Source organism: Triticum aestivum, chromosome 7A (assembly GCF_018294505.1).
Source record: "Triticum aestivum cultivar Chinese Spring chromosome 7A, IWGSC CS RefSeq v2.1, whole genome shotgun sequence".
Taxonomy (NCBI): domain Eukaryota; kingdom Viridiplantae; phylum Streptophyta; class Magnoliopsida; order Poales; family Poaceae; genus Triticum; species Triticum aestivum.
Window position 1 is genome coordinate 736033998 of NC_057812.1, and position 72089 is coordinate 736106086.

Here is a 72089-nt window from a genome sequence, read left to right on the forward strand (position 1 = left end):
CGAACCCGTAGGGTCTACACACTTAAGGTTCGGTGACGCTAGGGTTGTAGGGATATGTATATGCAGTAACCCGAATGTTTTTCGGAGTCCCGGATGAGATCCCGGACGTCACGAGGAGTTCCGGAATGGTACGGAGGTAAAGAATTATATATAGGAAGTGCTATTACGGGCATCGGGACAAGTTTCGCGGTCACCGGTATTGTACCGGGTCCACCGGAAGGGTCCCGGGGGTCCACCGGGTGGGGCCACCTGCCCCGGGGGGCCACATGGGCTGTACGGGGTGCGCCTTGGCCTATATGGGCCAAGGGCACCAGCCCCAAGAGGCCCATATGCCTAGGGTTCAAGGAAGGGAAGAGTCCCAAAGGGGGAAGGCACCTCCTAGGTGCCTTGGGGAGGAGGGATTCCTCCCTCGACCGCACCCCCCCTAGGAGATTGGATCTCCTAGGGCCGGCGCCCCCCCTTGGACTCCCTATATATAGTGGGGAAGGAGGGCCTCTCATAACACATCTTTGGTGCCTCCCTCTCCCTCTCCAACACATCCTCCTCCTCCATAGTGCTTAGCGAAGCCCTGCCGGAGTATTGTGGCTCCATCACCACCACACCGTCGTGCTGCTGCTGGAGCCATCTTCCTCAACCTCTCCTTCCCCTTTGCTGGATCAAGAAGAAGGAGACGTCACGCTGACCGTACGTGTGTTGAACGCGGAGGTGCCGTCCGTTCGGTGCTAGGATCTCCGGTGATTTGGATCACGTCGAGTACGACTCCCTCATCCCCGTTCCTTGAACGCTTCCACTCGCAATCTACAAAGGTATGTAGATGCATCCGATCACTCATTGTTAGATGAACTCATAGATGGATCTTGGTGAAACCGTAGGAAATTTTTTGTTTTCTGCAACTTTCCCCAACAATCCCTATGCCACTGGATCCAAACATGCATATGGCACAGGATCAGAACGACGACGACAATGATACATTTGGCAACGTCGATCAGTACTTTGCCGATCATGGGTAAGGTGGCGACTTCATGGGGCCTCCTTCTGAAGAACCGAACCCAACAAAAGACGTGCGCAATCTAGCTGGTACCGCGGAGAAGCCAAGTTGCAACAGGCGTCGTCTGCAGTTCAGCTCTCAGGAGATGCCTCCAGCTGCCAACTTCACCGAGCCTCAGACAGGCGAGGTGCGAAATATTATCAGCCCCAACACACTCAAGAAGGCGGTCTGTGAGCAGAACTCGGTCCCATTACAGGAGAAGAAGAAGGCACGCAAAAGAAATACTAACAAGGGTGCGGGACAGTCGGCACCGAGTACGATCTGTGCTCAGGACGGGCCACCTTCACCTAAGGATTTAATGAGGAGGCTGCATGTGGCGGGTAGGCCGATGCTACCGAGAAATATGCTCGATGCTGCAACCGGTGCTATGCGGAGTCTGCATGACAGTGTTCTTTCTTTGGAGAAGCGGTGTCTCAGAGAGAAGGATGTGGCATACCCGGTCGCGGCCAAGGTGCCAGGGGGCAAGGGCTTTGTGGATAACTCCATCGGGGGTACGATCGTTCTGCGGTTTGATGACATCCACGCTATGTTGAACCTTCATCCGCTGCACTACACCTTCGTTCGGCTATTTTCGCTGAGTATGGAGATGCGGATCATTCGCGACAAGACCCCGGACATCGTGATAGTCGACCCCTTCTACATGCGTGCCAAGATCTTGGGCAGCGCTGGGGACTGGCAAGTCGCGAGTTCTTACCTCGAAGCCGTCATTCTGGCAAACCAAGATAAGGATAACTTCCTCGTGCCTTACTTTCCCGAGTAAGTCCTCCCCTCAACCGCCCCGTAACATATGAATTCTTATATTTCGATCGTTTTTCTTTTAACATTCTGTGTTTTCTGCAGTGACACACATTGCACGCTCATCCTCCTAAGCCCCAAATATTCCATGGCCACGTATTTTGACCCGGACCGTCATTCGAACGTAGACTACACAAATGTCAAGAAGGTTCTTGATGATGTTCTCCCCGGCTACGCCAAATCTGGAGGCACCTTCACCAGGCCTATTCGTAAGTACGGCAAGCACGTGTTCTCCCACAATACGACGTTCTGCTGCGTCAAGCAGCCGCCTGGCGGTCAGAAGGGTGCCTACTACGCCATCCATCACATGCGGGCGATCGTACGGGACCATCATCAACTTCTGCTATCGAGTAAACTCAAAGATTGGGCTGCGAGCATGTCGGCAATCCAGGACGCGGACATCAGACAAGAATTCTTTCGCATCCAGTCGAAGTTTGCGGAAATCATCCATCAAGATGTCCTTCGTACCTTGGGGCAGTTCTACCTCAGAAATCAACCGTCCAACAGTGACATCGACACAATGCTACAAATGCAGGCTGACAACGACCGTTATTTCATGACTCCCACGATAGACGGCGGCTTCATCCACGCTCCGGTCCCTTGAGTCGAGTCGAAAGCAGTGATGCTGTGTCTAGTTCTGAAACATCGATTGGCTCATGTTGTAATTAAACTTTAATGAACTTGTAGTATATCTCTTTGGTTTTGAGAGTCGTTCAACTTAGATGTAATCGATGCTATTAATGTCTTGCTTTTCTCTTCCGATCGTTCTGTTGCATACTTATATATTTCTTATGTATTGTCTGTGAATTGGCACTAATGTTTCGTTTGGCTAGTGGATAGCGATGTCGTCGTATGTCGTGTACAAGGGTAAGGTTCCCGGAGTCTACGACGACTGGGAGGAATGTCGGAGACAGGTTCACCGATTCAGCGGTAACAGTTACAAAGGGTACACCACTAGGGCCGAGGCCGAATCTAGATACGCCCGCTATCTAGCGGGAGAGGGGAGGGAGCGTTGGAGGAACCGGATGAAGACGAGTTTCATCGTGATGATGCTCATCGTGATGACCGCAGCTCTCTTCTATGTGATGGTAGTTTAGATGATCGATATCGACTTGTAATGTGAAGACAAACTCGCTACTCGCGGTCTCGAGACTTGTAATATAATGTTCTATCTTTGTTCGGTCTTTTCAATTCGGAGACTAATATGATGAATTGTATTCGGAGACTAATATGATGAATTGTATTCAGAGACTAATCTTTTATTGTATTCGATGAATCTGTTGTTGATGTGTGTTGTCTATATTTTGTCCAATTATACATTTTGTAACCTGTGCAAAAAACGGAAAATTAAAAAATTAAAAAACCTAATATTCATACTAATGGCGCATCACATCACAGTGCGCCATTAGTATGCCAAAGGATACTAATGGCGCATCATTAAACAGTGCGCCATTAGTATGCCGAAGTTACTAATGGCGCATCTTGTTGTTGTGCGCCATTAGTATGCCAAAGCACCTGGGTATACATGGCCCCCTACTAATGGCGCACTGTTGTATATACTAATGGCGCATCTAAGGTCCGCCATTAGTATACCAGATACTAATGGCGCACCAGTGGTGCGCCATTAGTAAAATATACTAATGGCGTGGCACTAATGGTGCACCACTAATGCGCCATTAATGGCCAAATTAGGTGCGCCATTAGTAGGCCTTTTCCTAGTAGTGAAGCCTCCCGCGGCCCGTACTGCCGCGCCGCCCGCGACGCTCTTCCTCTTCCGCTCTGACGCAGTGCTCCGCCGCCCCTCGTCGCTACTCCGGCGCCGGCCGCTGCCTTCTCCCACCACCGCCTCGTCGTTCCGGCAAGGCCGCGCCGCCACCGCCCGGCGCCGGCGACCGCGCCGACGAGCGCCGCCTCACCGCCCGGCGACGACCTCGTCCAAGTCCGGCCCCCCCTCCACCTCCGGCAAGCTTCATCCAGCTCCGGCCGCCGTCCGCGCTGATTCCGGCGAGTTCCGGTCATCCTCGAAGAGCGCGCCGATCCGGATCTAGATCTGGGAATAGTACATCTTTTGACTTTTTCTCAGAAACCCTAACTATATTGTATATTTCTTCGTGCCGTAACTTTGCATCCGTAGATCCGTTTTGCGCGTGTAGCATATCAAAATGTTCGCCTCAGAGAGTACGTCATTTCATCTCATTGCATTATTTTCATTTGAGCTCATCTTGATGCCCGAAATGCTGTTGGAAGAGTGCTATTTGAGTTAATTGTCAGATCTGCTGCTCCAAATAGCTATTTGTCATTTTTTCCATTATTAATGTGTGCATGATATGCCCCTGAGCTCTACATGTGTTTTGTTATATGCTTTGCCATCTTTACAGAGGTGCTACCATGTATTTTTGTAATATGTGTGGTGACTAGCACAAGCTTGCAAAGTGGTGCATTCATTAATGTTGATTTCAGGGACTTAGAATTTCACCAAGTCCTTGATTTGTTTTTATCAATATGCCATATGTTCATGTTGTTTTCTAGTCATCCATGCCTCTAATGAGGATGATCAGTAAGGATGATTTGTTAATCTTGTAGTGCTCTATCCATCCATGTCTTTGTTTACAATTATGGAGCACCCTAGCTCGAGTCAATCGAGCTCTACTTTTGCTATTTCGTGAATCTGGGCAGATTGTCTACTTGTTAGCGATTTTGCCGAGGATGTTGTTCTTGATCCGTGCATGATATGTTGTTGTTCTTGCCATTTCTAGCTTATATAATGTGTATTATTGATGGGTGTATGCTTATATTTTCATGCCATGCTCTGTAGTGAGTGCATCGAGCTCGTTAATATGCCTACTCGTTAACAGTTTTGCATGTTCCAGTTTTTCACTAAGTCTGTAACCTGATTATGTTTTTGCCATGTTCACATGCTTGCAATTATATTTTGTGATCCCTTTTGGCTCAAGGTCACTAAGGGAATTTTGTTAAGCTCCTTGAGTAGCTTCATGTCATGCCTTACTTTGCCATGTTAAGTTCCTGTAGCATATTGTTTTCATGCTCCAAAGTGTGCTACCTGATCTGAAATTCCAGACTAGTGTTAATTTCACTAAGTCTAAAACCTGTTTACCAATTGCACTTTTGCCATGCTTGTTTGAACCTGTTAATGGATGAATTGGCCGTAGCTCAGTGTTCATCTTTTGTTAAGCTTTATGAGTGGATCCCTTCCATGTATTTTGTTGCCATATTTGGGTGCTGTAATATGATTATCTTGTTGCATTTAGATTGCTACTTGTTGTTTATCGCAGACCGGTGTCATATTTGTTTTGCTTGCCATTTCCAAACCGTGCATCCGATTCCGGTATTCTTTATATCGATTTCAACCGAAATCACCTCACCTTTCCAGTGGCACTCTTGAATTTCCAAGGTGAGGCCAGGTTCATTCATTCCTTGTCAAATCTTGCATATGCATCACATATCGCATCCCGCATAGCATACCATGTTTGCATCATGTTGTTTGAGCTTTGCACGTGGTTGATTGCGTTCCTTTTGCTTGTTTGTCTTGTTTGGGTAGAGCTAGGAGACGAGTTCGCTAACGAGGAGCCCGTTGAGTTTGCTTTCGAGGATCCAGTCAACTCTGACAACTTTGCAGGCAAGATGATCATACCATCAAAATCACTTCTATCTTTGCTTCGCTAGATGCTCGCTCTTTTGCTATGCCTATGCTACGATGCCTACCACTTTCTTATCATGCCTCCCAAATTGCCATGTCAAACCTCTAACCCACCATGTCCTAGCAAATCGTTGATTGGCTGTGTTACTGCTTTGCTCAGCCCCTCTTATAGCGTTGTTAGTTGCAGGTGAAGATTGGAGACCGTTCCTTGTTGGAACATTGTTTACTTGTTGGGATATCACTATATTATCTTATTATCTTAATGCATCTATATACTTGGTAAAGGGTGGAAGGCTCGGCCTTCTTGCCTAGTGTTTTGTTCCACTCTTGCCGCCCTAGTTTCCGTCATATCGGTGTTATGTTCCCAGATTTTGTGTTCCTTACGCGGTTGGGTGATAACGGGAACCCCTTGACAGTTCGCCTTGAATAAAACTCCTACAGCAATGCCCAACCTTGGTTTTACCATTTTCCACCTAGCCTTTTTCCCTTGGGTTTCGCGGACTCAAGGGTCATCTTTGTTTTAAACCCCCCCGGGCCAGTGCTTCTCTAAGCGTTGGTCCAACCTAGAGCACCGTGCGGGGCCGTTCCTTGGCAACTTGGGTTACGTTGGCTCCCGTACACTTAGCTTATCCGGTGTGCCCTGAGAACGAGATATGTGTAGCTCCTATCGAGATTTGTCGGCACATTCAGGCGGTGTTGCTGGAGTTGTTTTATCTTTGTCGAGGTTGTCTTGTAGAACCGGGATACCGAGTCTGATCGGAATGTCTCGGGAGAAGGTTTATCCTTCGTTGACCGTGAGAGCTTGTGATGGGATAAGTTGGGACTCCCCTGCAGGGATTTGAACTTTCGAAAGCCGTGCCCGCGGTTATGGGCAGATGGGAATTTGTTAATGTCCGGTTATAGATAACTTGAACCTTAACTTAATTAAAATGAATCAACTGTTTGTGTTACCGTGATGGTCTCTTCTCGGCAGATTCCGGGAAGTGAACACGGTGTTGGAGTAATGTTTGCCGCAGGATGTTCTCTAGTTCTTCGTTCGAGCTTTGCCTCCTCTTCTCGCTCTCTTTTGCGAACAAGTTAGCCACCATATATGCTAGTCGCTTGCTGCAGCTCCACATATTACCTTACCTTACCTATAAGCTTAAATAGTCTTGATCGCGAGGGTGCGAGATTGCTGAGTCTCCGTGGCTCACAGATTACTTCCAAACCAGATGCAGGGCCTGATGACTCCATTCCAGATGATGCGCTTGAGCTCAAGTGGGAGTTCGATGAAGCCTCCCGTCGTTACTATGTGTCTTTCTCTGATGATCAGTAGTGGTGCCCAGTTGGGGCGATCGGGACCGTGTCGCATGTCGGGTTGATCTTTTATTTTGGCACCGTAGTCGGGCCATGAGTGATTGGATGATGTAATGCTATTTATGTACTTTGTTTGACGTGGCGAGTGTAAGCCAACTATGTACCTTCCCCTTTTATTATCTATTTACATGGGATGTTGTGAAGATTGCCTTACTTGCGACATTGCTTTCAATGCGATTATGCCTCTAAGTCGTGCTTCGACACGTAGGAGATATAGCCGCATCGAGGGCGTTACATAAGTGGATAAGTCATTTTGAAGCATTACTTGGTTTGTTAAATCTACTACTCTACATTTTCAACAAGCTAAATATATCGTTTTGTTAACTTGGATCTGTTCTTTCAATTTTATGCCCATGTAGTGATCCAGTAAAGATATGTGCATCTGAGAAGCATAAATTATGCTCTATTCTAAGGAAATTTCTTTCGACAGTGCTCTTTGCAAACTTGGAGTGTATATGAATTCTGAAGGTCAAGAAGGCAGCACCTTAGCAATATTTATTCAAAGCAACACGGAAGATCGAAAAATGATGGGTAAGTTAACCTCTTGGCAGTTCTTCCTCTTAAACTTTTCTACTTTGTTATTTTAAAGTCACCCATTTTCTGAATTGGTGTACTAATAAAGAACAGGTAAGAGTTCGTTTTCGTACATTTACGTATTCTGTTGTATATATAGTGCTCTGACTTGCTTAGTAAGATCTGCTTTGTACTTAAGGTCTAATTGGTAAGACCAAGCAACTTCCAAGAAATTTATATCTACTGACTGATTCCATGATATTAAACTGTATGTTGTTGTCGTTGATATATAGGGCATACATACATGTACAGACTTTACTAGACACATATTGTCAGATAAAGTTCAGTCTCTTTTTCTTTGTTTAAGCAAAATAGATGGCCTTATATGCATCTATTTCGATTCTGATATAACTGAAAGGATCATGTTATATGATCTATTACGTCATAGATAAATGGAAGGAGTAGGGTATGCCCTAATTAACTCTGACATCATATTCGATAATCAGTGTCTTTCTTTTACATGGACGGGATACTTATGAAGAGAATCTTGGTATGTATTCTTTGGATGCTCTCAAGTTTGCACGACACATTTAATTAAATTTAAATTTTATCAAATGATCAAATGCTTAGTTGGGAAATCATTAATTTGTAATTCTGGTCATCTTTTAAGTAGAGGCATACTTGGCTGAATTTGGTGCAACAGTTCATTATTCATGGCAGCTCTTATTTCTTTTCTATTTTCATGTGAGCTCAATTAATTAATGGGCAGACAAATAAGATGCTTCTCCATATAGATGGTGCTACTTAGTATGAAATGATATGTTTTGGTTCTACACACACATGCTAGATTATGCATCACTTTAAGAATTGACTGAAGTTATTTGTTAGTAGTACACAAAATGATCTGTATTTTTGGAACGACCACATGAGCATCTTTTTATTGACAAGCTTGGCATAATCTCCGGTCCACTTCTGCAACAATGCCAAGATAACCTATTATTCTTTCTTTATAAATATTTATTGATCCAAACAGATTGTTCCGCCCTATTTATATGAGATGATGGATGAATATATTTCCAAAATTTTCAAGCTCGCCCTAAACTCTTTCAATTGATCTACAATTTCCTGTATTCTAAATAAATAGTGCATCCAGGCATTATTGTAAGCTGAACAAAGTATTGACCTTCACCACATGTACAGATTTCCCGAATGGAAAGGGTCTACGAACATATTGGGTGAATGTGTCAATGCTATTACGTAAACATATCAATATCACACTTATCATGTTGAACGGTTACTTTCAATAATCTTACAACTATTTTAATATATTATTTATTGTATGCATAAAATATATCTTAAATGATGCAATATATGTGTTTCTTCTTTCTGACAATAAGCGAGTGTATTTGGTTGTTTGCATTATTTGTTCCGATTATTTTGATCTCTAACCCTTAGTTTCTGCAAACCTTTATATCGTAGTGCCTCCCTGTCTTGGGTTGATTTGCCAATCAAGTGCTATTTTTTATTTTAGTTGTGGAATATCACCATGATGGTGCAATGAGAGTTTGTTCCCTATTCACTGCAATATCGGAGGAATGGCAGGACTGCTAGAGAACTATAACGTGGGTTGATTTGACATAGATAATCCATAACTTGGTGTGTCGTGTGCACATCCATCGCCGGGTATGTATAATAGTAATCCATCTCATCATGGGATGTTAGTGTTGACAAAATCAAGGCGAAAGATACAAAAGGAAGATTTATGGGTGCATATTACTACATAATCTTGCTGCATGCTCTTCCTTCGATATTAAGTATTTCTGTTTTGGCATTACAATCTACTTTACCTTTGAGTTTCTCATTTACTTTTTTATCATAAGTTCATGTTGGCATATATTGTTGAAAATTTCCTTCCACTTAAATATAAAATGCGAAAAATCACATGATAATTTTTTAAAATAGCAAATAAGTGATATTGCTTTAACCAATTCATTATTTATATAGCTGGTAACACGTAGCAGTATAGTTGACAGCATGATACGTTCTCATGTAAAAGAGCTTTTTGTGTACATGGTTTATTGGTACTACTATTCCATCATTTATTGGAAACTCACATGTAGTGCTGGAATGTAGTAGGTAATTTGTTTTTGCATTTTAGTGTCATTTTTTTAGATAATGGTTTGACAATCTACATATGATGATTAGTGGCATTTTTTTGATGAATTGCATAGTTGAAAATAAATCTTTTCTGGTAGTTGTTGGCCGCATCAAAATATATTCCCTCCGTTCATCAATGTATAAGATATTCGGATTTTCTTAAATATAGACCAAATACGGACCGTAATGCGTGAACAAACATATTAAAATGTTTCTATATACATTCAATTTAGAAAAAAAAACTACTAGAACATCTTATATTCATGAACGGATGAAGTATATGCTTAAGAGTTCGCCCCACCTTAAAAAAATCCGTCCTCTGCCACTGCATAGAGCGTAGATCACAACACATGCAACACCAATTTTGAAATAGGACATACTTCATACAAACTGACATTTCACCGACATTTTCCTCCTCTGAAGTGCAAGTGAAGGTCCAAGGAGGCGTAGGGGTCGGAGTCCTCGTCTTCCTTGTACTCCAGTCTGATGAGGGCTCGGCGGCGGGGGGGGGGGGGGGGGGGGGGGGGGGGGGGGGGAGGGTTTGCTCGTCAGCAAGGGCTTTGGCTCGGGCTTCTTTCTTCACTTCGAGTTGTGAAGCCTCAAACCTGTCTCAGAGCACCTTCGTGTTCTTTCATCGACAACAGTTGCATAGAATCCTTCATGGTAAAGGACATGTGGAGGATGTCTCAGACCACCTCGCCGGTGGCATAGCCATAGGGTGCCCAGGGTGGTCCATATACCACACTGAGATTCAGCTAATTTTGCTAGTATACCTCGGTAAAAAAGGACGCCCAACTAGGTTTAGGTCCAAGCCCATGAACTGAGCGAATGATTCAGTTCTCCAAGCCTCCTCATATGGTCTATCTATACGACTATACCTAGCCTCTGCTGACATGTCCCGATTAATTGGGCAAACAATGGAGCAGATTTACAGAACTGAGGCGTTCCAATCATGATTGGCCGATTTCTTCCAAATATTATCCCGATTTACTCAAGCAGTGATCCGATGACCCATGATGCCAGTAGTTCCATTGGTGGACTGGGGCGCCACGACGTGACCAGCGGAGCACTTGGCAGGCCGGCGACTGGCGACGCGACTGAGAGCAGGCAGAGAAAGGAAAAAGTGTATTTTAAAGTATCACCTCCATCTTCTTTATTCAAAGTATGATTTTCATCTCCTTGAATCTAAAAGTATGATAATCTTTAGCAAGTTTAACCTAGAGGGTTTATGGTCTTTTTGTGATTGAGCATTGATTACGGGTTCATTCCAATTGACAATTCATTAATTGAACTTTTATATTGTAGAATTGTTCTATAGTGAAGCTGGCCAGAGACATTGCATCTCTTTTTTATTGAATGGTTTTCTAGCCATATACATTGTGCAAGATGTTTTTCTTCAAAGTGAATGAAGATGATATAATTCGACTCTAATGGCCATGAAAAGGCGTTGTCCTTGACAAAGAAAGTGTGGTATTTTCGTTCTGCGAATTTAAGACTTAAATGTGAATTTTAATATACTCTGCAAGATCTTATTGATTTTGCGCTTTGATAAATTAAATATTAGTATGTTGTATTTTTGTTATTTTTATGCTAAATTGACCACCCTGACTTAAAATCCTAGTGCCACTGCACCTCACCTTCCTGGGAGGAGGATAGGACGACCACTATAGCAGAGGAGGCAGACACGTCACGCGAACTGGATCCGCCCAACAAGATGGACGTGGAACACTAGGCTGCTTGACCCATAGCCTTAGACGAGGACAACTCGCCACCCTTATTCCACTCGCGCGGGACAGCTAGAGGAGCTTGAACTGTGCTTCAGTGAAGAAGGCGGGAGATGGGTGAGCAGCCAGCGCCAGGCTCTTGACCCGTGACGGGGAGGCAGGAACGGTGCTTGGCTGCTCTAGCCATGTCAAGTGGTGGGGATGATGAACGACTTGGATCTACAACTTCATTTGCGAAAACAAAATACATGGCAAACATTGAAATAAATGATTGTGGTGCATGTAAAAATATTCATAATGAGTAGGGAAATTCCATGATAGATATGTATGGTGTATTTTTTAGGAGATATTTTTGCTTATGTGCTGGAAAACTTTAGGAAGTTCTCCCAAGGGATGTTGATGTACTAGTGAAGTATGCTCCACATCTCAATGTGAAAGTGAGCAATGTGAGCAACGCGGAGCACTGAAGAGGCCAATAATTATAAGATGAAATGGAAGTGTTGATTTTGAGCTTGCATTAAGCATAAATAACTCACCTACTACACTTGAAATCTAGGGGTGAAGGGGTAAGTAGGAGAGAGAGGTACAAGGGCTGGAGATCGGAGATCCTAAATTTGTGTGTAGGCAAAGCCTCGGAATCTATAGTTGTTTTAGCCTGGAGACTCTAGTTTGTTGGTTCAGGATCTTGTTAGTGTGGCACAGGCGGTCGTCGTCGGGGTCGCCGCTCCTGCTTCCAGGCTTGGAGTGTTTGACTAGATTGTGTTGAATGCTTTGCTACTACGAGGGACTGAGTGGAAGTGCGGGGCTTGAAGACTCTGTCTATTCCTTAGGATTCTTTGGCTTGGAGTCAGATGCTTCGAGTATTTCTGTGGGTTCCCTCGGCTCGGACCCAAACATTCTGGGCCAATCTGGGCCGAGGCTTAGGAGACGTCGTGGATGCACTTCCTTACCCTCTTCCTATCTCTGTTTTCATGACTTTGTCTACTTTCTCACTTTTCATGATCTATGCCTTGGCACCTAAGCTTACATAAATGAAAGTGCTTCTCTTAGATACCCCTATTGGGTATTGTTGCCGAGGTACTTTGTATGATTTTGGTGAATCCAAGATTCACATTGAGTATAGGACAACTGTATTATGATAAGGGACACAAACAATGTCATTTGGTTCGAACTCCAATAATATATCCTAGAGAAAGGTTCTCCACAAACCACTGAAGCCACCAAAATTTTGAGGATTTATAAGCTTCAATACCAATCTTTGAATATTACCGAGCCACTTAGGCTTACTCCTCCACTTAGAAGAAACCTAGTTTCCACATGACAAAATCGCTGTCATTTTTTGTTCAACAACCATCGAGCCAAATCTAATTAAAGTATTCTTTGTTAGCTCTGACACTTTTGTTTGGATTGAGATCTAAGGACTAGAGGGTGGTGAATAGTCATATGAGAAATTTCAACTCCAATTTAATGGTTGATAGATTTTACAGTAACATGGCAAGGACATACTTCCTAAACAGCTTACCAAGCAAGCTATCAAGAGTATTGAGAGGCGGAAAGTAAAAAGCTGCAAGTAAGTAGAGGGTAGAGTAAAGATGCAAATACCCATGACATGAGGATGTTTTGTCGTGGTTCGAATAGAGCCGGCACTATCTTTCATCCGCATTCATGGAGGCTTCCAACCAACGGTTCTAGGATCATAATGATCTTGTTTGTGTCACCCAACAAGCAGTCCACCAAGCACAGCCAACATATACCACCATGGTTTGCACCAAGAAACCTCACTAAGTGGTAGATCTTCACCAAGTAGTGATCTATAAACCCGTAGAGACTCTCGAGCCCTTAACACAGAAGATGATAGGTTCTCAAATGCCTCCTAACCTTCCTAGTGTAACAAGCAAATCAAAGTCACTTGACAAAAAGTCAAGAACTCATATGATCTTCAATCAAGCTCCTTCTGGAATCCAAGAGAACATTCTCTCATAAGAATAGAATTGTGGTGAAATAGATGAACTTTAGGGGTAGGAATAATCCAATAAAGGGAAGTTATTTGCCTACAGGAATCAAAGAAGTGGTGCTAGATGATTGGAGTGGAAAGGATGGAGTGCGTGGAGTGGATTGCAAGAGGCGGAATCAATGAGTGTTCTTTTTTCGAGAAACTTCCAATCTATTCATCTCCAATCATGACAGTACAAAAAACAGAGATAATAATAATTATAACCATGTCTGTGGACCACCTAGCGATGAGTACAAGCACTGAAGCGAGCCAAAGACGCGCCGCCGTCACCGCCCCTCCCTCGCCGAAGCCGTGCAAACCTTATTGTAGTAGACAATCGGGAAGTCATCGTGCTAAGGCCCCATAGGACCAGTGCACCAAAGTAGAAACCATCGCTGATGAAGAAAGTTGTAGATCAGAAGGGTCAAACCTGTAACACTCAAACGAAGACGAACAAACACCGAATCCATACAGATCCACCGAAGACCAGCACCGATAGAATCCCACGAGATCCAACGGAGATAAACCTCCACACGCCCTCCGACGATGCTTGAGGTACCATGGGGACGGGGATAGGACGTGGAAGACATTATTCCTACTGAGGGACATCGCCGCCGCCACACAGCCCCAACCAAGATGCCGAATCTAACAAGAACAAGAACGGGGTCCCTCCTGCCTGCGGGGGGTCGAGATCCTCCGCACCTCCATGGCCTAGAGGCCATCGGAGATGGGGCGGACCGGCGGCGGCACCGACGGGAGAAGAGCTTTTCTGGTAGAGGAGGAAAGAGATGAGTAACTAGATGAAATCAATGAGTGAGGTTGTTATGAAGGTTTTAGCCACGAGGGGCATGCATGGATACTTATAGATAGAATTCGAAATCTGGCGTACCATTGTGATGTAGCCCTAGATGAACATATGGGGTTTTAACTTTTCTAGCAACCCCCATCAAACATGCATAAACATAGATGTCAAATATTGGCTCCGGGAACCAACGCTTATTGTAGGAGACGACACAAGATGCTAGGAGGGGAGGAAATCTTGGTAGCCTCCCAGAGCGCATCATTTCTAAGCCCTTTAGATCCAAAGTGATTAGTGTCAAGAAATCAGATCACCCTCCTCAAATTAGGCATGGTCATCAAGCGTCAAGTAAGGATCATTATACACACAGATGATTTTATGGTGAAACTACGACCTACAAATCATTTGATAGCAACCAATAATAAAGTTGCAACTGTGTAAGTAACGGTTTCTTTGCTCGCCTTACTCAAACACTCATTGTCGTTTTGTGTCGCACCGCATGACCACCATGAAGGGGACAAGTGGAAAAAAAGACATGTTACTCCATACTTATGTCCGTGGAAGTTTGTAGCTTTATTTTCTTCTTCTAATTTATAGAGAAAAGACCAGGCTGTGCATATTTTTCAAATCGAGATCATAGAAAAAGGCATGTCGATGCATGAGGTACGGAAGAAGAAAAAAAAGCAGTCGAAATGGATTTTTTTGGGAAAACCAGAGGCTCCTAGTGAAAGTAACTCTCTGTAGGGAGGGGTGGAGAGAAGCAATTCAAGCGGATGCGCTTCTTCAAGATCGAAATCATTGAAGATATGTTGTCGATGCAGGAGTTACGGGAAAGATAAATCCTAGTCGAACGGATTCATTTTCCCAAAATTCAAATTAATAGAAAAAAATAGGAATACAAGTGGATGTGTTTATTTTTTCAAGAGAAGAAAATCATTGCAAAATACCTGCCGTAGTACGAGAAAAAAACAATTTAAATCATAGAAAAAAATTCCGTTGCATTTTACAGAAATACAAATCATAGAAAAAAACAAAATTCATCAAATAAAAAAAGGACTTACGTCACTTTGTACGTCTGCCCCCCTACAGACACGAAGTCACATTTGTGAGGCCAGCGAGCTAGGGTAACGGGGCGGCACGACCCGGCCCAAACAGTATCAATGGCCCCCGCACACACGAAACCACATATGTGAAGCCAGCGAGCTAGGGTAACGGGCAGACACGAACCGGCCCGGACAGAAGTACATGGTGACTGCCTTTTTGCCTCGGCACGCCAGGCGTGCTTCCTCGGCGAACGATCGGTCAGCAGCACGCTACTTAAGCTGGAGTACGTAGAGCTGAGCCCTCCAGGTGGTATAAATCTTGGTCGGCTCACCAACTCAATTCGCCTACGTTGCAACTCGTGTTCTTTTGCTGTTGAGGCATTGCGACTTTTCTGTTCCGAGTCGTTCGTGTTGGCATCCGTGGTTTTGCATTTTTTTTTGCTTTTTTTTAGATAGCTTACCACATTTTTTTGCGGGGTCTTTTCTCTATAAATTACAAAAAAATGTGGTATTCTTGTTTTAATAAAGCTTTTTTTAGATAGCTTACCACACATGACATGTGGTATTCGTGTTTTTGCTTCTCACAAGAAGATGTACAATCCCTAAATCAAAAAGAAAATGTACAGATATTTCAAAAGGTGCGGTTACATCTCAGTCGACAGAGATTCAACCAAATCTCAGCAAGTGATTCAACATATGAAAAAGATTTCTTTTCACGCATCAACTAAGACTTTATTAAGTCTCAATCGACTGAATTCTAAAACCAATGTCCCACGGGCGTCTTCTCAGAAACAAGAACGCACCATATGCATGAGCAGAGTCCAAATGAACACTTGAAATAATGCCAGTTTCCATCTCAAAATAATAAAAATAAAATGTCAGTTTTCATGGCCGCATGTCCTTTTTAAGGGAATTAGTTGCATTTTATTAAAAAATACTCAGACACACTCCAAAGCTACTGCCGCGCTAACCCCCGCCGGCGATTACTAGAACCAAGTCCTCCATGCCTTATACAAGCAACCTTTCCTAGCTAACAAATGTGCGACTCGCAGTTCGTCGCACTCAAGAGATCTTGATCTCCTTGAAAGACCGACGAATTTCCTTCACCTCTTCCACTATGTGCTTATAAAAGCATCTACAGCCGGGTGCCCCAAACCCGCCTCAAATGTCTGGCCGCCTCTCGATGCCAAATCCAGCTCGCCGCTCGATGCCAAATCCAGCTTTTAAGCCGGCCGACGTCCTCCAACCCGTAGCCACATCCACCTCCTCCCTCTCCGCGTCGCCAACCCGAGCCCATCCACCTCTGTCCCGCTCTGTCGCGCTTCCCACATCCGCTAGTAGCTATGACCCCTCGCAGCCAGGCAAGTTATGTAACGTCAGAACGCTGGCTACAACTCCTTGAGCAGGTCCTGGCAGGGCGTGAAGTCCGGATGGCCGTGGGGCTTCCTCCTCCGCCTGCGGTAGATCCAAAGGAGGAGGAGGAGGAGGAACACGAGGACGGGGAGGAGGAGGAGCCGGAGGCGGAGGCGAATGGTCTGTAGGAGGAGGACGATGGGCCGCGTATCTGCAGGCGATGCAACATGCGATCCTCGAGTCTCTCGGGTTGGAATCGGTGGTCGAGCCCAAGCGGCATCGTTTGTAGGAGGCGAAGCACGCCGCGGATGGTCTGCAGGAGGCGGAGGCCGAGCACGTCATGGACATTTCCAACGACGAAACTCTGATTTTCATGAGTATGGGCCTAACAAATTATCTTGGCCCCCCGATTTTCATGGGTGTGGGCCTCTCCCACCCCCATTGATCCAATCTTAAATCTCCACATTTGCTGTTAAGTAAAAATCTTACGTTACTTTACCAAGGTCTAGCATTACTCGTACTACTATAGCACATCCGATCAATGGCAATTGGCAAATGAGCAGTGCTAGGTGTACGATGAATATTTGTACGACTTTCTACGACACTGCTCAGTCATCCTGCGATCAAATCTCTACATCAGTGGCAATCGTGGGATCACTGGGTCGGACTGAATCGTACATTTAAAGTCGTACGCAGAGCTATTTCGTTTGCCGTGCATGCAGCCGCCAATCGCATGGCCTGCCCAAGATACCGCGAAGCGCGCGTGTGATCTCGTCTCTTGGGGTTTCGAGGACGAAGCGGCTGCTGCTTGCTGGGCTTTCGCTCTCCTTTGATGCCACGTGAAGATACTTTGGCCAATTGCCATTTTTTTTGCGGGGATTTGCCAACGAAATTGCTCTGCGTACGACTTTAAATGTACGGCAAACCACGCATGATCAATCAATACTAGTGTTGCAATGTGAATGTAGTCTTGGCTCTGCCATGCTCTGGAGTCGTTCTGATTTTTCATATGAAGTTAGTGGATTGTGCTCCACATTCGATCACCTCATTCCCGTACAAGAGCTCACCCTCTGCCAGGTGTTGTTGGGTGGCGACCAGACGACAATGTTTAAGGCGCTTCGCCTTGCTTGGTTAGATGAAGATGTAGCTGAAGACCTCTTCCGTGTTGGTTGTGCTAATGAGCTTTGTGCCAGAAGTTGTTGGTAGTGGTGCGACCTACTTGGGGTCGACCGTGGTATGAATTTTCATTTATGGCGGTCCTTGGAAATTTGAACAGAAAATAAGTACTACTAAGGGGGTGTTTGTTTCCAGAGACTTTTTTGTGTAGGGACTAGAAAAAGTCCCTCTTAGAGACTTTTTTACCAAACAGGAGGGACTTTTTAGGGACTAAACTAAGCATTTGGGACTAAATGAAGAAGACTCTCAAGGAGAGTCTTTTTTGGGACTTTTCCAACAATGCCCTCCATGCATTTAATGGCCCGCCACCCCATGGTGTTGTTTGACTGTTATTTTTCTATATACTAGGGGCAATATGGTCATTTAATAACCTTTAGAAATGAACTAGGGACTTTTTAGTCTCTGCAAACAAACAGGGAGGGACTTTTTAGGGACTAGAGACTTTTAGTTGGGACTAGAAAAAGTCCTAGTACTTATGAACCAAACAGAGCCTAAATAGTACGTACAAAGAAACAGTAGCAGTTGGTTCTTAGGGGGAGTTGTCTGTGAGCTATTGTTGTCAGTTTCCGTGAACTTCTTCACCTAAATACATTTTCATTTTATTTTAAATTAAACAAAAATAGATAATAGCCTAGAATCCAACAATCAGCGATGCGCATGATGGCAGCACCGCACGGGGCATTGCGTGGGCACATGACGGTCACTGGCAAGGGGCATTGCAGACGGCGGCACGTCGGCGGGGCGGGTGTGGCAATGGCGAGCCTACACTACATACGGCCGTGTTTATTAAGGCCATGGGCGTTCCTACAAAAAACAGACGACCGTGTGAAGCAGGGGAAATAGTGAAGTACTACACAATATGTACATGTGAATTTCACTAAAGAAAACTTTTGCGTGTATGAATAACTGCTGCGCGTCGGCCGGCGGATTGGCTTAAAGATCCGCCGCCTCACAGACCATCGGATCTTAGATGATCTATAGATTGAAGTATTTCTCTACTTTGCAACAAAGACCTTGTTGCAGAAACATTTGCAACATAGATTGTGTTGAGGATTTTTTTTCCCGTAACATAGGTTGTGTTGCAATTGTTTTCCAACATATATTGTTTTGCGGGATAATTTATGCGACATAAGTCATGTTGCAGATTTTTTTTCCCGCAACAAGGATCGTGTTGTGGAAAGATCTTTGCAACACAGGTAATGTTACAGAATGAGAGACTTGGAGAGAAACGAGATGTTTGACGAAGAGATAAGTCTCGTCTTTCCTTACGTGAGGCCTTGATGAGGACACATGGTGCTTAAACAGGACGGCAGACACGTTGGAATATACTCTACATACCTGTGCGCTTCATAATTAAATCAATTAACACAAGGACGGTTGCCATTCTCGATCGTACATGCGTGCGTAAGACAAAATTTAGTGGCTGGCACACGTCCTAAGGGCCTGATGACTTAAAACCAGTGACTCATAAGTCACGTCTGTTTGGTTGTCACTTGATCACACATTCTCACCTTATTTTTTTATGTAAAAGTGATGGGACCCACGCAAAAGGAAGTGACTTATAAGCTTTAAGTTGGGTGGAGTAACTTATGACTTATAAGTTGGGATGACTTATAAGTTGAATCTGTTTGACAAAATAAGTCACTTTTTTCATTTTTTGACTTATAAGTTGGTGACTTATTTGAAACCAAACAGGCCCTAACCATTGGTTGTGCTGTAGTAGCAGTGTACTACTACTATAGCGCATCAAACGAGAGCGGAAGCTGAGCAGCTGCGGCCGCTTGGTCCCCGAAACCCCAAGAGACGAGATCACACGCGTGCTGCCGCAGTATCTTGGGCAGGCCATGCACGGCAAACCATGCATGATCAATCAATATACTAATTGGCGTACCGAGAACCAGCTCATATTCATTCAGATTCACAGTGAAGAAAATGATTACACCTCACTCGGCAGATCTGGGTCGCCAAGAAAAGATGGAGAAGAAAGGTGGGGAGAGGCAGGGGCAGGAGCAGGACGATGAGGACCTCGCCAACCTCATCCTCTCTTGGTCCATCCAGGACGTCGTCAACCAGGACCTCTTCAGGGACAAGGTAATTCCAAGTCGAATCCTTCTTCCCAGAGAGCAAGCAGCAGAGTATGTACTTGACCAGCATGCGTTGCATGGTGATGGTGCGTGATTTCTTCCACAGGTGAGCCGGATACCAGACAGGTTCTTGGGCCTGAGGAGCTACCTGGATTCATTCAAGGCCCCGCTGCTGGAAGAAATCCGAGCAGAGATGAGGTCCAACCTGCTGGACGCACAGACCAACCGCCCCAAGCCCGTGCAGGAGATACAGCCGTTGTACTTCCGCATGCCAATGGGCGTGCCAAGGCCCCCACTGTATCGCGTGACCATCCGTGGAGCTTGCCCTCCATTCATGAGCGACATCGTCGTGCTCTCGGCGCTGCTTCGACCGTCCGACCTTGCCAGCAGCAAGGATGGCGCCTCCTACTGCCTTGCACAGGTCCTCAAAGTCCACGACGAGAGCAGCAGCTTCGTGGTCAGAGCTTCCCATATAGTAGACGGTTACGTCAACAGCTACGCGTTCGTTGTTAGGTTGCTCAGCTTCATACCCTACCAACGCATCTGGCGGTGCCTCCGCTACCGAGCCAACTCTTCCGTCAAGAGAGACGACTCCGTTCTCAAGGCTATCGCGGGGGAAGCGGAAGACTCCTCCATGCCGCTGGTAAGCTTCTTTGGTTCTCATATCCTTTCGTTCAATCGTTTTTACTTTCTAGTAGTAAGTAACAAAGTTCCGCGGGCTAGACCTTAAGTACTTATTTATATTTTTTAAATGTTTTATATATCAAAAAATAATAAGTGTAGTTGTCAATCATTGTAAACTTTGTGACAACTCAATCACATAATATCGTCAATAAATTTAATTTCATATTGAGCCTTTATTTTGTTGTCGAAATATGGGACATGTATTTTTTTAGTGCAACCGAATGATTTAATAAGTAGCAATACAATGCATTCACTTACTTAAAGGTGTTCATTCAGTATACCAGGTTTGGCTTGAAGACAGTTTGATTTAGAAGGAATTACAAAATTGTATGACTATACCACAAAAGTTTTCTAGCTTATCGAATACTTGATGCATGTTTGTCTGAAGTGAAAAATAAAGCTATGACCAAAAGTTGTACCTACTTGTACTTAAAGCCTACATGCCTCACATGCTTATAACTCAAGTACCACAACACATCAAATTATACGATCTTATATACTATATAGCTCAGTATCTGCAACATCTTCTCAGGAGATGATACATAACTGAAAGTTTAGAGAAACCCCGAAGTATCAAATCAGTATAAATACTTTTTCTAAAGGGACCGTCAAATTGAATTGCTGAAAGAAGGTACAGACAGTAATATGAACTGAATATTGTACTTATAGAAATATAAGTCGAGCTACTATCCTTTTCTTGTTCCATATTGGTTCCAATACATTTCTACTAAGTAAAGTGATTTCACATATCTTATTTACCACAAATTCATTAACCAGATCCTATGCTTTGAAGGTAAATGAAGTGCCGAATGGTAGAAGTTCTTCAGTTGAAACTATGAAATTATGTATGTAAATAGATTTGAACTGAAGTTTTTTCTTAAAAACCAATATACATGCCGGTGATTCCATACATTTTTTTGGGAATTAAATTTATCTATATTCTTAAACCAATAGCACACTACGGTCTATAAAAGACATACCAATTTGTAGTTTTCTTCAATGGTCTATCAAAAATTTCCAGATAGTAAATCATTTTGATGAGTTACTATACGGCATTAATACACATATATTGGTGTTCTCTGCCTGAAGAGGCATCTATGGTCTTGAAACAATGATGATGAAATGTTTTGTGAGAAAGAGAAATGCTTAATTTTAAGACGTTTGAAAGAAAATCTTGTGGTTCTTCCTAACTGAAGGTATCTCCTAAGAACAATGGATAATCTACTAATGTGCCTTACTCTGAAGGAATCTCCTAAGATCATGTGGTGCAGTCTATTTTTCGGAAAAAGTTAGTATAGTTGAGTCTTACAAAATTTACAAGCCAAGTTTATAACTGGTCAATCAGTGGAAAAGTCATTAACTCAAGTAATGTACACATAAGTTTGAACCACTTATGGGTAAGCATGCATATTTCTGATGGACATCTCCATTGCATCATGTACTTGTGAACCTTGTCCTTTTTCCTAACTCCAAACCTGAAGTCACCAAAACAATGAATCAGCTAGTGCATGAACCATTACATCACTTATAATTGGATATACTATACGAAAAATATTTTTATCACTAATCTTCTTATCATATTGTCAGAGAATTTTACTACCCGAAGATAAAAAAGTTACAATATTACTTAGAAAAGTACACATAAAGAGAGAAGCAAAAATACTGTGTAGAAGTGAACTTTTCTCACTCACAGGTAAAACATAACTTTAAACATGTGCAAGTAAAAATACTATGTGGAGCAGCTGGTAAGAGGTTAGCGTCATCTGGGGGCCGCCTGGCACGGGCAAAACCAAGACCACCACCGTGCTGCTGCTGTCGGGGATGAAGATGAAATGGCGGGTCCTGACGTGCGCGCCGACCAACACTGCCGTCTGCCAGGTGGCGTCGCGCCTCCTGGCGCTGAGAAGGCAACACCCCGACCCCGATGCCTGCGCTGGAACGGGCCACGGCGATCTGCTGCTGTTCGGCAACAGGCAACGTATGCACATCGGCGACGATCTCGACCACATCTTCCTGGACACTCGTGTGAAGCTGCTAACAGAGTGCTGCTCGCCGGGGACAGGTTGGAGGCGGTGTCTTCTTTCACTGGAAGCGTTTCTGTGCGACGAAATAGCCATGATCAAGCCGGAGGATGGCACAGAACCAGTAGAACTCAAGTACCACTCCTTCCCCACGTCACAGTTCCACCGGATCTTCGATGAGCTTAGCAAGTGTTTGAAGACAATCATGTCTCATGTGTCAACTCTGGAGAAGAACTACAACAACATTGCTTTGCTCAGCAAGATGCTCTGCGACTTCAGCAAGCTGCCGGGCGTTCAGAAACAAGTCTCCACGTCATCGAGACAGCTGAAACGGCAATGTCATGGTTTAATAATGGGTTACTACTCGCAACAAACAGTTGGCACCATGAGGGAGACAATGCCAGCAATTCTAGACGTTACGAGAGAGCTGTTGCGGGACCTGAACCTTCCTGTGACGATAGAGTTATGGAAGATCAAGAACTTTTGCATCCAAAGCGCATCAATCATTTTCTGCACCGTGTCTGGCTCGTCTAAGCTGGAGGAGGAGAAGATGGATCTGCTTCTGATCGATGAGGCTGCACAGCTCAAGGAATGTGAATCCCTCATCCCATTGCAAGTCTCCGGACTCAAGCATGCAGTTCTTATCGGCGACGAGCGCCAACTGCCGGCCATGGTCCAAAGCAAGGTCCATACTTTTCATATACCACGTAATTACTTGTTACTCCCAAGTACTAGTTTCGAATTACATCTACCTACAGTTTTGTGACTTCTTTTGCAGGTTTCAGATAAGGCGTTGCTGGGCAGGAGCCTGTTTGAGAGACTGTTTACTAGGACACAAGAAGCACCTCCTCAACATGCAGTACAGGATGCACCCTTCCGTAAGCATCTTCCCCAACTTGAGCTTCTACGACAGGCAAATCTTGAATGGCCCCAATGTGTCGGAGACGAAGCACCAACGTAGTTACCTTCCTGGTGCAATGTTCGGGCCATACTCGTTCATCAACATCAACGGTGTGGAAGACCGCGGCCGCAGCAAGACGAACATGTCCGAGGTGGCCGCCATCATGCAAATACTGCACAGTCTCAAGAAAGGTGCGTATGTGTGGCCTGGAGGCCCCCTGAACGACATTTCGTTTTTTCTGAAAGAAGGATGACCCCGGCCTCTCCATTGAACAACCATCTTTATTATATTATTCAACATTTCATCGAATGTATGATTTGATGTTAGTGCTGAACTATATATGCACCTCGAACTCATGTCATGGTGTTTGCCGTGCAGCTTGTATCAGAACCGGGCAGGTGGTTAGCGTGGGCGTCATATGCCCATACACCGCTCAGGTGGAGGCGATTAAGGGGGAGATAGGGGATGTGAAGGAGATGCGCCCCCTGGTTCTTCGCGTCAACACCGTGGATGGGTTCTTCGAGGGCAGCGAAGAAGACGTGATCATCCTCTCCACTGTGAGGTCCAATCGCACCGGCTCCGGCGGCTTCCTGTCGAACCGGCGACGTGCCAACGTTGCCTTGACGAGGGCAAGGTACGCACGCCCGGGCTATAGCTGAACGTCTAATCATTGCATTAAATAGAGGGCTAAGCCAAATAGCGGAAGACTGCTAGTAACGAGGCTATAGCCGTCTATTTCTGAACTTTTTCGCACAATTGTACATGAATCCTATAGTGCTGCTATACACACGATAAAACTGCGCCCTACTTGTTGTGCCTGATCCTACATGGCAGTGCTACAGCGAGCGTGCATGCACGAGATTTGAACGCGAAGACACTGTCGTTCGCAGATCGGGCAGCAAGTATTGTCTGTCAAGCTATTGCGATTCTATAGTCTATCATTTACTGGCACCCTACTCAAACCGCTATTTGAAACTAGTATGTTGTAATGCATGGTAACTGGAACGACCAGCTGATATATGTCCCCTCGATTGTCGTGGTTGCAGGCACTGCCTCTGGATCCTAGGCAACGCGGCGACACTAAGCAGCGGCGGCTCCATCTGGGGGGAATTAGTCCGGGATGCTGTGGAACGTCGTTGCATCTTCGACTGGGACAATGGCGAGGTCCTGTCTCGGCCAGTTTCTCGCCGTGCTCGTTTGATCGTGCCTGTACGTGGAGCCTCTTTAGCTTTAGCTTTTGGAATGCGCCAGGTGTGAAGCCGTGCGACGAGCTAGGTTCTCTGCGATTCGCTGAATGCACCACCGATGGACCAGAGGTGTTTTGTTCTGCTTTTGTCTTTTGCGTGCTAGACTTGGGGCGTGCGCAGCCTTTCTCACTGGACAGATCTGGTGATCGAACCCTAGTTTCAATTTCAAGTATGATTGTGTGGTTTCAGCTCAGTCCGTGGTTGCTCCATCGGCCCAGTCGGGAGACGACAAGATGGGAAAGCTAGCTAGGACCGAAGAAAAATGAAGCATTTTTTAAAACTAAACAAACGTATTTCTTAATGGTACAAACATGTTACTAAACCATGCGATTTTTTTACATTTCATAAACATTTTTCGGAATGGTACACGACATTTCTTTCTAAAGTATTTAAACATTTGTTTTACATTGTATTAACAATTTAAAAATGTCAGAACATAATTTTGAAATACACGGACATCTTTTCAGTGTCATGAGCATTTTTACATTGTATTAACATTTTTATAAATTTCACAACATATTATTCAAATACACGGACACCTTTTAAATATCATGAATATTTGTTTTGAATTCTATTAACATTTTAAAACTTGCACGGACATTTTTTAAACTGCATGAATATTTTTTGAATGAGGATTAACGTTTTGTGAAATTTTGAATAAACTATGTTTCTACTTGAAAAATCTAAATAAAAGTAATTAAATAATGTTTCTGAATAAACTAGGGCATGCTTGAGGCGAGATCTGCCGCTCCCAAGAAAAACGACCAGCTTGGCAACCTCTGAGCCTTTTAGAGGTTGAAGTGATTAGTGTCAACAAGTCTTACCGCCCTCCTCAAATTGGTTATGGTCATCGAGTACCCGAAGTTGCGAGAACAGACGGAAAAATACGATTATGTTCTTGTTTAAGTAATGTTTTTTTTGGCGATCTGAAGGTAAAGAATGATAAACAGAAGGATCCTGCGGCCCAACTAGGCCCATGACATCAGTAATTGATCGGGCCTCCTTAGAGCATCTATAGCCGGGCCCCAAACCCGCCTTAAATGACCTGGTGGACGGCCTGATCACTGACTGGTCACGAAAATGCGATCCAACGGGCATCTCAAACGGGTCTCAAATGTCCGAGCTGACCGACATCCCCATATCTAGCCCAAATATGGGCAGAATGTGGGGGCGCCCACGCCCGCCACTTCAGTTTAACAGTGGGGTCCCATGCGGTATCGTCCGATGGGCGGTGTGAATGTCGCGTGATGCCGCTCCGCTCACTGCTTGATGCCAAATTCAGCTATTTTTAAGACAGCATGCGTCCCCAACTCTAACCCATCCACCTCCTCTCTCTCGTTCCAATGCTCTTCCCACGCCGTCCGACACCATTATGGTTCGCCAAGAGAAGACCACCTATGCTATGCTCACTCTGGAGCGTCGGGACTTGATTAAGTAGGAGATCCGGGCGAGGCGTGCTGCCCGCATCTCTATCGGGCTGCCTCCGTACTCACCAGAGCAGCATGAGGAGGTGGAGGAGCAGGCTTCGATGGAGGGGGGCGGAGGTGGCGACGGAGGAGGAGAAGCAGGCGAATGAGGAGGAGCCACCTCTGGGCTTCAACATGGAGGCTGCGGAGGCGGCGTTTGCGGTCGCCCAAGCGGCGGAGCAACAGTCCATCCTGGAGTCCATGCAGGATGAGGTGGAGGTCAATCGGCGCTTCATCCGACAGGAACGGGCGGCGACCAACGCGCTCTTCGACGAGGTCGAAGCGGAGATGGATGCGGAGGCGGATGCAGAGGAGCCGCAGGAGCCAGCGCTGCGGCTGCCGCCCATGTACCCGGAGCCTGGCTTGGAGATAGTGGACATTTTTTACAAGGACTAGGATAGTTGATCTATGTAGTACATATATTTTTTTCTTTGCATGCTTTTGTATAGATTTAAGATTTCTATTATGAGGTACCTAGATGTAGATAAGCAAATTTAAGGACTGATCGGTCACTGCCTACGGACATGCCCGGGCGTTTCCACAAGCGTTTGAGAGTCGGGATTTGCCTAGTCCGGCTGTAGATCCTCTTAGCTAACCTAAAGAAAAGCTCCTCTATTCCTCCGAATAAAGAAAAGAAAAACAAGTGGGTGTTCTCTTTAATTAGTTTATATATACAGACATGAAACATTGACAACTTGCTCGCACAAATCAATGTCTGAAATTTATTGCTTCTCGAATTAGCTACTCCGGCACTTTAAAATATTAAAAATATACTCCTTCTGTGAACTAATATAAGGCTGGCCATAGCGGGGAGTAATTATGCATATAATACTAGTGTATGATACTAAATCTGTAATGTATATTATCATAGATTAGTATTATAGGTGATCTCATTTATTGTCATGCATGACACATAGTAGCATAATATTTATTATGATACTGTATCTACCTATGTTATTATAATCATCCATCTCTTTTTTAATTGTTTGCGAGTCCCAAGTACATGATACCGCTTATGTTACCCTCATTATGGCCAGCCTAAGACCTTTTAGGCACTCAACCTAAATTTGCTTAAATTTTCTTAAATATAATACTTCCGTAAACTACTCCCTCCGTCACGGTTTAGAAGGCGCGCTTAGAAATTCTCTAGGACCTATTTGTTATCTATTGGTTGTGGGATGGGCTAAAAAATAGCATTCACACTACGCATGCATATAGAAATAATATATCGAAGTACTAATTAGCTACTAGAAATAAATACAATGCGCCCTAAACCTTGTCTATTATGAAAACGCACGCAAATTTAACTGTGCCTTCTAAACCGTGACGGAGGAAGTACGACGAACAAGCTAGTTGCCAGTGTTCATATCAACATATCTTCTCATTAAATCTTCAGACAATGCTCGGGCCACAAAGGATTTCGTTACAAACATAACCCGCGAGATACAAACCGCATGCATGTACTCTGGACTGGAGGTGCACCGGCCGGCCAATCAGGTTTAGAGGGATCGAGTTTCTATAAATGGAAATCGAGGCCACACGCAATGGATTGTACTGCCTTGTGGTGCATCGATACATGCACAGTTTTGCTGGAAATAAGTTACGTGAATTTCGAATGTGCTTCGGTCGATTTCGTCTGGGAACCAAGATTGAGGCGCGGTGGAGCACCTAGCTGCCAATGGCGGCATTAGGGCGAGCAAAGCGAGGCCCCGGGACGCCAGCGGCCTCGTCCAGCCGCAACCGGCTAAGGCAAGTAAGGAAGTTCATGGGTGCGGGTGTGGGGACTACCGTCGTCAGAACTAGAGGTGGCAGAGCTTAGAGGGAATGCCTTGGGTGACAGGGAATGCCTTGGGTGACAGGGAAAGCTCTAGGGGAGGTCAGGGCGGCGAGGCCGCCATCGGCCGTGGACTTTTGAGACAGACAGTTCCGCTCGGGTTGGATCCGCGGCGGTAAGACTAGTGACAATGGGAGTAACTTCAACAGTAATATCGAGTCCAACTCAGCAAATTTGCTTATATGGCAATGAGTTAATGAGGAGAGAGGTAGTTGTAGTAACTTAGCTAGTTACTGTAACATCACATGTCTCAATGCAATATGAGTCTATAACCTAATAAATGAATCTTTGCATGTTACCACACTTAAGTTACTATCCACTATGAAGGTAGTAACATAGTCTAGGGATATATGTATGTTACTAGTGTATGTTAGGCTAGTCATAGTGGGAGTAACTTAGCAAGTAACATAGCGCACTTCGAGAAAATTTTGCTTATGTGGCATGTAGTTAATGAAAAGTGGTAACATAATATGTTACTGTAACATAGCGCTTTCCAAGACAAGATGAATCTACAAGCTAATTAATGAAGTCTTCTATGACACTACTACTATGTTACTTTGCATTATGAAAGTAGTAACTTAGACTAGTGTCATATGTATGACACTAGTATAAGTTACTCCCCACTATGACCAGCCTACATATGACACTAGTCTTTGTTACTACCTTCAGGCCTCCTTTGGTTTAGAGGAATTTCATAGGAATTCTAGAGGATAGGATTCTTATAGGATTTTTTCCTTTAGAGCCCTTTGGTTCATAGGAATGGATTCCTATTCCTCCATAGGATTGGTTCCTATCCTCCACATTTTATAGGAAAATAAAAAAGAGCCTAGACTCAATGAAAAAATTCCTTTGATGTCAACCAAATGACATCTTGTTTCCTATTCCTACTTATAGGATTTGAGATACATGTCATCTCATTTCCTACAAGATTCCTATTCCTATGATAATCCTATCCTATGAACCAAAAGAGGCCTCATAGTGCAAAATAACATACAAGTAGTATCATAGATGATAGCATTTATTACATCATAGACTCATTTTGCTTTGGGTTGCGTTATGTTACAGTAACATATTATGTTACTCCAAACACCTCTCTCCTCATTAACCCCATGCCACATAAGCAAACCTGCCTTGAAATGCGCTATGTTACTTGTTAAGTTACTCCCACTATGACCATCCTTACTCTCCACTGTGGCTAGTCTAAGAGGAAGAAGGGAAACGGTGTGTCGGATGTTCGAGCTGGAAGATGATTGCGGATCGGTGGGATCTTGATTCAATGGTTCAGATAGAATCGTTTTGGCGCAAAAAGATTTCAGGCGACCGCTCCCATACATACACAGGTAAATACATGTGCGTGATATGTGGCCCTGTTTGGATCATGGGGTTAGAGCTAGTTTGAGTTAGTTGAAGGCTCAAATAACCCAAAAGTATCCAAACAGGGAGGGTTAGAGTGGGTTAGTTTCATCTAACCCAACTATCCCGGTGGAGAGGTGCTTATTTGAGTTAGAGTGGGTTAAAAAATAACTCTAACTCTAAGTGTGTTAAAGTATCATAGCAGCAGGCAATGCGATGTGTGTGAAGAAGTGGTCCATGCATGGACTCTGCCAGCTAGCTCTCCATGCATTCATGCATCCGTGTACCGCTACACAAAAGAACATGCACACGCTAGTGGCTCGCCGCCTTGCTTGCTTGATTGATTGATTTTGGTTCGTGACTTCGGGATTGAGTTGAAATTTTGCAGAGAATTGGTTCAGAGGTCCCGGTAGTACAAAAAAAGAAAAGAAAAAGACCACACATCAGATCGCTGGTGGCGTGGTGTATGCATGTTTTCTCTTTGGGAGTTTCTTTGGTATGGCTGGTAGGAATCCGACCGGCCAGAAGACATCACAGATTAACAACTTTCCATGTGTTGGTACGTGACTGCATGCCTGCATGTAAGTAAGTGGTGTCCACCCATGGCATGCACGCGACAGATACTAGCTGTAGTACCCATTATTTCTGCGCATGTGTATATCACATTTTCAATAAAATTATTTTGTTTACTCAACCATATATAGCATGGATCAAGACAATCCAACCGTATATATAGAGATAGCTCATTTCCGGCCTCTACAAAACGAGGCGAAATGCACATACCACATATGTCGGCGCGTACATGACATTATGGCCCTGTTTGGTTCGGCTGTGGATTTCTAAAAGCAGCTGTGAAAAATCTGCTGTGAAAAAATAGCTGTGGAAAATTTGATGCGAAAAAGATGCAGGTCATTTGACAAACCAGCTGATACAACTTTTTCAGATTTTGGCCCGCAGCGGAATCAGATTTTGAAAAGCACGTCCTGGGCTGCTTCCGCTTTTGGTTCAGATTTTAGCATGGATTTCTGAAATCAGATTCTGCTGGGTTCGCCCTTTGATTCAGATTCTGCTGCGCGGCAGCGGAATCCGTCGATAAAAGCTGAACCAAACAGGGCCATATACGACGCCAAAGCACGCACAATATGGTGCCAACCTTTCCCTAGCGGAAAAAAAACTGGCTACTTGTACTCCGCCCTATAATCTTGCGATGTGACTAAAATATCAATGCGACCAAGCTAGGCTGCCACGCATCATTGCATATTTGCATTCAAATTGACTGCGTGCAGCACGTATGGAACACGAAATTTGCATCAAGTGGTCGCTGTGTCATGGTCCCTTTTGTTTGACAACTATGCTTCCACTTTGTTCAGTGGTGAGCAAGCTTACATCTTTAATAGCAATGGAAGAACCTCAGAAGGAGCATTATCTACCAAATCATTACACAACGAAACTCTAGCAATACTAGCTAATTCATGAGCAGCCGCATTCGACTCTCTGAAACAAAATTCAAAAACTATAGAGCTAAGCTCACAAGCCAGATGATAGCACTCATCAACAATGGCCGCCCCATCTCCAGCGTATTGGCCATCTTTATTCATTATCTCCAAGAGTTCCTGGTTATCCCAATTGATGTACAATCTGTTGCACCTACAAAGGAAGCAACACAAACTAGACACACGCCTAGAGAAAAATGACACACACACACGAAAAGAGAAGAAAACTAAACAAAGGGGGTGACTATTTGACAGGCGTTCAATATATATTTGGCATTCGGTCAAATCGCTCCCTAGCTACCATCCGATCTAGATCCCAATGCCCAATTGGGCTCTTCTTCCCCTATACTAAACTAAAACTAAAATAAAAAAATAAAAAAAAAATTTCTAAGAAAGAATAAAGTATTGGCATTGGTAATGAGAAATTTTAGCATGCTCTCTCTTACGTCTTCTTTTTTACATGTCAAGTAAGAACGTACTCCCTCCGTTTTTATTTACTCCGCATATTAGCTTTGGTCAAAGTCAAACTTTATAACTTTGACAAAGTTTACAGAAAAAATATTAACATATTGTTATGACCGGCATATTAGGGGCTTAGCTCAGTTAGTTTTGGCCCGTCTATCTTATCGTTATTAGGGCTTAGCCCAATTATCTTAATAGGAGGATTATATAAACTCATGTAAGGATCCGTTTTGGAATTAAGCAAGAAGCAATCATATTTGCTCGACTTCCTTAGGGAGCCGGGAGACTTAACCCTAGCCGCCTCCTTCCCTGCGTCATCTCCCTCTCAGTTGTCGCCTCCTCGCGCACGACGGCGCCCAGCCGCCAGCGTCCGCGTGTTCGTCCATGACCAGCTCTCTCCTTCCCGTACAACCTCTGGCCTAGACCCGGTAGAACCCTAGCTCCTACCAGTTTGGTATTAGGTAGCTCAGGTCCGATCATGTCTTCACCGCCGCCAACCCCTTCGCTTCCGTTGCCGACCGCCACCACCGCGCCGCTGGCCATCTCCACCGCCCAGATGCCGGCGCCCTCCACCGCGCCGCCAGCAGTCGTCTACACCCCGGAGGAGGTCAGCGGGATCCTCCACGACCTCGTCACAGCCGTCCAGGGGATCCGGCTGTACCTGGCCAGCTCCTACGGGCCGCACCCGGCTGCGCCGGCCACCGTCGCCGCCGCGCCGCCGTGGCTGCCGTGGCAGCCGCTGCACCAGGCGGCCTTCACCGCGCTCGCCAGGCCGCTGCAGCTGCCATCCACCGCCACCATCGCCCCGCCCTGGCTGTCGTGGCAGCCGCCGCTCCTAGCGGCCTCTGCCGCGCCCGACGCTTCACGCAGCAGCCGCTCCCCGGCACGACACCGCAGCAGCCACCGCCGGTCAGCTCCAGCCCCGCATCGACCGCGCCGACGAAAGTTCCGCTCCACCAGGTCTGGTTCCCGCCCTCGCCGTCCCTGCTATCGGCCTGGTTGACCGAGTCATCGTCTCAGCCGGTCTACACAATGGCCTCGGACCGCCGCACATGCCGTCACAGTAGGCATAGTACGGCGGGTCCTCCAGCTCCACGGGCCCCTACGTTGGCCTCGACGCGCCGCCGTTCCACGCCCCCCCCCCCCGTGATCACCGACCCGATGCCGCTGCTCCGCACCACCAAGCCGTACCCCCACGGCGATCATACCCAGACGGGCCCACGCTTCGTCAAGCTCGCCTTCACCACCTACGACGGCACCGAGGACCCCCTCAACTGGCTTAATCAGTGTGACCAGTTTTTTTGGGGGCAACACACGCTCGCGTCGGACCGCACCTGGCTCGCTTCATATCACTTCCGAGGCTCCGTGCAGACTTGGTATTACGCTCTCGAGTAGGACGAGGGCGGTATGCCTCCATGCGAGCATTTTCGCGAGCTCTTCCTCCTTCGTTTCGGGCCGCCGATACGCGGGAGCTGGTTGGCGGAGTTGGGCCGTCTCCCCTTCACCTCTACGGTGTTGGACTTTACCGACCGCTTTCAGGCCCTGGCGTGCCACGCACCCGGCGTGACGGCTCGCCAGCGGGCCGAGCTCTTCGTCGGCGGTCTGCCGGCTGTAGGGACCCCAGGACCTCCAGACGGCCATGTATTACGCCCGTGTGTTCAAGCGCCGCATGGTGGCCATCCAGCAGGCGTTACTGTCCCGGGCCGCTGGGCCACCACCCTGGCCGGACGTTCCCGCGCAGGGTCGGCCTGCTCAGGCTTCCACGGCACCCCTCGCCGCAATCGCGGCGCGCCCGTTCCGCTTGCTCACCAGGGCCGAGCTACTCGAGCGTCGTCGTCAAGGTTTGTTCTTTAACTGCGACGAGCCCTACGTGCCCGGCCACGTCTGCCCGCGACTCTTCTACCTGGAGAAATGTTATGACCGGCGCCGCCGTCGGGCTTGGCGACCTGCCCGCCCCAGCTGCCGCGGAGGTGTTTGGTGACGGTTGATCACCCCGAGGAGTTCCGCAAGTGCTTCCCCGCCTTCCAGCTTGAGGACGAGCTGTTTGTGCACGCGGGGAGAAATGTTATGACCGGCATATTAGGGGCTTAACCCAGTTAGTTGTGGCCCGTCTATCTTATCGTTATTAGGGGCTTAGTCCAATTATCTTAGTAGGAGGATTATATAAACTCGTGTAAGGATCCGTTTTGGAATTAAGCAAGAAGCAATCATATTTGATCGGCTTTCTTAGGGAGCCGGGAGACCTAACCCTAGCCGCCTCCTTCCCTGCATCATCTCCCTCTCAGCCGCCACCTCCTCGCGCACGACGGCGCCCAGCCGCCGGCGTCCGCGTGTTCGTCCACGACCAGCTCCCTCCTTCCCCTACAACCTCCGGCCTAGACCCGGTAGAACCCTAGCTCCTACCACATATACAATTGACACCAAGTTTAAACTAAATTTCAGAGCCATTGCCTCAGCAGTCAGAACATCATAGCAGGAGTCAACATCTCAATGAGCTTGTTCCCAGCTACAACCTCATGTGTCCTCTATCATCTCGGATGATTTCTCCCATAGCCCCTTGAAGCAAATTGCAGTTAAAGGCCGCATCAACATTTAACTTAACATGCCCGTTTGGGGGTTTGTACCACCCTCCTCTTTTAAGTGAGGCCTTTGGGTCACATGCAATAAAGAATTACTATGCCATGGTCCTAATTAATCAAAAATAGACAAGGAATGACTTGGCGATTAATTTAAAACTCCACACCTTGCCCTAGCTTGCTTGGGTGCTACTGTCACCCTGGAGACCAAGAGAGCACAGCCAGTCGGTCAGTTTTCTCATCCTTCTTTAGAAAATTTCAGTTTTTTATTTTGTATGTGCAACTATACATGGAAGTACTATGCAATATGCATGTAAATTATATGCTTATTCTTTGCAGTTACAAAAAAGGAAAATTTTGTGTAAGTTTTTTCCTTCGCCCTTTTTCATTTTCTTTCTCCTTTAAGTCTATTAGCAGTGAGCAGTAAATAATAGATCTGAGCCGTTAATCTCAATAATTAGTGGTCTGATTAACTCTTACTCCCTTCGTTTTTATTTACTCCGCGTATTAGAGTTGATTGAAGTCAAACTTCCTGAAGTTTGACCAAGTTTATCAAAAAGAATATAAATATTTACCATAACAAATCTATATGATATGGAAGTACATTTGATAATGAATCTAATGGTGTTGATTGTATATGTTAATATTTATTTCTATAAACTTTGTCAAAATTTATAAAGTTTAATTTTGACCAAAGCTAATATGCGGAATAAATAAACACGGAGGGAGTACCTTCTTACCCCACATGTATAAAAGAAGAGGTAAGAGAGAGCATGCTAAAATTTCTCATTACCAATGCCAATACTTCATTCTTTCTTAGAAAATTCATTTTTTTTAGTTTTAGTTTAGTATAGGGGAAGAAGAGCCCAATTGGGCATTGGGATCTAGATCGGATGGTACGGAGGGGTTCAACCGAATGCCAAATATATATTAGACGCCTGTCAAATAGTCACCCCCTTTGTTTAGTTTTCTTCTCTTTTCGTGTGTGTGTCATTTTTCTCTAGCCATGTATCTAGTTTGTGTTGCTTCCTTCATAGGTGCATTTTCAATGTGTTTGTATCAGAGAGAGAGAGACACACACAGAGAGAGAGAGAGAGACGACACCATTGACATGATGTGCTATGTCAAGAGGTATTAACCGTCGACGTTGATGTTTTTATTTATTTTGATACTAAGAATACTACAAACATATACAATTCATATGAAAATTATTCTTGCACATTACCCAGTCGAAGTGACCGAATCGGAAGGATATTTCAGGTACCTGACGCATAAGTCCTCCCTATAAAACAACCATACAAACCACAGTTGATCAACCACGGACAGAGCTGAAACCACACAATCATACATAAAGCTAGGTTCGACCACCATTAGATTTTTCACTGAGCTGAAAAGAGAGGCAACTACACTGAGACACACCCCAAGTGTAACAACACCCAAAAGGCCAAAACTGAACAAATCGCCACTACTTGTGAGTTGTGACCACCAGTAGTACATTCGTTAAGCGAGCCGCAGAGAACCGAGCGTGTCACAAATATCCCCGGCCAGGTGCATGCCTAAATCTGAAGCGGCTTCACCATGTCCTGGCCCGATCACGCAAGCGTGGCGAGAAACTACCGGAGACACGCCCTCGCCTTCGTCCCAGTCGAAGAAGCACCGACGTTCCGCGGCATCCCGGATCAGCTCCCCCCAGATGGAGCCGCTGCCACTTAGCGTCGCCGCGTTGCCCACGATCCAGAGGCAGTGCCTGCAACCAAAACGATCGATCGAGGCAGTTATGCATGACAAGTTCCAACTAGTTTTGTATTTAGAATTTCATCCAGATCTCGCCGTGCGTGCGTACCTCGCCCTTGTCAAGGCAACATTGGCGCGTCGCCGGTTCGACAGGAAGCCAACGGAGCACGTGCCGATAAGAACCATAGCTGGCAGTTGGCGCTCGTCACCGATAAGAACCACATGTTTCAGTCCGGAGACTTGCAATGGGACGAGGGATTCACATTCCTTGAGCTGTGCAGCCTCGTCGATCAGAAGCAAATCCATCTTCTCCCCCTCCAGCTTAGCCGAGCCAGACACGGTGCAGAAAATGAGGGACGCACTTTCGATGCAAAACTCCTTGATCTCGGAAAACTCTTCGGTCAGAGGAAGTTGCAGGTCTCGCAACAGCGTCCTCGTGACGTCTAGAATTTCAGGCATTTTCTCCCTCATGGTGCCAACTGTTTGTTCCGAGTGGTAACCCATTGTTAAACCATCGCGTTGCCGTCTCAGCTGTCTCGATGAAGTGGAGACTTGTTTCTGAACGCCCAGCAGCTTGCTGAAGTCGTTGAGCATCTTGCTGAGCAAAGCAATGTTGTTGTAGTTCGTCTCCAGGGTACGATGTATTGAGACATGAGACATGATTGTCTTCAAACACTTGCTAAGCTTCTCGAAGATCCGCTGGAACTCTGACGTTGGGAAGGAGTAGTACTTGAGCACTACTGGTTTTGTGCCATCCTCCTGCTTGATCATGGCTATTTCGTCGCGCAGAAACGCTTCCAGTGAAAGAAGGCACCGCCTCCAACCGGTCTCTGGCGAGAAGCACTCCGTTAGCAGCTTTAGACGAGTGTCCTGGAAGATGTTGTCGAGATCGCCGTCGATGGGCATGCGGGTCCTGTTGCCGAACAGCAGCAGATCACCGTGGCCAGCACAGGCATCGGGATCGGGGTGCTGCCTCCTCAGTGCCAGGAGGCTGGACGCCACCTGGCAGACGGCGGTGTTGGTCGGCGCGCACGCCAGGACCCGCCATTTCAGCTTCGTGGCAGACAGCATGAGCACGCTGATGGTCCTGGTTTTGCCCGTGCCAGGCGGCCCCCAGATGAGGCTAACCTTGGTGCTCGCACCATCGCCGCCACTGGCACCGGCACGCTGCACCGCAGACACACAGCCCAGTATGGCGCAAGTTTGGGACTCGTTGAGCCCGAACGCAGACAGCCTGCCTGATACGGGTAGCGGCATGTCGAGGTCGGTGCCGCCGGTCAGGGAAGTGATCTGTCTCATGATGGAAAATCAGCCGTCAGATGAGAAAATCATAGTCATAGTCATACTTACTACTAGAAAAGTACAGTAGAAAGGAACGATTGGACGAAGCGATCTGCGAACCAGAGCTTACCAGCTGCATGGAGGAGTCTTCCGCTTCCCCCGCGATAGCCTTGAGAACGGAGTCGTCTCTCTTGACGGAAGAGTTGGCTCGGTAGCGGAGGCACCGCCAGATGCGTTGGTAGGGTATGGAACTGAGCAACCTAACAACGAAAGCGTAGCCTTCGACGTAATCGTCTACTCTCCGGCTAGCTCTGACCATAAAGTTGGTGCCGTCCCTGCTGACGCTTTGGACGTGGGCGAGGCAGTGGGATGCGCCGTCGCGGCTCGCAAGGTCGGACGGCCGTAGCGGCATCGCCGCTGAGAGCAGGACGATGTCGCTGGTGCACGGGGGAGAAGCTCCATGGATGGACACGCGATACAGTGCGGGCCTTGGCCTTGTGTCGCCCTTGCGCATGGGAAACAAGGGCCGTATCTGCACGGGCCTGCAGCAGTTGGTCTGTGCCTCCAGGTTGGACCTCATCTCTGCCCGGATTTCCTCCAGCAGCGGAGCCCTGAATGAATCCAGGTAGCTCCTCAGGCCAAAGAACCTGTCAGGTATCCGGCTCACCTGTGAAAGTACCATGCTGATCATCACGTACGTATCGTGTGCACAGCACTTCCGCGTACGTATACTACTCTGCATGCTTGCTTGCTGGGAGGAAAGAAAGGATCCGACTTTGAAAAATCGATGGAATTAGGGACCTACGTACCTTGCCCCTGAAGAAGTCCTGGTTGACGACGTCTTGGAGGGACCAAGACAAGATGAGGTCGGCGAGGACGATGTTCTCGTCGTCCTGCCCGTTCATCTTCCCCGCCTCGCCTTTCTTCTCCATCTTCGCTCGCGACCTTCACCGTGACTCCTAACTTCCTGTCAACTGCTATGCTCCCCGTGGGTATATGTAATCATCTTCTTCAGTCTGAATGTGAATGAATATGAACTGGTTCTTGGCACCATAACTAGTAGTAGTATTGATTAAAATCATGCATGGTGCATAGTTTCCTGTGCAAGCAGCCGCCAATCGAATGGCCTGCCCAAGATACCGCAGGCCGCATGCAGCACGCGTGTGATCTCCTCTCGTCTCTTGCGCTTTCGGGGACGACGCGACCGCTTGGCTTCCGCTGTTGGTTGATGCGAAGTGCACAGAATAGGAGAGAGTATGGATTCATTCAACCCAAAAACTAGACTATCGGTTTAGAGCACGGTTAATAATATAGTCAGCCGCTGGCTATATGATATTGCCACGTCATATATAGCCAAACTTATAGCCGGCAAGTACAATAGCTGAATATAAATATGTACTATACTTTGTTGATACATGGCCCACCTCGCTCTGTCATAAAGTGCCTAGGAGTACGTGCTGCATCCGGCTGTTAACTAGTAGCCCGCTTCTCTTTTTCTTTTCTCTCTTCCAACTAAGCAAAAATATAATATTTAATATCTTACAACCCGCCTACATCACTTTATTATACTTGTTCTTACAGGACGTGTTCTGAAGAGCGCGCCGTGTGGGTCATGGTAGAACTTGACATCCACTTTGTATGGTAACGGATAGGTGTGGGGCATGGTAGAACTTGACTGTTTTGCGTTGTCGACTCGTCGACAGGTTGCGCATCGAGTTTCGATGCCGCCGACATGACACGATTGTGGGGGCGGTCTAGCCGTCAAGGTGTGGCGGGTGCTTTTTTCAACGTAGTACAGATGCGGAGACTTATATGGAAGTATGGTCTAGGTCTGCCATCCATCGGTTGAAAGATCGGGCCCAAATCTGCCTCAAATGTCCGGGCGTACGACCCGGTTAGTGACCGGTCAAAAAATAAACCGACCCAGACCGGCGTTTCAAAGAGTCTCAAATCGCCCGGCTGACTGTCACCCCTCATATCCAATCCAAATCCAGAATGGATATGGGAGGCCCGGGCGCGACCGAACGCATCCGCCATGTTGTAATGATGATGGGGTCCCACAAGGAAATAATCTGAAACTCGGCGGTCCGAAACTCGTCATCTCCGACGGGCCATGTAGTGTCCTAGCATGGCTATTTAAGCCGACCGCCGGCATTGAAACCCTACCCGTCCATATTTCCCACCTCCCGTCTGCCACCACCACTTCTCAGTCGCCGTCTGCCACCACTCGTAGCCCTGCCCCCATGCCGTCGGGCAAGGAGCTACCCATATCTAACGTCGAAGTGCTGGTTGCAGCTCCTTGAATAGATCCGGGCAAGGCGCAAAGCCCGGATTACCACGGGGCTACCTCCGGACACGGTTGATCCGGAGGGGGACTTGGAGGTGGAGGAGGAGGTCGAGGGGAAGGAGGAGGATGTGGGGAACAATAGGGACACGGATCTGCAGGGGCGAGAAGCAGGCGATCCTCGATTCCCTTCGGTTGGAATCAGAGGTGGAGGCCAAACGCCATCGTCGGCAGGAGGCGGAGGCAGAGCACGGCGCGGAAGTCGAAGAGATGATCGCGTATATGGATGAGGAAGAGGAGCTGGAGCCCTCCTTTGTGCCCATTTACCCGTTGCTCGGCAACGACGTCGTGGACATCCCCGACGACGAATCGTAGTTAGCTAGCATGAGGGTAGCATGTAGGATTTGTTGTGCATAGTTCAGAATATGAGAGACTTGGATGCATAAAATCAAGCATGAGCCATGACTGGTGACTGTCCGCGGACGTTTGAGAAGACGGATTTGCCAAGTCCATCTGTAGATGCTCTTTGTGGCACATGAAAACAAATTGGAAGTCAAGAATTTCTTTCGCACTTAATGCTAGAACCAACAAACGGCCATGTAGACCGAGGAAGCGGAAGCAAACCGCCTCCATGGGCGGGGCTAGACGAGGACATGGGTGTAATGTACACCCATTATCTATTTTCAAAACCGAGTATATAGGTACATCGTTAAACCATATGGTTCAAAAAATATTTTATTAAATTTTTCATTGTGTATCCCTCACATCTCTATCTTTATCTAATAATATGCATAATAATAGTAATAGAATAAAAGATAGAGGCTTTCATAGTTCTTCATACGTTTAATTTTTCGTGTGTTCCTATACCGCTATACGGGCGTCAGCGGGGCGGTCCAGTTGTCTCTCCGGCCCATCTCACGCCCCCCGCAGGGTATCGATCTCCCGACCTACAATTCCAGATAATAAGCAGTAACCACCGCGCTACCTCGTCGGACTTGATGACTACAATACTTTTACATTTTTTCTTATTTCATATTTCCATTTACCTTCATTTTTCATATCTGTTTTTTTTCGTTTTCAATTCTTTTTTGTGTTTTCTTTTCTTCTTCTTGGCTCAATGGTTTTATTTTAATTCGTCAACTTTTTCTTCAAATCGATGAACTTTTTTTCAAATTCAGTGAACTTGTTTCAAATTCGCTGAACTTTTTTTTTCAATTGCGATGAACTTTCTTCATATTCGATGAACTTTTCTTTAAATCTGATGAACTTTTATCCCAAATTCAATGAACTTTTTTAAATTTCGATGAACTTTTCTTGGATTGATGAACTTTTTTCAAACTTGTGAACTTGTTTTCAATTTCTATGACCTTTTTTGAAAATTGATGAACTTTTTCAATTTTGATGAACACTTTTTGAAAACCGATGAACTTTTTTCAAGTTTTGTGAACTTTTCTTCAAAAATGATGATTTTTTTTTCAAAATCCATGAACCTTTTCTAATCATGATATTTTCCCCAAAAATTGACGTGATACAGCACGTGGTAATGTGCAACAAAATAGCGACGCGACAATGTTATTTTGTGTTTCACACTGTTTCTAATCACTCAAGGGTGGTAGATCTAGTGGTAAGCGAGCTTGGAAGTTATAAACAAATTGCGTGAGTTCGAATCCCGTGGTAGCTAATATTTTTGGGGTTTTTCCATGCTAGTTTTCTGTTTGACGCGTTTCACGGGCCGGCCCAACTTGCAGGGCGCGTGGGCGCCGGTTCTCCTAGCAGGGAGCAACTAGTTAACGAGCGCTCCTTCGGGAGCCTCGCAACGATCAGCGCCACTAGGCGTGCTCTCAGCCATTCGCCACGTGTCGCGCTCTGGACGCTCCCTTCAGATTTTGTATTTTTATTTTCTCACACGCATTTTTGGCTTTTTAAACGGTTTTTTTCGGGTCTTTTCGACGTTTTGGTTTTCCCCCGGTCTTTCTTAGCTTTTCGATCAAAAAAAATTTCATATTTTTTTTTCATGAAAAAACGTGTTTTCTTTTTTTTCCTTTCATGAAAGTCACGGTTTTTCTTCCGCGGGAGGCACGGTTGTGCTTTAGCGAGAGTCACAGCCGTGCCTCTCGGAAACGAAAAAAACGCGTTTTCTGTTTTTTTTTCTTTCGCGAGAGTCACGGTTTTGCTTTCGCGAGAGGCAAGGTTGTGCTTTCGCAAGAGTCACGGCCGTGCCTCTCGAAAAGGGAAAAACAAAACGCGTTTTTTTTCGTTCGTGAGAGTCACGGTTTTGCTTCCGCGAGAGGCACGGTTGTGCTTACGCGAAAGTCAGGGCCGTGCCTCTCGGAAAGGGAAAAAATACGCGTTTTCTGCTTTTTTCTTTCGCGAGAGTCACGATTTTGCTTTTGCGAGAGTCACGGCCATGCCTCTCGGGAATGGAAAAAACGTGTTTTCTGTTTTTTTCCTTACACGAGAGTCGCGGTTTTGCTTCCACGGGAGGCACGGTTGTGATTCTGCGAGAGGCATGGGCGTGCCTCTTTCGAAAAGGGAAAAAAACTGTGCTTCCGGTTCGGTTTTTTCGCCCGGTTTTTTTCATCCGGTTTTTTCGTGATTTTTTTTTCCGTCAGAACCTATCAACATGGGATCTAGTTTTGAAGATCTCGAAGCGAGGAATCAAATGGTGAAAACGGTTCGAGATTTGGACGCACGGTTTAAGAGTTAAAACATTTTGAATAAACGGAACTATGAAAAAAGGGAAAACTTGCGGGTTCCGACAAGTGGCGTGCTGCATGTGCGTCACTTGTCGCGACCTGGAAAAGTGGAGTGTTCTTTGCAACGAGTACTCCTTAATTAGTGATTTCGCTCCTAGCCGGCGCTTAACAACTATATATGAATGGGCCACTACGAGTCCCAAGTGGGCCAGCTGTTTCGTTCGGGAAATCCCACTCCTTCGTACGGGAGTTTGATTGTTTCTTCTCAGCCCTTTGTTTCAAGTTTTTGGTTATGTTAAAGTTGTTTCCTTTGGTATGTTGTTTCTTTTATAAGCGTGTGTTGGTTCGCTCGATAGGTTGCCTAGTAGTGGGAAAGTTTGACTGCTTATTTTCTGATGACAAATTGCTCTAGTTATATATTGAAAAATAGAAAAAGGAAGTCAATAACATATTTCATAGTTGAACAAGTCTCTACTCAAGCTGGAAAATCCCTACTACTTAAAAAGAACACAATGTTCCCATTTCACCTCTCTTTCGTACAACATTTTTCATATATGTTCCCCTCTTTCCTTCTTCTCTTTGATTTTTCCCATTTGTAGTATTTCTTTTATCAATTTTCCCTAAAATGGAACCAATTGCCTCATGTTTTATTAACTTACCAAAGTAAAAACATATTTTATTTGGTAAGTCATTAAATTCTTATCAAATAAGTGCTTAACATAAGATGGTATGTAAATCGTGGTGATTTTGCATACAAATACTTGCTTAGATTTTAGTGCATTAATATAATAATAGACTTGCAGCCACGGGCTAATCTATTAGAATGATTATACTCCTATTGCAATGCACGGGCAATTACCTAGTAGATGAAAAAAACAATCTCTATTACTTAAAAAGAACACAATGTTCCCATTTCACCTCTCTTTCGTACAACCTTCTTTATATACGTCGCCCTCTTTCTTTCTTTTCTTTGATTTTTCCCATTTGTAGTATTTCTTTTATCAATTTTCACTAAAATGGAATCAATTGTCTCATGTTTTATTAACTTACCAAAGTAAAAACATATTTTATTTGGTAAGTCATTAAATTTTTATCAAATAAGTGCTTAACATAAGATGGTATGTAAATCATGGTGATTTTGCTTAGAAACACTTGCTAAGATTTTAGTGCATTAATATAATAATAGACTTGCAGTCATGGGCTAATCTATTAGAATGTTTATACTCCCGTTGCAACGCACTGTCAATTATCTAGTAGATGAAAAAACAACTAGAATTTAAAATAGTTAATAAGTACATGCAACGGTACGTGCTATTTGACTTTTGTTTGGGAATTTTTTCATTAGACCTTTCGGGAAGAAATAACTTTCAGAATTTGAAAAGTTTATGAACTTAAATAAAGGTGAACTATATATCTATTTCTGAACTTTTTTTGCGAATAATATATATTTGTGAACTAAATTTAAAAATGGGTAAACAAATTTGCATTGGTTGAACTAATTTTGATTATTAAAGTGTCTCAATGACTAATTTTTAAGAGGGTAAATTTTTCTTTAAATTCATGACTAATTTCAAAAATAGTGAAGTAATTTTGTGTTTAGTGAACTAAATTTGAAAGCGGACGAACTCAATTTCAAATGAGAGACATAATTTTCAAAATGTGTGAACTATATTTGAATCGTGTGAACTATATTTGTATTTAATGAAATAATTCTAAAACCGTGTGAACAAATTTCTTGAAAAACGGTGAATTGAATTTGCATTTCGTGAACTATATTTGAAAATGGATGAACAAAATTTGTATTGGGTGAACTAAATTTGAAACAAGTGAACTGATTTTACAATGTCTAATTTCGAAATCTGTGAAATAAATTTGAATTTGTTGTGAACTAAATTTGTAAAATGAGTGAACTAAACTTGTATTTATCAACTAATTTTGTGAAAAGGCGAATAAAAGTAGTATTACAAAACTTATTTTGAAAATGGGTGAACAAGGGTTGTACTGGGTAGAACTATATTTGTATTTGTGAACTAATTTTGAAAATCTGAGCAAAAATAGTATTAGGCGAACTAATTTTTAAATGTGTGAAGAAACTTATATTCGGTGAACCAAATTTCAAAATTTGGGAAGTAAATTGAAAACCGATGAACTAACTTTGAACGAGTGACCTAATTTGCAAAATGGGTAAACTATATTTGAACTAGGCGAACTATATTTGTATTGAATGAACTAATTTTGAAATTGGTGAACATTTTATTTTGAAAAAAGGTTCACAAAATTGAATTGGGAACTAATTTGGAAATGCATGAACAAAATTTGTATTGGATGAACTAAATTTGAAAATTAGTGAACTAATTTTAAATTTCGTGAACTAAATTTAAAAATCAGTCAACTAAATTTTAAATGAAAGACATAATTTAAAAAATGGGTGAGCTAAATTTGAATTTGCTGAACTATATGTGTATTTGTGACATATTTTTAGATGTGCTGATCCAGATTAGTATTAGGTGAACTAATTGTGGAAAATGGGTGGTGTTGGGTAGACTACATTTGAAAATAGGTGAATTAGTTTTGAATTGGGTGAACTAATTAGAAAATGGGTGAATTCAATTTGAGTGAGTGACCTAATTTTTAAAATGGGCGAACTATATTTGTATTTAGTGAAGTGATTTTTAAATGGGTTCAATTGTTTTTTGAAGAAAGGGTGATTAAAATTTGTATTTGCTAAACTAATTTTGAAAATAGGTGAACACAACTTCTATTGGGTGAACTAAATTTAAAAATGGGTGAACTAATTTTGAATTGGGTGAACTAAATTTTAAAATGGATTAACTAAATTTGAAAATTGGTGAACTGAATTTGAAATAAAGCAAAAAAAACTATATTTGAAATGAACGACTTAAGTTTAAAAATGGGTGAACTAAATTTAAATTTTTTGAACTATATATGTATTTGTGAACTATTTTTTTTAAAGGGTAAACAAAAGTTCTATTGGGTGAACTAATAATGAAAATAGATGAACTAAAATTGAAATCTATGACCTAATTCTTCTAATGGGTGAACTATATTTGTATTTAGCGAAATAATTTTGAAAATGGGTGAGCACATTTTTAAAGGGTGAACAAAATTTGTCTTCGGTGAACTAATACTAAAAATGGGTAAAAATATATTTGGTGAACTAAGTTTGAAATGAGGAAACTAAATTTATAATGACTAGATTATAAGCATGTGAACGGAATTTGAATTTCTTGTGTACTAACTGTGAAAAAATGGTGAAATAAATTTGAATTTCGTGAACTAGATTTGTATTTGTAAACTGATTGTGAAAAGGGGTGAACAAAATATGTATATGGTGAACTAATTTGGAAAAATAGGTGAAGAAAATTTGTATTGGGTGAACACAATTTGTATTGAGTAAACTAATTATGAAAAGAAGGCTATGGTGAAGTTCTACCCGATCTGGGCTTCATGCCCCTCCACCCCTAGATAGATACGGGTCGCCAAGGCTTGCAGCGAGCAGTAGCGGGGATCAGGCGGAACTGAGCTGGGTGAGGGAGACAGCGGCGACTCCTTTCCCCGGTTCCTCCACTCTCCTACCACCGTGCTCGGCTGCTCCCGTTGGCTGCCTGACCTGGTTCCCGGCCGTCACTGCTCGCCTGACCAGCCAAATAGGAAGAAGTGCCCATGGTGCTGGCCATCCTTCCCTGATCTCCTCGACCTCGAGTCCCCTCTCTCCTGACAGCACCGTGACCCCGCCCTCATGTCCTCAAATCAAGTTCCACCCAACCGAAAAAATCATCCTCCACGCTCATGGATGGATTGCTGTAGTACTACTGCAAGCACATGCAACACATGACTCCTGTTAGAGGCTAAGAGCATCTCCAGCCGTTGGCCCCCTTAGGGCGCATAAAAATCGCCCCTGGGGGCGAGCCAGTGATACAACAGGCGCGGGGGGCGGTTTTGCGCCCAGTCGTCGCCCCCAGGCGCCGACATTGGCCCACTTTTCAGCCCCCTTTCGGCGAATAAAGGGCCCATATGGGCGAGAATAGGCCCATATTCGGCGTGGTTCTCCGTGGCTCGTCGTTGAATTATGAACATAAATATTTTTTATCACATATTTCATCACAGAAAAATCAAATTGTTCAACAAAATAGTACAACAACAAATAGTTCAATCAATACTATCTAAAAAGAACATAAGGTTCCTTTTCCTATCAGACGGACCGCGTTCTACCCACCTTCGTCCATCCTACTCTCATATTTTTCCGGATTGGTAAGTGACGATTCGATTCAATCATCATAATTAGATGATCCAATTGGGGTCACACCTTACCTTAAAAAATTGCAATCACCATAATTACATGCCCCAATGGCGTCACACCTTCCCTTAAAATTGTTGTTGGCCTGTAAAGACACATGGCACTCATTTATTGGCCATGCACAATAATCGCTACTAGGAATCCCGCGGGTGAGCCAAACCCATTCTGGCCTGCAAGAATACATGGCGCTCATTTATCGGCCCTGCACAATAATCGCTGACGGAATTGGGCCACATTTAATTGAAGAGGGAAGTTAAACTTTATGATTCAGTTGCATCGGGGGATATGTCCATCGGATCAGTATCTAAAAACACAGTTAATGCAAATAACATCAATATAGTGGATGCACAGTGCTCGCGACACGAATTTTAGCAATTTGCATATCTGTTGACGTTGGAGTGTGCTATTTTTTTACAATCCATTTTGCATAATCAGTATGCATCTCATTAGAATGAGAATATGTACTAGGTCATTATTTATTCCCTTTCATTGATGTAGCATTCCACGTTTTTACCAACTGAAGAATTTGATAGTATTTTTCTGGAAACAACGAGCCTCCTCATCGATTTTCATTATGGAAACCATTTTCCAGAACAACATAATTTGTCCCCCTATATGTTGTTATTGCATTACAAGATTTGGCTCCCGTGGCAACGCACGGGCACATACCTAGTACAAATTATATAGTTCAACAAATAAAAACTCATATTTCATCACACGTCGCGCCCAGCGTTGCCCTTGAGCCTCCATAGGTGCTCCACCAGATCATGCTGCAGCTCATGATGCACCTGTGGGTCTTGGATCTCCTGACGCATACTGAGGTAGGCAGTCCAGGTTGCTGGTAGCTGGTGATCAACTTCGGCTAAAGGACCCTGCCTGTAGTATAGTTCAGTGTCAAACACTGGGTCTTCTTGCTCGCTCTCGATGATCATGTTATGCAAGATGACACAACAAGTCATGATCTCCCACATTTGATCTTTCGACCAGGTCTGAGCGGGGTACCGGACAACAGCAAATCGAGATTGGAGCACACCAAATGCCCGCTCGACATCCTTCCTGCAAGCCTTCTGAATCTTCGCAAACCAGGCGGTCTTGCCTCCTGGCACAGGGTTTGAGATGGTCTTCACAAATGTCGACCATCTCGGATAGATGCCATCAGCTAGATAGTATCCCTTGTTGTAGTGTCGCCCATTGATCTCGAAGTTCACCGGAGGAGAATGACCTTCAACAAGCTTGGCAAAGACAGGAGAGCACTGCAGCACGTTGATGTCTTTGTGAGTTCCTGGCATACCAAAGAAGGAGTGCCAAATCCAGAGGTCCTGTGTGGCCACCGCCTCAAGTACCACACTTCAACCGCCTTTGGCACCTTTATACATCCCCTGCCAAGCAAATGGGCAATTCTTCCATTTCCAATGCATGTAGTCGATGCCTCCAAGAATCCCAGGAAATCCTCTTGCTGCATTCTGTGCTAGGATCCGAGCAGTGTCTTCGGCATTGGGTGTTCTCAAGTATTGCGGTCCAAACAGTTCCACCATTGCCTGACAGAACTTGTAGAAACACTCTATGCTGGTGCACTCGGCCATGTGCCCATAGCCGTCGAGTGAATCACCGGGAGCTCCATATGCAAGCATCCTCATCGCTGTCATGCACTTCTGGATCGAGGTGCATCCAAGCTTGCCGGTGCAATCCATCTTGCACTTGAAGTAGTTGTCGAACTCCTGGATGGAATTCACAATCCTGAGGAAGAGCTTTCTTCTCATCCGATAACGGTGCCAAAATGTTTTGTCGCCGTGAAGTGGAGCATCGGCGAAGTAGTCGGAGTAGAGCATGCAGTAGCCTTCGAGACGATGTCGGTTCTTTGCTTTCACCCGCCCCGGCGCTGAGCCACCTCGCCGCGGCTTTTCATTGCTCGCCAGCAGCTGGACGAGGGCGGCGAGCACCATGAGATGCTCTTCTTCCTGGACGTCGGCCTCGGCTTCCTCCTCCAGCAGCGCGGCGAGCGCTTCCTCGTCATCCGAGTCCATCGCCGAGGCAGGCAAATCACCGAACACCTTGCGCCCGATGGGCGTGCACCCGCCGCTAAACTGCCCCTCCGCGGGCGGAAACGCCCAGCTGCTATTGGAGGGGCTGCCGCGGCGAACCTGTGCTATTTTTCCGGCGGGGAATGGCTATCTAGCGGTGAAGGACACCGGGCGGCGCCGGGATATAGATAGTGGCGGCCGAGGGCGCGGGGGGTGGGAGGCGATTCAGGGAAGAAAATCTTGACTTTTCACCTGACAGTGTGGGCGAGCCACGCTTTTCCCTTGCGCCGGAGCCCCCGATCGCCCCCTAGTGCACCGGGTTCGGCCTGTGACCGCCGGGCGGAAAAAGGGCTGAACCGACGCTTTTCGTCGTCCTAGGGTCGCGACTGGGGCGTTTTTTGGCGCCGGCACCGAAAAAGTGGTCTGGGGGGGGGGGGCTGTTGGGGGCGCGGCTGGAGATGCTCTAAGACGCCATGGCCTCCCTCTCTTGCTCCAGTCAGCAGCCTCCCTTGCTTTTTCTGGTTTTGGTGGATTCAACACACCGGCAAGAACTGAGAAAAACAGGGCAACAAGACTAATGTGTTTTCCACTTTTCATGCATCAATGCCCTTGTTTTTTCCCACTAACCCAGAGTCAGGGTGGATGTGGACAAAGATGGATTAGCGAGGGGAAACCAGTTGAGAGTTCGGGTGAAAATCCCAGTTCATGAACCGCTCGTCAGGGGTTTCTATCTTAGGACCTCACTGGAGGACAAGGATAGAACCTGGTTTGATTTTCACTATGAAAAAGTACCACACTTCTGCTTTGAATGTGGGAGGTTAGTGCATGTGGGAGGGCGTTGCGATCCTCCTGTTGATTCCACATCACAATGGGGCGAATGGCTGAGAACATCTTCTGGAAGGAACAACAATGTAAAGTAAAACTCTCAGGGACCGGCGGGAAGTAGTAATAGCAGCAGGAATAACGCTCCCAATAGCGAGATTGACGCAGGGCGCTCGGGTCATAGGAAGAAAGAAGCTCCTGCCAAACGAAATTTAAATGATGAATTTGCTCGTTCGGTGGACCAGCGCACTGGCGCGGATCTGTCGAAGAATAGGCGGGAGGAAGGAAAAAATAATATCCATAAAAATAGCACAAATGGGGAGCCACCAAGGGAGAATGACCTTCGCTATGAGCTGGAGCAAAGGAGGGAGAGAGAGCTTAGAAACAAGCTATTCGAGCAGCAACAAGGGCGTGGAGGTAAACAAGATAGTGAATGGCAGAGGAAAGGAAAGGAGGATGTGTGTTATGAGTATGAGTGTGAGCAACGGGATACCTACAATAAGGACAGAGAGAGGGAGTTTTATAGGGAGAAGGAAGGGAACTATGGGGACAGACCTAAATTCCCTATGGAGAGGAGGAGAGGGTACTATGTGAGAAAGCCCCGAGAGGATCATGAAGCAAAACGCGGGAGTAGGGGAAATTATCAACCATCTCTTACGTCTAGGAAGGGGCACCCGAGGCAGATGTGGGTGGCGAAAGAGGGATATGATAGGCAGGATGGAAATGATACTTTTATCTGTGACACTAGGAGGAAGACGACTACAGTGTTTGACCGAATCTCAGAAAATGATGATAGGGCGGCGGACCCTGCCAGGGAGCAGGGCCGCTGACACCAATGATTCTTCTAGCCTAGAACTGTCGAGCATTGGGGTTGGACTCGACAGTGGGCGAACTTCGGGACCTGGTTAGGTCATACAACCCAGTGGTGGTATTTCTTTTAGAGACAAAAAAGACGGCTAGAGCGATGGAGAGGCTCAAATGGAGTGTGGGGTTTACGCATGGTGTAGCAATGGACTGTAATGGAAAAAGTGGTGGACTAGCGCTGAGGTGGAGAGACCACGTGGAGGTTACAGTGAGGCCATGGTGCCAATACTACATTGATGCAAAAATAGTGAGCGAGGGACACACCTTTAGATTCACTGGAATCTATGGGGAACCATGTGTCGAAAAGAGGAAGAAAACATGGGACGTGATTCGCTATCTTAGAGCACAAGATAATCTTCCTTGGCTGTGTGCTGCCGATTTTAATGAAGCGCTAACACATGATGAGCAGCAAGGAGGTAATCCGAGGAATTTGAGACAGATGGCGGACTTTGATGAATGCCTGTCTGATTGTGGTCTAGCTGATCTGGGCTACACTGGATATCCTTTTACCTGGGATAATAAGAGAGAAGCAGAGGAAAATATTCAAGTAAGGTTGGACAGAGCTACGAGGAATGATACTTTCATGCAGATGTTTCCTGAGGTGGAGGTGGATCACATTATGACGGAAGAATCTGATCATCAGGCATTGGTGATTAAGGTCCGGGAGGCACTGGCCACTGGGACCAAACGGGGGCCAAGGCCTTTTGTTTATGAGGCAGCATGGGCTAGACAAGTAGATTACGATGAGATGGTGGCCAATTCATGGCGTGAGGCACATGCAACGAATCAGGGGGCTGGGGGAGTAGGTGCTGCATGCAATAAGCTACATGATACGTCTCCGTAGTATCTATAATTTTTGATTGTTCCATGCCAATATTCTACAACTTTCATATACTTTTGATAACTTTTTATACTACTATTTTTGGACTAACATATTGATCCAGTGCCCAGTGCCAGTTCCTGTCTATTGCATGTTTTTGGTTTCGCAGAATATCCATATCAAATGGAGTCCAAACGGGATAAAAACGGACGGAGATACTTTTTGTAATATTTGGAAAATTCCAGAAGAAAAATCCACGCGAGACGGTGCCCGAGGTGGCCACGAGGCAGGGGGCGCGCCCCTACCCTCGTGAGCCACCCGTAAGGCGGTTGATGCTCTTTTTTTGTCGCAAGAAAGCTAATTTTCAGGAAAAAATCACGGTGAAGGTTTCAGGCCAATCGGAGTTACGGATCTTCATATATACACGAAACGGTGAAAGAGAGCCAGCAGGGAACGCAGAAACAGAGAGAGACGGAGAGATAGATCCAATCTCGGAGGGGCTCTCGCCCCTCCCACGCCATGGAGGCCAAGGACCAGAGGGGAAACCCTTCTCCCATCTAGGGAGGAGGTCAAGGAAGAAGAAGAAGAAGGGGGGCCCTCTCCCCCTTGCTTCCGGTGGCGCCGGAGTGCCACCGGGGGCCATCATCATCACTGTCATCTTCACCAACACTTCACCGCCTTCACCACCAACTCTTCCCCCCTCTATGCAGCAGTGTAACCTCTCTCTTACCCCCTGTAACCTCTACTTAAACATGGTGCTCAACGCTATATATTATTTCCCTATGATGTATGGCTATCTTATGATGTTTGAGTAGATCCGTTTTGTCCTAATGGTTATTTGATGATCAAGATTGGTTTGAGTTGCATGCTTTATTATTGGTGCTGTCCTATGGTGCTCTCCGTGTCGCGCAAGCATGAGGGATTCCCGCTGTAGGGTGTTGCAATATGTTTATGATTTGTTTATGGTGGGTGGCGTGAGTGAACAGAAGCACATACCCGAGTAAGTAGGTTGTTTGTGTATGGGATAAAGAGGACTTGATACTTTAATGCTATGGTTGGGTTTTACCTTAATGATCTTTAGTAGTTGCGTATGCTTGCTAGAGTTCCAATCATAAGTGCATATGATCCAAGTAGAGAAAGTATGCTAGATTATGCCTCTCCCTCAAATAAAATTGCAATAATGATTACCGGTCTAGTTATCGATTGCCTAGGGACAAATAACTTTCTCGTAACAACAAGCTCTCTACTAAACCTAACTTAGTTGTGTATTTATCTAAACAGCCCCTACTTTTTATTTACTTGCTCTTTATTATCTTGCAAACCTATTCAACAACACCTACAAAGTACTTCTAGTTTCATACTTGTTCTAGGTAAAGCGAACATCAAGCGTGCGTAGAGTTGTATCAGTGGTCAATATAACTAGAGGGAATATTTGTTCTACCTTTAGCTCCTCATTGGGTTTGACACTCTTACTTATCGAAAGAGGCTACAATTGATCCCCTATACTTGTGGGTTATCAAGACCTTTTTCTGGCGCCGTTGCCGGGGAGCAATAGCGTGGGGTGAATATTCTCGTGTGTGGTTGTTTGCTTTATCACTAAGTAATTTTTATTTGCTGTTCTTAGTTGTTCTCTATCTTTAGTTATGGATATGGAACACGAAATACAAAAAAAGGTGTACTTTCTGCTCATGGAGATGGGGAACCTCCTAAAACCATCGATGCTAGTTATGTGAAAGATATTATGTACTACTTTAATAATCCCGAGAAAACCCCATTTAATTATGTAATGGGAGTAACGTTGGATCAACGTGAATACTTTAGGGATTATCGCTTGACACAAAAGGGAAACTATTATGGGATCAAATTCATATATTGAAGTGGTATGCTTGGCAATTATGCGTGAGTTATGATTATACTTGTTGCTCTAGGATGAAGGCTCCACACCTTCCCTTTTCATGCAAATTCAATGATAATAAAACCTTAGCTTCTTATGCTAATGGTATATATGATTACTATGATGTGGAAAAAATAGAAGAATTTGTTGCTTTTATGAGTGCTTATGAAATTGAATCTTTGTGTAAAGAGTTTGAAGATTTTGATGATGCTATTTATAGATCTGAAAATTTAGCTATCCTCAAATATTGCTATGAGAATTATGAATACAATTCCGAAATTAATGCACTTATTGAGAAAGTTTCCGCTGTCCAAGAAGAGACTAATATTTTGCAGGAGTCTATGGAAGAAGAAATTGATGAAACTGTGAGCTCATTGGATGAAAAAGATGAGGAAGAGAGCGAAGAACAAAAGGAAGAAGAGCGGATTGATCACCCGTGCCCACCTTCTAATGAGAGTAACTCTTCAACTCATACATTGTTTAATTCCCCTTCGTGCTTACCGAAGGATGATTGCTATGATGACTGTTATGATCCCTTGGATTCTTTTGAAATATCCCTTTTTGATGATGCTTGTGGCCAAGATGCCAATATCAATTATGCTTATGGAGATGAACTTGCTATAATTCCTTATGTTAAACATGAAATTGTTGCTATTACACCCACGCATGATAGTCCTATTATCTTTTTGAATTCTCCCGACTACACTATATCGGAGAAATTTGCAATACCTCGGCAAACAAGGCACCTCTCATCGGCGTAGGCGTCACCGGCACGCAATCCGTCGTCGCCGACGGACCTCAAGGCAATAGCGAGCAAACTCTCGATCACGAGAATCCTCTCGCTAAAGTGTAATTTTCTTGATAGAAAATCTCACAATAATAAACAAGATGAACGCCCAGAGGGCCACTTCATAGCCTGTCTGACTCTAAAGAAAAGTAACCTAATTCTTAAAGTCTCGATATATAACAAATAATATATATAGCCTAGGTACAAACCGACTCAGATGAGTTCGGCCAAACAAGGCACGCAGGCCATATTACGTATACGTACCTGATTTATTTTCCCCTGCGTGACTTGTAGTGCAACCGAAATCCTGGCCGTTCTGATCTGCTACCTTTGTTTTAATTTTCCAAACGTACATAGCTGGCCGATTTGGAAACATATCTCCACGTACGTGCAGGCTCCTTCTCTTCCTATTTTCTAGCACATGCAGTTCGGGAGTTTGTATGTGCCGTGAAACACAACTAATAAATCCGTTGCATGTTGGCCTTTACCTTTTTATTCTCCATGGCTTCCACGTCCGATTATTTCTCCAAATGCGTGCATGATATCCTGTTGTACGTTGGTTAGGAAACAAACAACTATTTCCTAGTTTTGTGCATGCAGGAACTTGCATGAACTCCTTTAATCTAGCATTGCTCTCATATTTAACACGCACTCTTTCTTTAGGTGTAATTGGCGTAAATCCAGGACCACATAGAATACGTAAGGTTCCATCTTTACCTTTGCTAAAATGTGTCATCTCCTCCATAATATTCTGATCCTCATCTTGGTTAACTTTCTTTTCAACGTCTGCCTCATCCACATGCATTTCCGCCCCCTCATCCATAATATCCTTCGTTTGTACCCCTTTGTTGACGACTGCCGAAGTTGCCTGCAACCCCTTGTCATTGACCGACGTACTCATCATGACCTGTGTACTGGTCATGTTTGTAGTAGGGCATGCCACATCAATATTGATGGGTTGCCTTTTACTATTACACAGGATGATTTTGATAGATATAATATGCATGTGCTTGCTGCTCCTAATTGCAATTATTATGAGAGAGGAACCATATCTCCACCTCTCTATGTTTCCAATATGATAAAATTGCAAGAAACTATTTAGACTATGCATTGGCCTTTACTATGTGTGCATGAATTGTTCTTTTATGACATGCCGATGCATAGAAAGAGAGTTAGACTTCGTTGTTACATTATATATGTTACTTTGTGCTCACTACTAAATGCTAAATCATTGTTAATTAAAATTGGCTTTGATATACCTTGGGGTCCGGGTGGATCCATTACTTGAGCACTATATGCCTAGCTTAATGTCTTTAAAGAAAGCGCTACCAGGGAGACAACCCGAAAGTTTTAGAGAGTCATTTATTTCTGTTGAGTGCTTTCATATAGTTTAAAAACAACAAAAATAAAGAGGGGAACCCAAAAATTTTTCTAAAAGAAAAGTGAAAGTGAGAGAGACGAGCATTTTGAAAGTGGGGGACGTCCTTGAACTTTGTTCATGCCCATGGGAACTTTGTGAATCTTAATTACAGAAACTTTTCAACAAAAATAATTATCCCCTTGTACAATTCCATTGTAATATAAAAATAATGTGCCAAGGTTTGCCTTTAGGATGTTTACATTTGCTTGATGGTTTGTATGGTGCAGGACAAAAACTTTGGCTGTAGTGCGCGATTTTACATTTTTAGCTGGAACGTCAAATGGTTCTGATTATTTTTGCACTGTCTTCCTATACACATTTTTTATTTTTTTCTAATTTTGGTAGAATTTTTAAAGTATCATAAGTATGGTGAATGTTCAGATTATTACAGACTGTTCTGTTTTAGACAGATTCTATTTTTGATGCATAGTTTGCTTGTTTTGGTGAAACTATCAATTTATATCAGTGGATTAAGATATGAAAAAGTTATGTTACAGTAGACAAAATGCAAAAACAAAATATGAATTAGTTTGCAACAGTACTTAGAGTAGTGATTTGCTTTATTATACTAACGGATCTTACCGAGTTTTCTGTTGAAGTTTTGTGTGGATGAAGTGTTCGATGATCGAGAAGGTCTCGATGTGAGAAGAAGGAAGAGAGGCAAAAGCTCAAGCTTGGGGATGCCCGAGGCACCCCAAGTTAATATTCAAGGAGACTCAAGCACCTAAGTTTGGGGATGCTGGGAAGGCATCCCCTCTTTCTTCAACAAGTATCGGTATGTGTTCGGATTCGTTTTGTTCATGCGATTTGTGCAATCTTGGAGCGTCTTTTGCATTTAGTTTTCATTTTTCTTTTATGCAGCATGCTGGTTTGATATAGTCCTTGGTTGATTTATAGAATGCTCTTTGCACTTCACTTATATTCTTTGAGTATGGCTTTATAGAATGCTTCATGTGTTTCACTTATATCATTTGAAGTTTGGATTGCATGTTTCTCTTTACATAGACAACCGCCATTTGTAGAATGCTCTTTTGCTTCATTTAGATTTGTTAGAGCGTGGGCATATCTTTTGTAGAAATAATTAAACTCTCTTGCTTCACTTATATCTATTTAGAGAGATGTCAGGAATTGGTCATTCACATGGTTAGTCATAAAATCCTACATAAAACTTGTAGATCACTGAATATGATATGTTTGATTCCTTGCAATATTTTTGCGATATAAAGATGGTGAGAATAGAGTCATGCTAGTGAGTAGTTGTGGATTAGTAGAAATACTTGTGTTGAGGTTTGTGATTCCCGTAGCATGCACGTATGGTGAACCGTTATGTAACGAAGTCGGAGCATGATTTATTTATTGATTGTCTTCCTTATGAGTGGCGGTCGGGGACGAGCGATGGTCTTTTCCTACCAATCTATCCCCCTAGGAGCATGCACGTAGTACTTTGTTTTGATAGCTATAGACTTTTGCAATAAGTATGTGAGTTCTTTATGACTAATGTCGAGTCCATGGATTATACACACTCTCACCCTTCCACCACTGCTAGCCTCTCTAGTACCGCGCAACTTTCGCGGGTACCATAAACCCACCATATACCTTCCTCAAAACAGCCACCATACCTACCTATCATGGCATTTCCATAGCCATTCCGAGATATATTGCCATGCAACTTCCATCATCATCATATACATGACTTGAGCATTCATTGTCATATTGCTTTGCATGATCCTAAGATAGCTAGCATGATGTTTTCATGGCTTGTCCGTTTTTTGATGTCATTGCTACGCTAGATCATTGCACATCCCGGTGCACTGCCAGAGGCATCCATATAGAGTCATACTTTGTTCTAGACATTGAGTTGTAAGTAAATAAAAGTGTGATGATCATCATTATTAGAGCATTGCCCCAGTGAGGAAAGGATGATGGAGACTATGATTCCCCCATAAGTCGGGATGAGACTCCGGACTTTACAAAAAAATAAAAGAGGCATAAGAAGCCCAAATAAAAAAAAGAGGCCAAAGAAGCCCACCAAAAAAATAAAAAAATGAGAGAAAAAGAGAGAAGGGGCAGTGCTACTATCCTTTTCCACACTTGTGCTTCAAAGTAGCACCATGTTCTTCATATAGACAGTCTCTTGAGTTATCACTTTCATATACTAGTGGGAATTGTCATTATAGAACTTGGCTTGTATATTCCGATGATGGGCTTCCTCAAATGCCCGAGGTCTTCATGAGCAAGCAAGTTGGATGCACACCCACTTAGTTTCAGTTGGAGCTTTCATACACTTATAGCTCTAGTGCATCCGTTGCATGGCAATCCCTACTAACTCATATTGATATCTATTGATGGGCATCTCCATAGCCCGTTGATACGCCTAGTTGATGTGAGACTATCTTCTCCTTTTTGTCTTCTCCACCATCATATTCTATTCCACCTATAATGCTATGTCCATGGCTCATGCTCATGTATTGCGTGAAAGTTGAAAAGGTTTGAGAACGTCAAAAGTATGAAACAATTGCTTGACTTGTCATCGGGGTTGTGCATGATGTGAATATTTTGTGTGGTGAAGATGGAGCATAGGCAGACTATATAATTTTGTAGGGATAACTTTATTTGGCCATGTTATTTTGAAAAGACATGATTGCTTTATTAGTAGGCTTGAAGTATTATTGTTTTTATGTCAAATGATAGACTATTGCTTTGAATCACTCGTGTCTTAATATTCATGCCATGCTTAGACATATGATCAAGATTATGCTAGGTAGCATTCCACATCAAAAATTATATTTTTTATCATTTACCTACTCGAGGACGAGCAGGAATTAAGCTTGGGGATGCTGATACGTCTCCGTCCTATCTATAATTTTTGATTGTTCCATGCCAATATTCTATAACTTTCATATACTTTTGGCAACCTTTTATACTATTTTTGGACTAACATATTGATCCAGTGCCCAGTGCCAGTTCCTGTCTGTTGCATGTTTTGGTTTCGCAGAATATCCATATCAAACGGAGTCCAAACAAGATAAAAACGAACGGAGATACTTTTTGTAATATTTGGAAAATTCCGGAAGAAAAATCCACGTGAGACGGTGCCCGAGGTGGCCACGAGGCAGGGGGGCGCGCCTGCCCCCCTGGGCGCGCCCCTACCCTCGTGAGCCACCCATAAGGCGGTTGACACTCTTATTTTGCCGCAAGAAAGCTAATTTTCAGAAAAAAAATCACGGCGAAGGTTTCAGGCCAATCGGAGTTACGGATCTTCATATATACACGAAACGGTGAAACAGAGCCAGGAGGGAATGCAGACACAGAGAGAGACGGAGAGACAAATCCAATCTCGGAGGGGCTCTCGCCCCTCCCACGCCATGGAGGCCAAGGACCAGAGGGGAAACCCTTCTCCCATCTAGGGAGGAGGTCAAGGAAGAAGAAGAAGAAGGGGGGCCCTCTCCCCCTTGCTTTCGGTGGCGCCGGAGTGCCACCGGGGGCTATCATCATCACCGTCATCTTCACCAACAACTTCACCGCCTTCACCACCAACTCTTCCCCCCTCTATGCAGCGGTGTAACCTCTCTCTTACCCGCTGTAATCTCTACTTAAACATGGTGCTCAACGCTATATATTATTTCCCTATGATGTATGGCTATCCTATGATGTTTGAGTAGATCCGTTTTGTCCTAATGGTTATTTGATGATCAAGATTGGTTTGAGTTGCATGTTTTATTATTGGTGCTGTCCTATGGTGCTCTCCGTATAGCGCAAGCGTGAGGGATTCCCGCTGTAGGGTGTTGCAATATGTTTATGATTTGCTTATGGTGGGTGGCGTGAGTGAACAGAAGCACAGACTCGAGTAAGTAGGTTGTTTGCGTATGGGATAAAGAGGACTTGATACTTTAATGCTATGGTTGGGTTTTACCTTAATGATCTTTAGTAGTTGCGGATGCTTGCTAGAGTTCCAATCATAAGTGCATATGATCCAAGTAGAGAAAGTATGCTAGCTTATGCCTCTCCTTCAAATAAAATTGCAATAATGATTACCGATCTAGTTATCGATTGCCTAGGGACAAATAACTTTCTCGTAACAACAAGTTCTCTACTAAACCTAACTTAGTTGTGTCTTTATCCAAACAACCCCTACTTTTTATTTACTTGCTCTTTATTATCTTGCAAACCTATCCAAGAACACCTACAAAGTACTTCTAGTTTCATACTTGTTCTAGGTAAAGCGAACATCAAGCGTGCGTAGAGTTGTATCGGTGGTCGATAGAACTTGAGGGAATATTTGTTCTGCCTTTAGATCCTTGTTGGGTTCGACACTCTTACTTATCGAAAGAGGCGACAATTGATCCCCTATACTTGTGGGTTATCACGACACCACACGTCCAAATCAATGCAGGAGTGGAGCAGAAGGGTCTTTGGGTCAATCCGAAGGCAAATTACACACCTAAAGGGACAGCTGGTTGATGCAAAAAACCGAGCTGCACGTACGAGATACAGATAGGAAACTAAAGATATAGAGGACCAGCTACATGAACTATATGAGAGGGAAGAAGTATATTACAAGCAAAGGTCCCGTGTTGATTGGCTGACGGAGGGAGATCAAAATACAAAGTATTTCCAAAATAGAGCTTCACATAGGAAACGCAAGAACACAGTCAAGGCGCTGAGAAGGGAGGACGGAACAAGATGTACAGATGATGATGGCATGAGGGCGATGGCTACAGATTTCTATGTAAAATTATTTTCTTCAGAGGGCTCGCGAGATACTGACAAAATATTGAGAAATATTGAGCAGGCTGTAACTGAAGATATGAACGTGAAGCTGTGTGAACCGTTCACAGACCTGGAGATTGAGAAGGCGCTCTTTCAAATGGGGCCTACGAAGTCGCCGGGTTCGGACAGGCTGCCGGCGATGTTTTATCAGCGGCACTGGCCGATGATGAAGGATGATGTGTGTGTAGCGGTTCGTGATTTTTTGGCGGGGAAAGCAACACCAAATGGTTTCAATGACATTATTATTGTGATGATTCCGAAGGTAAACTCACCGGAGTTACAATCACAATTCCGACCTATAAGCCTACGTAACGTCTTGTATAAAATTGCGGCGAAGGCACTGGCCAATCGCCTCAAAGTGGTGTTGCCGTTTATGATCTCGGAGGAGCAAAGTACCTTCGAACCCGGAAGGCTTTTAACGGATAATGTCTTGGTGGCATATGAATGTGTGCACGCCATTAGGATACGCAAGAGGAGGAAACCGTTATGTGCAGTAAAACTTGATATGTTGAAGGCGTATGACAGGGTTGAATGGGATTTCCCGGAACAAATGTTGATGAAGTTTGGCTTCTCTAGTCACTGGACGGAGATGGTCATGCGATGTGTTAAAACAGCAAAATTCTGCGTAAAGATGAATGGAGGATTCTCCAATGGCTTTACTCCGTCAAGAGGGCTACGCCAGGGAGATCCCTTATCCCCATATCTTTTTCTCTTCTGTGTGGAGGGGTTCTCGGCGCTGCTAAGGAAGGCGCAAAGGGATAAGGAATTGAAGGGAGTATCGTTTGGGAGTAACGGCCCTACTGTTACTCATCTTCTCTTTGTTGATGACAGTGTGGTGTTTTTAGAGGGAACCCAACAAAATTTAGCTTCACTTCGCTCCATTCTGCAGGACTATGAGGTTGCTTCAGGACAGAAAGTTAACTTGCAGAAATCAGCTATACTTTTTGGTAAGGGAAGTACGGAGGAGAGTAAAAAGGACCTCAAACTAGCGATTGGGATAGATACTGAGGCCTTAAGCGAGAGATACTTGGGGCTCCCTACGGTTGTGGGAAGATCTAAGGACGGGATGTTCAAATATGTCTGTGAGAGTGCACGTGGGAAGGTGGCAGGATGGAAGGGCCAAGGGCTCTCAAAAACAGCCAGGGAGGTACAAGTCAAGTCTGGGCTACAATCAACGCCGACTTTTACCATGAGTTGCTTTCAACTCACCAAGAAAATATGCGGGAACCTTTCTTCTATTTCTTCAAACTTCTGGTGGGGCACAGTGAATGGTCAAAAGAAAGTGCATTGGATCGCTTGGGACAAGATGTGTACCAGGAAAAATGAAGGAGGGCTTGGGTTCCATGACCCAGAAGCTTTCAACCAAGCTATGCTTGCTAAACAAGCCTGGCGGATGATGCAAAACCCAACATCGTTGTGTGCGAGAGTTCTGAAAGCTCGATATTTTGTGGATGGGTTGATCCCGAATGCTACATGCCCGGACGGCGGCTCCTTCACTTTTAGAAGCATCTTACACGGCCGGGATCTTTTGCTGGAAGGTCTCATATGGAGGATTGATGACGGATCACAAGTCAGAATACATCATGATCATTGGATTCCGAGGAAAGGTAGTCTAAAGCCGCTGGGCCAAGTCTACATAAATGGAATCTACCGGGTAAGTGATCTGTTGTGTGCAAATGGTACAACCTGGGACATGCGAAAGCTACAGGCTATGTTTGCGTCGGATGAGGTAAAGGAGATTAGCCAGATTCCTATTGGAGGGCCAGCGACAGAAGATTTTCTCGCGTGGAATTACACGAAGAATGGGGTGTTCACAGTCAGGTCAGCATATCATTTGCGTATGGCACAAAAATGTCTCAAGGTTGGCAGACCTGAAACCTCTTCGTCAGTGGCAAATCACAAAGCCTGGTTGAACCTATAGGACACAGTGGCGCCAGGCAAAGCGATCACTCACACTTGGAGACTCATCCGGAATGGCCTAGCTATAGGATCGGAGCTACTAAGGCGGAAGATAAAGGCGGGCGTATTCTGTGTGGCGTGTGGGCGGGAAGAAACGAATTATCACAGATTTTGGGGATGCTATCACTCACAGAAGTTCTGGAAAGTTATGCACTCGGAGTTGGGAGTGCCGGTGGCGATCCCACCGGATTCTGTTCGTCCCCAGGGTGCACTCGCAAGCTGGTTGCTCTCGTGGGTTGCTGATGCATCGGATGATGAGCGAGCAATCATGATTCAGGGGCTGTATGGACTGTGGTTAGCTCGCAATAATGCCCGTGATGGAAAGATAATTGAAGATGCAGAGGTGATTGCAAGGACTGTAGTTAAGTTGATGGAGGAGTGGCAGGCCATTCATGGAAGCAATAGCAAAATTCAGAAGCCAGTGCCTGTTGAAAAGTGGAGACCGCCGGAGGAAGGTTGGCTTAAAGTCAACGTGGATGGAGCTATGTCAAAGACGGGTGAATGTGGAGGAGCGGGAGTAGTTTTCAGAAATCATGAAGGGCCCTCATGGGCAGTGCATGCCATTTCCTCCCAAAGTGCAGAGATCCTGCTACGGCCGAGCTTTTAGCCTGCAAACATGCGGTTCAGTTAGCACATGAGATCAATGCAAACAGTCTGCACATCGAGATGGACTGTAAGGAGATAGTTAGCAAGCTACAAAGCAAGGAGAGGGACCTATCTACGCTGGGACCAATCATAGGAGAAGTGAAGCAAATGCTGGATAGTAGAGAAAGATGGAAAATCACTTGGGTTAGGAGAACTGCAAATAGTGCAGCACATTTGTTAGCTAAGGAGAGTGTTTTGAGTCATTCTTGTAAGGTGTGGTTAAATGAACCTCCCGACTGTATTTTGCAGGTTGTAGCGGCAGAGATCCCTGCCGGCTTTGAATAAATAAAGACCAGGATGAATTTCAAAAAAACCCAGAGCCACACACGTCGGCTCTTCTCTTTAGATGTTCAGTTACACGAACCAACGCCACACTTCAGACATACCGGTGCGTACACAGCCGCGCTTTGAACAGAACTTAGATACACACTGAGTACATCGACGTTTGCATGGTCAATTGTTCCTTATATTATTACAATATGGTTTTCTGACAACACGTACACCTAATTTGTGTTGGACTGAATGAATGAAAAATATACTACTTCGGCACATTGATTGGTCGGTCAGAATGATCAGTTGCGTGTTCTTGTTGGCCGTGTTTTTTTAGTGTTGATGTTACACAAGAATCCATGGAAAAGTAATAATTTCTCAGGCATTTCCTTTTTAGCATTTTGAATGGAAATATATAGTCAGAGCGGCAACGATTACAAGAGTATGACGGTGTGCCCAGTTCCCATATTAATGTATTTTTTTATCTTTCAGAGCAGCAACAAATCCCTATGCCTGTAAAAAGACATAGATGATATAAGCATCACCCGAGGCTGAGAAAAAGAAGAGTACTTAATATGTATCTTTTGTATAGGTTAAGTATATATGCTTATGTATATCGTTGCATCCTTGTCCTATAGTATGTTTTGGTCCTGTGTTACCACAACGGTTCATGATTCTTATATTTGAAAATAAAATAAGAACGTATAACTTTGAACCATGGTTGCTTTGGTAACACTTTTCATTTGCTTGTGCTTCTAGAGTGTCGTCGGCGTGGAAGAAGGAGAAATACATCAGTAGAATCCTCTGAAACTTCCAAATCGTCAGAGGAAGATAAAAGGCCTTTGTGGTTATCTTTCTTTTGGTTGGCTGTCACCAAATGAAATCAGTTTTTTTCCAGAGAGACCCTTCGGGATGATAGTAAACTTTGGTCAGTTACATGTATATGTGTGTTATACATTCTGGTTTTTCTGTTAAGCTGAAACTAAACCAAATTAAAGCATTTTTCCCAAACTACTGTTAGAGCAACTCCAATGGGGCGACCCATTTCGTCTGCGGCCATCCGTTTGGGTCGGTGCGGACAAAAAAGCCGGCCCAACGCGCCGACCCAAATGAACGCGCGTCTGCTTTCGTCCGCCTGCCGACCCATTCCCGGCCCATTTTTGAGCCTGATTTGCGTCGGTGCGGACACAAGACGGACGCGCGCGCTTGTCCTCTTTCCTCACCGGGCCCCCTTGTCGGTGGCACTGTAGATTCACACCCTCGCCCGCCTGCCACGTCGCCGACGCCGCCGGCCATTTTTTCAGTACATAGATAGTTCTAACATACACAGATAAAAGAAAAGACCACTACTCATCGCTTTCTGACTCCGACTCGGTAATGTCCTCCTCCGATGTCTGAAGGTAGCCGCCAGCAAGCTGCTCGTCTTCAAAGTCCCAACCCGACGTTTCTCGTAGCTTCAGTTTCAATTGAGCTACCTCCTTCTGCGAACGCTTGTCCTCCTGATAGGCGGCTCGCTCCCTCCTCCTCGCGTCCCTCTCCGATCTCAATTGCTTGTAGAACTGGCACTCGTCGACGATATCCTGCGGGAAGCCTCCGCGCCACACCACCAAGGCTTCCACATCCTTCTCTGCGATGGCGAGGCGACGCTGCCGCCTCCGGTGGACACGACGATCCTCGTCGGTGAAAAGCCGCGGGAGAGGCGCTAGATCCTGCGCCCGCTGGCTCGACACGTTGGGAAAATTCATATCCCGACGAGGCCTTAGGAGGCACCACGCAGTCGCGTCGTGCGCGCGGGCCACCTCCTCTGTGGCGTCGAAGGTGCCGAGGACGAGACGTTTCTCGTGAAACCATATCTCGGAGGAGAAGGCGCCAGAGCGGCGCTCGCGGACTCCGCGAAAATTCGAAGCGCCCAGGCGGCGGATCGACATGGTGGCGCAGAGGCGGCGAGAGTGGGCGGCGGACAGAGTGTGGAGGGAGCACCTTCTTTATAACGAGCGCCGGCCGCAGCGCGCGCGCGAACCTTTCCCGCGCGCTGGAGCGCCAAAACCAGCGCGCGCTTGGCCGCTCCCCCCCCCCCCCCCCCCGTGCACGCGAACCTTTCCCACGCGCTGGAGCATCAAAACCAGGGCGACGACATGATCTTAAACGCGCGTGGTCATGAAATGGGTCGGCCCGTTGGGCGCACTGCCGACCCAAAACTAAAAGAGGGCGGACGGCAGGCGGCCGGCCGACCCAAACAGACAAAAAGCGGACGAAAATGCCGTCCGTTTGGGTCGGCCCGTTGGAGTTGCTCTTAAGAACAAATTAATGGATTACTTATATCTTACGGTGGAAGTTAGATGAGGCGTTCGCGTGTGCCGACGGAGGTGGGAGTAGATTCATGACTTAGTGATGACAAAAAAAGACGACCTCCACCTTAGGGCATGGCCAATGCATAGCCCCAGAGTGATACCCTATAGGCTACGTAGGATCGGATGTCAGAAAAAGTAGGTTCGGATGGAGCAGTGGGATCTTCTGTAGGAGGTGGGTGTTTGAGGAGAAAAAGTGTGGTCCGGTGTATAAAGTTGAATAAAGGTTGAAGTGGAGAGTAGACATGCATGTGTAGTGGGAGACTTTATTTTCTATTCTTTGATGAGGCCAACTAATGATAACTTGCATTGGAAAGAAAAATCAATATAGATGCCTTAAACTACTTTTTGTCATGAGGCATATGTATTCATATGTCACCATTGTACATGCACTTATATCTTCTTGTGGGCTGAGGGTGCAAAGGGGCACTTTGCTAATGGAAGAGGACGAAGTGCAAGGCGATCACTATAAAAGAAAGAACAAATGGCAGAAAAACGTTGGTGTTTTTCGTGGCATGGTCAAAGACTGCATCTTGGTGTTCACTATGCTGAACATGCATGTAACCATTTTCTACTGTCTTCTTATAACAATGCAATCACAAGACATGTGTGACATGTTGAATTAAAGTAATGTTTTGATCAATGTCTCTAGAGAGAGAGAGAGAGAGAGAGAGAGAGAGAGAGATAGATGAGTACTAATTTAGAAATCAGCGTTTTGGCTCTCGGGTGCATCTGCCCTGAGGTGAACAATACATTCATTTAAAATAGTAAATAAAATTAAAAAAAGTTGTTTTTTATGTGATGCTAGAAGCTTATATGCGTGAAGTCCGTGCCAAATTTCGTGGAGTTTGGACATTTCAGTAGCTCTCAGCAAAATAGATAATTTTTGGGTTGTAAGAAAGTTTACTGTTCACGTACTGTTTTGACCGATTTTGACTTTTTTCCATCAGCTCCTTAAGTACAGAACAAGCTGAAATTGGGCACTAACAGTACGCACTGCAACATCAACCACCTAAAAATATTCAAAAGCTTTTAACTTTTTAGTAGTTTAGTTGAATTTACTATTCACCACGTGCATATGAGCCTTGGCACCGAATTGAATATCCGACTAATTTATCTCTATATACTACCTTAATTTATGTACCTTAATTAACACACAAATTTCTCATCAAATTATAAGGTAAATCACTCACAAGATTTGATAAGAATTTATTTACACAATCTCCTTAATACGGACACATAAATAATGGACATTTATTTACAGCATGTCAATATTTCGTGGCAAGAGACGGGCATTGTCCTAGTATATTATTAAATATATTGTCAAATTTGTACACTGGTGCTCCAAAAACAAGTACATTGTACTCTAGAATTTTGTAGAGATATATTTTCCTAATCATATAATACAACCACTATTACAATATTTGTGAAACTATATGTTTTAGAAATATCTAACATACATATGTATAAACTACATAAATTACACAAGTATCAAAAAAATTAAAAAAATCATTTCAAAGTAGAAATTAAATTCAGCACAACACTTAAGTATTTTTCAATGATATACAATACAAAAGTATTATAAATAATTAAATAATATTGTTAAGTATGACAAATAAGAAATGGAAAAATATACTCCTTCCCATCAAAAAAATTATATATACTCCTTAACACAGTAGTATCATAAGTATAACATTTTAGTATAAAATATGTATATATCAAGAGGAGTGGGGGAATAGGGGAAACTAGAATTGGTGACTCCAGGAAATTATATATACTTCTTTTCGTCTTTTGATGTTACTGTTGTGCATTTATTCTTTGATGTTACAAGAAATTGTAGCTTCAGGAGGAGGGAGCTGGCTACTTCTAATTCCACAAGGACAGTTTCCTGAACTTGGTAGTACAGGAATGAAAACGGGTCCGTTTTTTAGTAAGCAATGGTTTGGTGATCATAGAGTGGCCAAATAATATGAGAATGTAGGAAGCAGAATGGTATTTGTCTTGATTTTTTGTGAATGTGAAGGTTCAAAATATTATCTGCTTGAATTGAGGTGGCCATTTCATCAAGAGATTAGAAATTCTATTCACCCTGGCAAAAGTATGCTTCCTGGACAACTGTTCTATAGTTCTTTATCAGATGGGCAAGTGGTGCTCTTAATCGAGAAGGAAGATTCTGTTAGATATACCCTTATTTGTTTATTAGTTGACCTGATTAGGTCTTGCGGGGCTATGACATTGGCACTCGTCTACATCTAGCAGTAAGAGAAATGTGTCCCCTGGATAAGCTATTGCTCACGGTACCAGGCCACTCTTTCTTCTTAGAAGTTGAACTTGTCTCTTTTTGCAGGTTGGGTGCAGATGTAATGTGTATTGTGGTTGTTTGGACAATCCACACATTATTGAATATTGATGGTGAGACTCCATTTTTTAATGCTAATTTCAAATGTTAGTTCATTTTCTTCTATTTATTTATTTTGGATGGTAATATGTTCTGCACTCAATTAGATAATATGAGGATATGGCAAACAAAAAACTAATATAAATGGATGTTGGTTAGTGTAAGGAATGACTTTGTCTTCAACGATGGTAACTGGAGGAACTAATTCCACCGAGTTTACTTTGGCAATCATCTACTGAATTGTGAATGCACTTCATCTGTGTAGGTACCAGGGTTTACACTACTAGGAAAAGGGCTACTAATGGCGCACCAGTTTTGCCTACTAATGGCGCACCAGGCAGTGCGCCATTAGTTTTGCCCACAGTGCGTCACTAGTGTCTGCTATACTAATGGCGCACCACACGTTAGTGCGCCATTAGTAACAATTTTTTTAATTTTTTTTCTTAATCTCATGTCACTATTTCACCTATGAGATATCCAACACATATATATACAACAAGCATCCATATAACAATCATAGCCAACACACAAGTTCCATCATATATACATACATAGCCAACACACAAGTTCCATCATATATACATACATAGCCAACACATAGTTCCATCGTTACATATTACAAAAGTTTCACATTGTTCATCCAACACCGTTATCCATCAATTCACAAAAGTTTCACATTGATACAAAATAAAAACACAAATGGAAAAGAAGCACTCCATCCATGCAAGCTTCCGTGAATTAAATCAAATCTGCAAAATGATAAACAAGAAGTTAGAAGAAGAAAAAGAAGAAGACTAGAAGAATACTAGAAGAAGAAGAACACTAGAAGAAGAATAAGAAGAATTTTGGAAAAGAAATAAGAAGAAGACTATAAGCTTATTATGTAAACTTGATCATTTTGTGCTAAGATAAGTTATTTTGGAGCTAACCTATAGGAAACTAAGCATATAAGCTCTAAGTTAGCATATTAGAGCCAACTTAGGTAAAATGAAGCTAACCTATGTCATTTTGGAAAAGAAGAAGAATAAGAAAAAGACTATAAGCTTATTATGTAAACTTGATCATTTTGTGCTAACATAAGTTATTTTGGAGCTAACCTATAGGAAACTAAGCATATAAGCTCTAAGTTAGCATATTAGAGCCAACTTAGGTAAAATGAAGCTAACCTATGTCATTTTGGAAAAGAAGAAGAATAAGAAAAAGACTATAAGCTTATTATGTAAACTTGATCATTTTGTGCTAACATAAGTTATTTTGGAGCTAACCTATAGGAAACTAAGCATATAAGCTCTAAGTTAGCATATTAGAGCCAACTTAGGTAAAATGAAGCTAACCTATAGGAAACTAAGCATATTAGAGATAACATAGTAACTAAGTATATATATATATATATATATATATATATATATATATATATATATATATATATATATATATATATATATATATATATATATATATATATATATATATATATATATATATTGGAGATCCGACATACCTGAAAAAGTTCAGTTCTCATGCATTGTTCTTCTGCTTCTCCTTCCTCGGCCTGATGCGCCAAGAGCGGCGAGGCGGTGGAGGCGGTGGAGGCAGTGGGATGTAGTCTTCTACCTCAATTGGCGTGGTCATGTCGCCCAGCTGTGGGATCGCCGGCGCCACCACCGGTGCGTGGTCATTGTCAGGCACCACCACCATCGCGAGGCCACCTTCAGGCACGACCATCGCTAGGTCATCCTCAGCCACCTCCATCTCTTGCCCATGGTCAGCCACCACCATCTCTTGCCCTTGGTCAGCCACCACCATCTCTTGCCCTTGGTCAGCCACCACCAGCGCTAGGTCATCCTCAGCCTGATGCCCATCGTCATCCTGCAGCTCCTCATCCCCACAATGCTCCTCTTCTCCCGCACTCCAGTCCGGATCATCCTTCTTGTTGTCTATGCTGCTGCCAGAATCGCTGCTGCTTTCGCTACAGCCAGAATCGCTACTGCTTTCGCTACAGCCATGGTCGCTGCTGCTTTGGTTGTAGCCATTGTCGCTGCTGCTGCTCCCATTACTTGTCCAAATGCAACAATGACCGTTAACAATCGATGTGAGACAAAGCCAAATGTAGAAGAATAAGAAGAGGTAGAACGTACCGGCATCATAATCTTCAGCGTAGCGCATGCGACACATAGTCGCGTTGAACACCTTCACGATGAGCATGGTGGCGTCGTCGTCGTACCTGAAGAGAAGGAAGTACCCCATCCGCAGGTCGTAGGCATGGTAGAACTTCTCGCATCCACGAGACAAGTACATGTGGCCCTCCTTGATCACCAACTCCACATCCCACAGCCCGCGAAACCCGCTGCCGGCCTGTCGCACCTTCACATTATTTGGCGGATCTTCACCCATCAGCATGTTCTTAAAACTGTCAGGCAGCCTCTGCAGTTTGGGACAATGATGATGTAGGCAAACACCAGATATCATAATGAGATGGGTGAAGGGGAGATCTCTCGTTTTATATACCTGCGTCATGGATGATACTGAAGTCCCAAGTATGATAGTGAAGAACTCGGAAGCATCCAACTCGTACTGCGGTGTCGCAGAGCGGCGGTGGCTGCTTCCCGCCATCTCTGATAAGCAGCAGAAGAGACCAATTAGTACCCTTACAACAGATCATAAAACATATGGAGTACCCTGTCTATTTCTTCTATGCTATCAAACCTAACAAACCTACTGGACAACATACAAGTATAACCGATACAACCAAACAAGGCAAGGTATTATACAGATAACATTTAGATTTCTTTACTTGAAAAGGACAGACAAAATATACCATAGACCTTTCTGTAGTGGAAGCACAAAATATCAATTGACCATAGACCTTTATGCACTAGAACCGAACAAGGCAAGGCAAGGTATTAAGACAGATGTGAACACATGAGATAAAATCTAGAGACGTGAACACAGAAGATAATAAGAACTACTCGTAATCATCACCAATATTGTTAAAGTTCCAGTTGGCCTAAATCTCTGAGCATCTTCCAATTTATTATTTATGTCAAAGACACCACACATATTATTATTCAGCAATATATTATGGACAATGGATAGATCTCATCTTAACAGAACTGTTGGGAAGAAAATATTAACACATGGAATAAATCTCCTGACATATCACATCTGATGCAATAAACCGATGCTCCTCTAACTATTCTAAAATAATCATATTGTCCTAATAGGCTACATTTACTTTGGCATGTGAAATGCAGTTACAATACTCTAGCATCTACCACAGTTGACTGCCTAGAGCATAGTGAAGAGAATTCATTGGGGCATGAGAACTAATAACTCGCAGCGTCGAGGGAAGCAAATCGTTGACAGGGCATAACAGGATAATTAGAGAAGCATCATAGTTAGAATCAGATTCTGAAATTTCAGCATAAGTCCCCTGTAAAATTCTAATCAAGTAGAAATGTCAACTAGAAGTTGAGATAAATGTAGCAATCAAACTGCAAAATCTGGGAGTTTGGTGGTTACATCACAAAGCAACAGCCCATTAACACAACTTGGACACAACTAATGACATCCAGCTTATAGAAACCATTTAAGAGACACATGATGTACAAGCCTATATGGTAATGAAAGGATCTCCGGGACATAACAATGAGTGCACTAAATGTAAAAGGGACAGCGGTTGAACAATATGAGTTTTATCCTATTCAGCTATGTAGGAACACATTAAACGTTAAGGCAAGCAATTTCGCCAGCATTGATATGCAAAGACAATGACAACACCGCCAAGGCGCCTAGAGCTCATCAATGGAGCAAAAAGAATTAGCCACTGAGCAACCACTGAAGAGACACATAATGATGAACAAGCCTGCAGGATAAGGAAAGCATCTACAGGACGTAACAATGAGGGTGCCAAATATAAAAGGGGCAGTTTCGTAGAAGCAGTGCCATAACAGGACAATCAGAGAAGCCTCATAGTCTGAAGCTCTAACACTGTTATGAACCTAAGACCAACATTCTAATAGCGTCAGTGCACGAGCGCGCGGGAACGGCGTCGACACGAAGCAGCAGCAGCGGCACGACGGGGCGGCGGCGGCGAGCTCCTGATCCTAACCCTAGGGCGCCGCCCCGTGGGGGCATGGGGATGGGCGCGGGAGAGAGGGGGAGAGAGACTGACCAGGGGCCGCACGGGGACGGCGGACTCGGGGGAGGGCGATGGTGAGCTCGTCGCTGTGGACAGCGGTGGGGTCAGAGTCGGGAGGGCGGTGATCTCGTGGGAGCAGCCGCTGGGCGCGGCGGGTGGGCGGGGACGAGAACGACGGCAACAGCGGAGCGGCGGAGGGAGGCGGCGAGGGAGGCGGTGCTCGGCTCGGGGACGTCGAAGGAGGCGAGGGGGGCGGCGAGGGGGACGGCGAACACGGGGGGCAGCGGGTGAGATCAATGAGGCAGAGGAGAGATTAAAGAGATTGGGGATTTAGTGTGGGGGGAAGCTTTCTAATGGCGCACCACCCCCTCGTGCGCCATAAGTACGACTATTCTAATGGGGCACCACCCCTCGGTGTGCCATTAGAATTTTGTTTTAATCTAGCCCACACTAGCCCTATCTACAACCTAACCCTATCTACAATAGAACCCACCCACTAGCTCGACTGGTCAGCACGCAGCACACACACTAGGAGGTCCTAGGTTCGATTCCCAGGCTCCCTAATATTTTTTATGCATTTTAAATGCTATTTTTTATATTTATTTGTGTTTAAATATGTTCAAACTTGTTTAAATCATAACAGTAATATTTTTTTTATAAAAACAGCAATAATTTTTTAAAAAATATGTTCAAATTTGTTACTTGAAAATATCATCGGCGACGGCGATGGAGCGGGGGAGGGTGCGGGGGGTGCCCGTTGGCGGCGGTGGAACGAGGGAGGGTGCGGGGGCCGGGTGCTCGTCGATGGCGGTGGAGCGGGGGAGGGTTGCGGTGGGTCGTCGGCGGCGGTGGAGCTAGCGGGGGAGGGTGGGATCGAGATG

General features: G+C 44.5%; 1 protein-coding gene and 1 pseudogene across 1 annotated transcript; one reads left to right on the forward strand and one right to left on the reverse strand.

Annotated features, from left to right (window-relative positions):
• Positions 1–19589: 19589 nt before the first annotated feature.
• LOC123153942 (uncharacterized ATP-dependent helicase C29A10.10c-like) lies at positions 19590–24562 on the forward strand (annotated as a pseudogene).
• A 6025-nt stretch (positions 24563–30587) lies between these two features.
• Positions 30588–37163, reverse strand: LOC123153943 (uncharacterized). Its single transcript, XM_044572807.1, has 6 exons — positions 36882–37163; positions 35580–36760; positions 35314–35483; positions 35001–35018; positions 33763–33847; positions 30588–30852 (listed from the first exon to the last, which is right to left on the reverse strand). The coding sequence occupies exons 1-6, from the start codon at positions 37161–37163 to the stop codon at positions 30588–30590; spliced, it is 2001 nt and encodes a 666-aa protein (XP_044428742.1).
• Between the last annotated feature and the right edge of the window lie 34926 nt (positions 37164–72089).

What these genes read in the sequence shown, in the direction of transcription:
- LOC123153943 (XM_044572807.1), bottom strand. Translation starts at nt 37,163, where the DNA reads ATGCCGCTACGGCCGTCCGACCTTGCGAGCCGCGACGGCGCATCCCAC. An exon ending in AAGACTCCTCCATGCAGCTG is followed by an intron (nt 36,761 to 36,881) that starts GTAAGCTCTGGT and finishes ATCATGAGACAG; the next exon opens with ATCACTTCCCTGACCGGCGG. An exon ending in ACAAACCCCCAAACGGGCAT is followed by an intron (nt 30,853 to 33,762) that starts GTTAAGTTAAAT and finishes CTTCCTTTGTAG; the next exon opens with GTGCAACAGATTGTACATCA.